Below are 72,089 nucleotides of genomic sequence, written 5' to 3'. Positions count from 1 at the left end.
TTTATAGAGGAAGAGAGGCTTTGCTTACTTTTAGTTTTAGAGGAAGAGAGGCTTTGAGAGGAAGAAAGACTTTGTTTAGAGGAAGAGAGACTTTGCTCGGAGGAAGAAAGACTTTGCTTAATTTTAGAAGTGCTACTCTTTCAGAGAGGCTACACTTATCAAAGGTCTACTGCTTCCTCTTAGAGGTGCATCCTTCATCCTGCATCCTAAGGGTGCATGCTAGAGGTGCATGCTCTCAGAGGTGCTTTCTATCAGAGGTGCTTCTTAGTGGTGTGTCCTGTGACCTGCGATCTGGAAGTGTCTGCCTAGTCCCGCGTTCTGCAAACTGCAATCTGCGATCTGGCGTTCTGCAATCTGCAACCTTCATGCTGCGATCCCCATGTTCTGTGATCTGTGATCTAGAGGTGTGTTCTTAGTCCTCCATCCTGTGAACTCCTCCCAGGTGAAGAGAATGTCTTCTTTACCCTAAGGCAGCCAATCAGCTTAGAATTGAGTAGCACTGTTGGAGCATGCACCATGGTACCAATTAAGAATAAGGAGCATCTGTGGACCACTAGTGCAAAGGAGACATTAACTAATCAGGCAAAAGTAGATCACGCCATGTTAACACTAATTATGCGCCACCTCTTGGCTCAATGCCAGCCGCAATCCTAGGGCTACCCAAACATGTCTCTGCAGGTACACAAGCACTATTTGGATGAAAAATTTTGTGAGTAGCTTACATTTTCTACAGCATGTGGTTTTGAATTCTGGGACTCCCAATCATAGGAAGCAGACCTTAACCCAGTAATATTCTCTGATCAAAATGGATAGTGACGCCAAAAAGAATAAAGTATAAAAAGTGCAATGTTATATATGAATAATAGAAATTTAAAATATCTATTTTTCAGGTATTTCTGCTGAAAGCATCTCAGATTTATCACATTCATCTATCAATAAATTTGTCTCTCAGTGAAATTTGATTTTTAAATACCTTGGTTGAGCTCATAATTCCAGTGACTTGGGAGGTTGAGGTATGAGGATAACAAATTCAAAGTCAGTCTCAGCAACTAAGGAGGCTCTAAGCAACTCAGGGAGATCCTGTCTCTGAATAAAATAAAAATAGGGCTAGGAATGTGACTCAGAGATTTAGCACCCTGGGTACATTACCTGGAACCAAAATATATAAATAACTTGGTTGAGAGAATAAAATATGGAGAGTGACTTGGGACATCTTGTGCTGCAAAGGTAAGAAGGAAGAGGAGAGAATAAGTGAGGGTGGTAGAAAAAAAGAGAGAAAAAAAATTCACAGGCTAATGGAACCATTTCCCATGGACTTACAGACAGTTTCAAGGGGACTTCTTCCTGATTGGTCCACTCTTTACTATCAAGGGATTTATTTCTTAACCTAGAAATTCTGGTTCCCCTGTAGGGAACATTTCTCAAGTTTATCTGACAGCAGTCACTGACACCGTAGGCTAAGTAAGCCAACGAGTCTGGACAGAGAAACTGAGGTAATGGTAAAGACTCACCATGGAATGAAGGTCTTTGCAGTTGCTGAGGCTGAGTTGGAGCTGAGAGGAGGCCTCATTCTATCAAATTTCCCAGCAAACTGTGATATGAGCTGGCCAGCACTGCCTTGCCTCATGCTGTGTGCAGGAGCTTACCAACAACCCAATCCTTTGTCTCAGACCTGTTGCTGGGCAGAATTGCTTAGGCATGCTTGGTTTGTTTACACTATCTCATATAGTTCACCTATAGGCTGACTCTGTTATACTTCAACAAGTGTGTTAACCTTTTTGGCTAGTGTGACTATATATGTCCTGTGCAACCCTAAATAAAATTAGATCCATGCCTTCAGAGCTCTATCTAGGATGCCTGAGTAAGGATGCTAGGTAAGGTAGGCAAGGTAGGTGTCCTTTGACCTCACTCTCAGCTAACCCCGTCTCTGAACATCTACAGTTCCCCACATGGTTCTCCATGTAAGTGGCCTCCACATCTCCCTCTTGTTGCTGAAAGCTCAATCCTTGTCCCTTATGCCAATCCAATAATGAAGACATGCTTATGAGAAAAAGGAAAAAAGAAAATTATTGCTTTGCTAGCAAAGGAGAAGCATAGGGAACTTGTATCCCAAAGCCTGTGATTCTGCCCATTAGCAGGAACACAGGACATTTAAACAGATGATTCAATGTCTACATTACATGTGTTTTCTGTCTACAGTTGTAATTCACTTGTTAATTTGTGAGACAGACATTTCTGAGATCTTCTGGTACCATCTCCACAGTCTGGAATTCTTTCTATAGTGTGTGTGTGCTAAAGGACAGATAGCTCTTCCTAGGATGGGAAAGAAAAGTACTCCTGTTTTCCCTGAGATTAGGGAGAAGGAGAGATTAAAGAGCATCAGTGAGAAGGGAAGAGAAAGATACATGTCCATTTAAAAAAACAAGTTATAATGACAGAGCAGCAAAGGTTATTTTCAAAGCATAAAGCATTAAACTCTCCTTAGTCAGGCTTGAATTCTGAGTGGATCTGTCTTCGTAATCCAAGACAGCAGTGCAAGGAAACTACATGTCCCAAACCAGAGCTTGGAGAATATTTCTCTGTTTTGTGTCCATTAAAGCTCATTCATAGGGCATGGTGGGTACACTTTGGATGAATTTGAACCAGGCCTCCCTCCTTCCCTCCTTACTTAAAACTACAGTGAAAGTCTTTCCTGCTAACCATGGTATGCCAAATACTTCTCTGATCAATAACTCTGTCGCCTCATAATATCAGTCTCATTTTATTTTTCCTTGAGTATGCACCACTGCACCTCTGTATATCAATGTTCTTGCTGAATTCTCATTCAGGATTTGTCAGGTAAGCAAGAGTACATTATCCCCATCTTAATATACTATGCTATATATGAAGTGAAATATTTAAGAAATCATCTCAGAGCATTTTCTCCTCAACCATGTGAGGAGTAAAATCCCATTGAATCAGGTTTTCCTTATGATATAATTAGTCACTAATTTTGGAACATAGAACTAATTGGTCACTCTTGTTTGATGGAACAAACAAGCTTTCTTGGGGATTTAAAATATTGGCCTCCTTCATAAGGTGTTTTGTTTGCTGTTACATATAGAGTAAAAAAAATCTATATCTATCTATATCTATATCTATCTCTCTCCTCTCTCTCTCTCTCTCTCTCTCCTCTCTCTCTCTCTCTCTCTCTCTCTCTCTCTCTCTCTCTCTCTCTCTATATATATATATATATATATATATATATATATATCAGAGATGGAATGCAGGTGTGCTTAATCACTGATGAATATCCCCAGCCATTATTTTTAGAGACCAGGTTTTTCAGCCTCTTGAGCCCCTGGGATTACAGAAATGAGCCACCATGCCCAGACAGTAAAAATCTTTAAAATGGATTTGGTTTAAGTATTGTTAGACAAGGACCACAGAAATGTTCAAAGGAAACACATTAAAGACAAGAGAGTTGTGAATCTCTTCTTCTCACCACAAAGTGATATCTCACTGGGTGAGTCCTGGTCATGACTTTGGTCATGGGTGAAGTTGAAAACCTCTGAGTATGGTCTGCTTGTTGTAATTAACATGATTTTTCAGGATACTTTTCATTTTACAGAAAAAATAGCATATATTCCAAGTTCTCATAGGTCTTCCTGCATAGAATTTCCCTTGTTATTTACATTTTCCATATCTGTGATAAATTTTTTGCCCTTGCCACACTGACATAAGGTTACCAATATTGATACAATTCTTAAAATGTTGCGCCATTGTGTCTGATATGACAAAAGCATAGTTCTCAATACCCACCATTACAGAATAATACAGAATAGATTCAGCACCCAAAGATCCTGATTCTTCCACCACAAATATTTTTAACATCTTTTGCTCTGCCTTTTCCAGAACATTATGAAGATGGAATTCCCAGATTGGCATTTCACACCAGGTACTTTCCTTTATAAGTCTACTTTATTTTTAGCCTTTTTAAAATTTGCTTAACAATATTCCATTATGTGAATATATCGGGGGTTTTTTATTAATAACAGCAAAAGTTTCATAAATGGTGATCTGATTGCTTTCTGTTCTTGTCTATCATGAAAGAGGCAACTAAGGACATTTGTATTAGGTTTGTGTGGACATAAACTTTGAAGTCCTTTGGATAACCACTAGCGATGTGATTTTTGTGACAGAGATAAACCTGTGTTCAATTTTGTAAGAAACCACCAAAATATTTTGTGAGTCTACTAGGAATGTGGGAGAGTTCCTGTTGCTCCTTATTCTTGTCATCACTTAGTTTTGGCAGGTTTGAATTTTGTGCATATTTATAAGTGGGCTTAATTTGCTGTTTCCTGTGATATAGTGTTGATAAACTTCTTTGCTTATGTATCCTGTGTATAAGTAAAAGAATAATACAAAATCATATTTTACATAGCATGAATTATCAAGGCCAGTAATTTTCCATGTGTACAATTGGAATTTGACATTTTGATTTCATGTGAAACACTATCAGCAAATGAAGAGAATGTTGCTACCTAAAGCAATATATATTCCCTTGAAAGGCTGAGAGACATGGGCTGCTGCTTAACAGAACAGCTAAATTTTTGTTATGGAACAAAATTTCCTCCTCCTACATTGAATAGATTGTGAGGGGGCACATACCTCTAATTCCAGCTACTTGGGAGATAAAGACAGAAGAAGCATAAGTTTGAAGCCAGCCTCAAAGAATCAGCAAGGGTCTAAGCAGCTTATTGAGACCCTGTCTCAAAATTAAAAAAAAAAAAAAAAAAGATGAAATCCAAAGGACTAGGGATGTGGCCTACTGGTTAATCATTGCCCAGTTCAATCCCTTGTGGAAAATTTTGGACCCAATTCACTAAAACACATTGAAACTGTTAGAAAACAATGTTTTGGCATCTTGGAATCATGATATATAAAATCTTTATATTTTAGAGGATGTTTTCCACAGCTGTTTAAAAAGTCACTAGAAACTCCTTTTAATGACATGTTTTAAAATCTACTTTTATGGGGCATATTATGGTAATTCAGTACATGTATATAAGTTGTACTAATCAGATCATAGTAATAAGCATTTCTGTCTCTTCAACTGTTAATTATTTTTATGTGTCACAAATTTCATTTTGAAACACATTTCAATCTGTTCTAACCAATAGTTACAATACTTTGCCAAAGAAATACCTGAAGGGATTCTTCCACTCTCTTCTTGGTGCCCCTCACTGAACTCTTTTGATCTATCTTCTCCCTGCTGTTCCTGTTCTCTGATGACCACTATCTGTTCTGTTCTGCTACATTTACTTATTACTTCCTAAAAATGCATGATAGCATGTGATGTTTATTCTTCTATATCAGGTGTATTTCACTTAACATAATGGAAGTATTTGGAAACTTTTTTTAGGGTAAGGTTTACTTAACAAAATTTACCATTTTAGTGCTTTTTAAGAGTACAGGTAAGAGGCAGTAAGCACATTCATACTATTTTGAAAACAATCACCATCCATCTCCAGCACTTTCTCTTCTTCTAAAACTATTCCTGTGGAGTTATCTCTGATCACCTTCCTCTGCCCTGACGGTTGCCAGTCTATTCTCCATCTCTTTAAGTTTCTACTTTCAGTTCCTTCTTCTACATTAGAGTCTAAGAGCATTGGTTCATTTAAAAAAATTATTGGAGAAGGACACAATACCTTTATTTTATTTATTTTTATATAAAGCTGAGGATGGAACTCAGTGCCTCACACATGCTAGGCAAGCACTCTACAACTGGACGACTATGTCAGTACCAGCATTGATTCTTCTGTGACTGAGAGTTCAGTTACAATAATGTCTTCAAGTCTTATAAAGTATTCCCTCAGGCATTTAAGTTTTTGTTCCAGATTAAATAATATTCCATGGGATGCCCACGCCATGTTTAGTTTATACATGTATATGCTTTTTGACATTGGGTTGTTTCCACCATGGCCCATCCTTAATAATACTAATATGAGTACTGGTGTATATATGATAACCTGTGTCCCTGATTTCAATTCTTTTCAGCAGATAAATAAAAGTACAGATGTTGGATGGGGTATATAGTTCATGACAATAAGTATTGGCATATTTATTTGGGCAAAATACAGTTGATTGAAGCAACTATTATAAAGTGCTGTACACCCTCAATGTGGCTATCCTAGACAATACAGGTGAAACCCACCTTATATAAATCACATGCTGAAATTGAGCAGATATTTTGGGCTCTTGTGTTATCACCAAAAACTACAGGATTGATATTTCTATGATATTCACATATCTCAAAGTAAACAAATTGAACAAAACATGCATACACCCGCATTCACTTAACCCAGAGAGCTTATATTCTATGCCATGTTTCATTGTTTAGAAACTAGTGTATCAACATGTTAGGAAAACTTATCCACCATCAGTAGTTAAATATGTGCTATTTTCCCAAAAAGGATTTCAAGAAGTTAATTTTTTTCCAGTAAATATTAGCAGAAAGAACAAGTTGTTCCATAGACATTGGTCACAATCACCTGAATATAACATCAGGGTACTTTCCACATACTTCTTGAGGAGGAGAAGTTGCAATGTAAACAGTACATAAGCATAAAGAAACTCATGAGCAGAAGGATGGTCCAGATGGCTCTTGGTACAGAGGATGCCTTTGGAATCAGACTGGTGCTCTGAAGGTTTCAAATGTGCATTTTATGCCCAAATAATACACCCACAACGTACGACATGAGAGGACCATGATTTCTATAAGAAAGACATCCCAGAGTAAATCTAATACAGAAAATAAATTATTAGAAAGTAACTTATTGGTAAAATCATGCAAGAGTCAGTATTAAAATAAGATCATGTAAGGTCACATTAAGGTGGCAGTAGAAGAGTATGAGAAGGGAACACTCAAGGACACGTAAAAGATCCCCACAAAGAAGATGAAACAGAGGCTCTGATGTGGGGAATTATGTTTGAACTTTGCCAAGCAGAAGCTTCTGGGGCTGTGGGTAATGGCCTTCAGGACATCAGTAGGTAGGTGGCACAAATGAAACAGCCCCTCAAAAATCTGTACAAGTATATAAATGATTTACATTTGATGTCTTTCCTAAAGTCCTGAGACACAGAAACGTTTATTCAGGTATACCACAAAATCAGCATCCCCTGATGGATGCCTAGTGACCAATGATCAGGTTGATGAGTTTGAGCCTGTGCTGGAGAATAAATATGAAGAGACAGAAGAAGGATGGTGTTGGCTGAGATACCAAGGCTGACTTCAGAGAAAAGTGCATTTCTTATGCAAGTAAAATTATGTAGTTGGTCTTTTGCATCTTTTGGGCAAGGAATCTCATATATCTTTGGAAAAAAATAAAGACGAACTCTTTATTTCAAATAGTATCAACTTCATGAATCACAGATTATACTATTACCATCAGGAAATATGGATTCACCCCAACACACCCTATTCCCACTTCAGTGCTTAAGTCTCTGAGACATTCTGTATATGTCATTTCCTATTATAACTAAATCATGTCTGGATTATGTAATAATTGTTGGGCTCCCACTGTTCACCAGCTTTCTTATCCATTTAGAATTACCATAAATTATTGAGAACAGTTCTTGATTATTATTTTATCTTGAAGTTTTCTGGGGTAGTATCTTACTTCTTTTTCATCTTTCTTCTCTCTTTTTTAATTTTTTGGGGTGTTTTTGTACATGGATGCAATACCTTTATTTTATTTATTTATGTGGTGCTGAGGATTGAATCCAGTGCCTCAAGCATGTGAAGCAAGGACTTGACTACTTGATGAAGTCTCAAAAATATTTTGGAATCTCAAAAATGTGATGAATTAAATTGGGAAGATTCCATAAGAGTGGGGAATTCTAACTCTAAGAAATAAATATCAATGGAGTAATTGTGTACATAATTATATTATTTCAGTGCTGCCTTTATTCTGGTTTATTTTCAGAACTAATAATTTTAATACATCAATTGAACCAACATTGAGAGGTACACACACCCTAAGACACATTGTTTGAATTTCCATCTGTGGTCTTCCATGGGGTTCAATTGTGACCTTGAGAAGTCTATAAGGCTAAATTCTGATCATCATCTATAAAATGCAGGCAGTTCCATTACCTGTATTCTAGAGGTATTATATGTAAAAGAGGATGAAATACTAAATATGGAAGCACTTATGACCTATGATAACCTCAGAAAATATGGGTCATTATATTTTAATTATGCATTGGATCAGACAGGCACCTTCAGAGGTTTTGCCTTAAAAAACTTCCATAATACTAGAACATTTTAGCAATATGTGTAGCAAGACCTTTGGTGGATTTTATGATAGTCTATGGATCCCACTATCTATCTTACATACCTGCTATTATCATCACCACAATAACTGTCCTAAATGAGCCAAAATCAATTATCAAATATTAGCAAGACATATTCTAATGTTTTTACTATGTTATTTGGAATTGGAGTGGTAATTAAAGTTATAGGTAAAATAGATTCAGAATTATGTATTATAAGGTTTTCAATAAAGCAAAATCATTTTACCCAAGTTCGAAAGATGGACCTTCAAAAGAAACCTTATTTTCATCTCATGAAGTAAACAATTTTTCTATTCAGAATCCCATGAACCTAATACAGAAATTTAATATATTATTTTATATACATGTCATGTTTGTGTTTTAATTCAAATGTCTAAAATAGTGGGTATGTACTTTAAACTTTTTGCAGCCACAAATTAAAAGTGTCAACAGAAAATCATATTTGATACTAATTCATTTCCATCTCTTTAGATCATGTAGATCTACATGGTATGATATGAAGAGAAATGAGAAAACTTACATATTCATGAACATGGGGTACCATTTAAAAATTCATGGTGATGTAAATACTTGGTTAAAACATTGGACTTTTTTTTTGTTTTCATTTTTAATCCAAAGCTACTATTTTTATTGAAATATGAGATCCCACATTAAAATTCAACACATGTAGTCAGTGTGTAGTGATCAAAGTAGATTAATTTTCTTCTTTTCAATTATTATCATTTTTTCCCATTTAATTAAATGCTTATTCAATGAAAGGATATATAAAAACTTATAAATCTGAGAACTCAACTATAAATACAATAGGATGATATTCAGTTTTTAACATGTGCATACAGTATAGCTATTGACTACTCTCCCCCTTACCATCCCCTTTGGTTTTTACTTCTGGCTCCTATTTTGGCCTATGGGAAGATTAATGGATAACTTATACTGCTTTCAGACCAGTGGAGAAAATTTCAATGTTAGGAGAAAAAAAAAATCTAAAATCCAAGAATATACATCAAAATCAAGTTTTTCTCCAAATGGCAAATTCAATTTTGTCCTGATTTCTCTTTGCTATTTTAGGTACTTCAGTGAATGTTGCCGGTGAAGTATTAGCACTGACTTTCAATAAAGTTACATCTCCTGCTTACACCTGCACTGTAAGATGCATATTCCAATAGCCTTTTCCCTGCATTATACACATTGATTTAAAAGCAGCTGGTTGGTACTGAACAAATTTTCCACTGGCAACTGCTAGAAAATGGCATGTCATGTTCTATTCAGAAAGACAATCCATAGTACTTTCAAATCTGACTTTCAACAAATCCGCCAGACACTAAAATACAGCATTTTGTTGTTCAACTTGGAAAGATGTCAGCACTCAGCTAAGGCATGTGCATTAGTTCACCTGTTATAGCAAGTGTCCACATTTTCTCTTACAAACACACAAAGTCACAGCTTGTTATGTTTTATCCAAAAATTAAGATTGCTATCACATTATTACTTTTTCTGTTTTGTTGAAGGAGATTTCTTAACTAGTGATTTCTCTTAACTGGACATAATCTCAAAGGGTGCATTCAGAAACAAGACACCTGGAGGATAAATACTAAAAACGTTTTCTTAGGTTTAAAGTTTCCCCACACCTTATAGGTTTTGCATACTACAGAGCCCAGCTTTCTCTCTAAGAAGCATGCAGTATTTTCTGACATTGTTTTTCTGAGAAGGAAGACTCATTACCCAGGAAAAGTCATAATTTTAGCTTACCAAATTATATTCTTACTGTTTTGTTTTGTTACAAACCCTTAATTAGTTCCATGTATGCTTTTAAACAATCTAAAACTTCTCAAAATCTATTTAAGTTTATAAGTACTACTGACCATTATCTTTCCAATATCCCCTGACTTAAAGTAAATATATTCCAGGTTTATAATGCACAAAGCCTTTCCAGAGGTGGGGCTGGGATGTGGAGATGAGGAAGAGGAAGAGGAACAGGGACCTGTGTGTGTCAAGAGTCTGAACTGTGGACAACCACAGTTCTGGGCTGGGGGAAAGGAAGGAAGAGAGTTTGTAAAAATGACAGTTTCTAAAAAGACAAGCAACATTCAGTCTTGTAACACGGTTTCCTGTTACTTTTTGATGGAAGCTAACACTGGGTGGTCAGGTTCCGCTGTTTCTGGGGATTGAGAACGTTTCGTCACACAAGTTGCACTTGTAGGGTTAGTTGGTTTACACCAACATGTTGTCCATCTGACTTCCTTCCTCAAATGTGCCGAGTTCCAGAGTCTGTTTGCTCACCATGGTGTAGGTGTCGATGGTGCAGCCTGGTTGGAAAGGCAAAAGCTCTTGTCACAAGTGCTACACGTGAAAGGCTTCCCGGTATGTATGTACATATGCTCCCTCCAGTGGCTTTTCTGGATGAGTTTCGGTCCACATGTGGTGCACTCGTACTTCCGCCTCTTCACCTCCCTCTCCTGGTCAGCCTGCTCCAGGTCGTAGATGTCTGCGATGTCTGAAAGGGGGGCGGGGTTTCCGACTGCTGCTGCCATCGATGATGGGGAATCTGAGATGTGCTGCAGCTCACTGTCACTAATCATCCCCGCTTCAGGCACTTCCATGGCATTTTTCCCGAGGTCAGCTGCATTGCTGCAGAGCGACAAGGGGACGCGGCTTTCCCCCTGCTGGCTGGACGTGAAGGGCACTCCTGTGTGAATCTGGAGTTGCTCTCGCAGGCTGCTCTGCAGGGTGAAGCGCCGCCCACACAGGTGGCAGGCATAGTACTTTAGGAAGCTTGCGTTCCTCTTCAGGATGCTCGGCTGGACGTGGCAATGCCGAGGGACGCAGGCTGCTCCTAGGAGGAAGCGGCTTCCATATGGGTCTCCTCCCCGGTAGGAGGGGGAGGGACAGGCGTGGAGACGAGTTCTGGAGACAGTGAGGTCTGCAGAGGGTCCGAGGGAGTCATGTTTGTCTGATTCACCTGGGCCAGATTGGATGACAGCTGAGACAGCTGTGAAGCCTCGGGCGCCTGTTCCTGGCTCATCCTGGAGGTCTGTGGTCTTGGTTATCGCCCAAGATTCTCAGGTGCCAAGGCAATCTTGGTGAATTGTCTCAGCTGGTGATCTGCGATCTGAATGCCATACAATGAAGAGGCCAGTGGAAAGACTTGATCAGGATGAGAAAATGTGCCTTGGCTGGCGAGGCTGGCTTCCTGGATCAGTGGGTACGCGTGCAGAAACATGATCCCCCGTTCTAAGGGAACAGGATCCATCAACTGAGGCGCCATCTATCCACTGTACATCAAATGCAAAAGATACCTGAAGATGGCAGGCTGTACGTCAGTTGGTTTCTAACGGACACACTGTCTGGTCTGATGGACAAACAACATCTTAAAGTAATTGGAGAATGAAGCAAGAACTGATCTGTGTGCCTTGAAGTGCACATCGCGGATTGCAACCTGCAGTCACACAGGAAACCAAACTCTGGCTGAGCGTTTAACTGTTGCAGTAGAATAAGTCCAGGGTTGGTCAAATCCATTTTTTAAAAAATATCTATCGCCGGTGCTGCTGCGGCAGGGGATGTGGAGGAGGCAGCGCCGGGCACCTTCGACCGTGCAGTCCTCCCCGCCGCTGCCACTTCTCCTTCTCGCTGCAGTTGCTGCTGCCGCTGCGGTCGGTGTCTCCGGTGGGGCGGTGGCGGCGGGGCTTTTCCTCTCAAATATTATCATTTTTATGTTGAAACCTGCAAAGTTATCTCTGGTTATTTTGAATTGAATAAGAAATAATTATAGACTTTAATCACCTTATTGTACTATAAAACCTGAGTTTTCCTCTTAACTTTTTTTTGGCACTCCTTATTCACTGTCTCATTCCCTTTTTTGTAGATCTCAGATTTTCTGTTTTGGCTTCTCTGTGATCAACGTTTTCATCTTAAGCACATGAATTCCAACATGCAGTGTTTGTGAAAAGTAAAAAAATAAATAAATAAATAAACTCTAACACTTCTGGGAAAAGACAATATTTTCCAAAAGTAATGACTGGGTAAATTAACACAATTTCACAATTTTCTTCCTTTACTCATACAAAGATATAAATCAAATTTTCATATCTTTTATGGGTCACATTTGATCACTGGGATACAGTTGTCTTGTTTTGTATTCTGTACAAATACATAGCATATGCCCATTCTTACAAATTTATTTCATGTATTTTAAAATTTTAATGTGTATTTTATAGTATAAGTGGATCAATATTAGTATATAAAAAATAACATTCAAAATTGTATTAGGCCAGGCAACGTGGCACATGCCTGTAATTGAACTTGCTGAGGATTCTCAGACATCAGTATTGTATGTTCAAAGCCAGCCTACATAACTTAGCAAGGCCATAAGCATAGAATCAAGAATTAATGGATTTGTTTGTTCAATGCCTTAAAACAATTTAAAAATTGTTTTCTGAAAGTGAATTTCTGTATGGGAAACAGAAAAAGTTTAGACTCTTTCTTCATATATCCATAAAAGAAAGGAACACATTTTGATGTAATCCTAAACACACCTAACCTTCCTTTATGTGGTGCAATGAGGAACCACAGAAAAATATTCTTCTATGCATATTGCTATCTCCAGGTTTAAGCATATCAACTATATATGATTTGATTATGTAAATATATCATAGTATTATGGTAAAGAAAGGTCTATATTTATTTCCATGCTGATGTATCATTGTTGTTAGAAAGCATCCTGGGTAATGTGAACCATTCACAAAGATGAGCTAAGAGAATCCTGTGGCCCATCCCTTCCCAGCTGTTCCCCATTGTGATTATGCCTGGCACAATAGAGTTTAGAAAATGAGGGGACAAAAGAAAAGCTCTCTGTAATCAGTGGAGTAATTTGAGAAACAATTCTCAGTAAATGGTACTAGGAATGATGCTGCCAGTTTGGTTCCTGAATACCATCTTGTGCAAGGCAATAATATTTCACTTAACTCACTGAAGAAATCAATCTGCCCCTAGACTAGATATTGTGTAAGGACATATAAATAACAATGAATCTAGTATAAATTTCTGAAATAGTTCACATTTGAAAAACCCATATATTGTAAGAGGAAGGATGGACCAAATAAGCATATGAGAAAAACAGATCAAAAGGGAAACAAAAAAGAAATGTAAAAAAAAAAGTTTGGTTTGTTAGAGGTGATAGTGAGAACTGGGGGAATCCTCAGAGTTATGACTTTCCTAATTATCTGAATCAAGGAAGCAGCTATGTCAGATATTGTGCCATCCTGCCATAGTCAGAATCATGGGCAGCTGAATGATACATGCATCATTATACATGTTACCAAAACTAGGGTTAACTGCTCAGGCAGTGGACATCATCTGGAGATCAGAAAAGAAGTTGAGAGAATTACAGGAGGAGGACATACCTCTGTTGACCCCACTTCAAGTTGGACTTTTAGAACCTGCTGGTGGGCAGATTGCAGGAAGAAGAAGCAAAGGGAGCACACATCTGTTTCTTCATGTGCAGTGTGAGCATCAGCTTGTGTCTCTCTTAGGGATGACATGACAGGGAAATCCTATTACTTACTCACCACTGAGGTATGGATGTGCAGTCTCACATACTTAGGTTTGTCATTATCACACAGCTCAGCTTCACAATTGATGCTAATTTTCTCATCCTTCTATTCACTAATGTAAAAGTGCACAGAGGGGATCTGGATGGTGACACTGTTCGTGCTTCAAGCAAATTTATTTGGGACTGAGGATCATAAAGGCAGCACCCTCTACCTTGTAGCACTACTTGTGGTGAAAATCTATGAAGAACAATTGGGAGCAATGGCTGGTGTCTCAGGAAAGGCAAAACCATCACCGGCAGAAGTCAGTCCTGCAGGCATATCTGCCATGAAATACAGGAACTCCAGCAACACGATTAGCAAAACCCTGGACAATATTTGTGCAAATGAATGGCAACTATGTGTGAGAAATAGAGGTGAGTATTATTGGTTAGGTTTGTAAATTTTTAGGGTTGTGCAATACATCTCAGGGTTCACATGTAGAGCTATAATACTTATATTAGGGCTTTTTAAAATTTTTCCTAATTGGGGTGAGACAGGTGTTGGTGAGGATGTGGGGAGAAAGGTACACTCATACATTGCTGGTGGGGCTGCAAATTAGTGCAGCCACTCTGGAAAGCAGTGTGGAGATTCCTTAGAAAACTTGGAATGGAACCACCATTTGACCCAGCTATCCCACTCCTTGGCCTATACCCAAAGGACTTAAAATCAGCATACTACAGAGATACAGCCACATCAATGTTCATAGCTGCTCAATTCACAATAGCCAGATTGTGGAACCAACCTAGATGTCCTTCAATTGATGAGTGGATAAAGAAACTGTGGTATATATATACAATGGAATATTACTTTGCCATAAAGAACGATAAAATTATGGCATTTACAGGCAAATGGATGAAATTGGAGACCATCATGCTAAGTGAAATAAGCCAATCTCAAAAAATTAAAGGACGAATGGTCTCACTGATAAGTGGATGATGATACATAGGGGGGAAGGTGGGGGGAGTTAGTGTTAGGGTTAGGGTTAGGGTTAGAGTTAGGGAGGGGGACAAGAATGGAGGAAGAAAGGACTGTTTAGAGGGAAAAGAAAGGTGGGAGGGGTGGGGGGAAGGGAAAAAATAATAGAATGAATCAAACAATATTACCATATGTAAATTTATGATTATACAAATGGTATGCCTTTAACCCATGTACAGACAAACAACATGTATCCCATTCGTTTACAATAAATAAAAAAAAAACTCCAAAAAAATTTTTTTTCCTGATAAAATCCACTAGAAAAGAAAGTGTTCTTTTAAAAAGTATTTTCATTTGTAGATGGTCACAATACCTTTAATTTATTTATTTTATTTTTATGTGGTCCTGAGGATGGAACCAAGTGCCTCACAAGTTCTAGGCAAGTCCTATTCCAGTGAGCCACAACCCCAGCCTGAGGAAGTGTTCTTTATAAAGTAAAAAACCAGGAAGCCCCAGAAGAGATTCTATGAGGACCCCAAGTTATCATTACTTGGAAACCCAAGCAGAACTGCAGGAGAGTCTGTCTAACTGATTGATTTAGTGTGTAAGATTCAACTCCTGTTCCTGTTCAACAGATTTGGCTTTCTTATTTAATCTGTTCTTAGTTCCAAGAAAAAGAGTTGTGTTAACATTTATCTGTTCATTTTCAAGACATGAAAAGTCCAGTTTTGGAAAAAAATCTGAAAATTAGGTACAGTGACAAGGGCAGAATTATATTCAAGTGACAGAAATGTTCCTCTAAACAAAATCAGATTCAGATACTTCATTGTGACAGAAATTGGAAAGGGTACCCTTTTTAGTGAGTAAAACATTGAAGACTATTGAACACAAATATTCTTCCCCCATACTATGAAGTATTATATCTCTGGGTGTTTTGAAGCCAGGAATGGGAAATTACCAGCTTGTTAATTTGATTTTTATAGTATTTAATGTATTTTCAAACCTCTTATTATGAATCTCTCATTTGACATTTCTCTATTGATCTGGTACCTGATAAGGGAAATTTTAATTGGTAAAGTTAATTTGGATACAAAGATTTCATGAGAAAATACAAATATGTCATTTACAGCAATGTGATATTCCCCTCTATACATTGAGCTCTCGTACACAGAATGTCATTTTCTTTTAAAGATTTCAAAATTTACAATGACTTAAACTACAGAAATTGCTTACATCTGTATTAGTTCTATTTGATTTATGAAGATGACAGAAGCAAAATTATAAATATTAAAAATGTTAAATTAAAACTTATGACTTACCTGATAATATGTATACTGTAAAGCTTAAAATCTCCAGATGACATAGCATATGTAATTTTTCTGACTGAAAGGTAATAAAAATGGAAAAATAAAATTGACATTTCCTTTAAAATTGACTATCTTAAGGAGAATCTAAATTAAAGAAGCAAGCATTCTTAGAAGAGATTATCTTCATTTTTGTCATGGAGAACACATCCTCTGGGCTGAGTAGGACTGTTGGAGCTGAAATATCCTCTACAGCTACTGCAAACCTCACTAGTAGGTTCAAATTTCCTGCTTTCATAAACTTTCTTGGACCCACAATTACAATTCCTCTATTTTGGGGTGAGGAATTCCTGGTACCTCCCCTGGTTACCCAGTGACTCTAAGAGTACTCTCCCTTTTGTGTGTGATGAGTTCCTCTTTCCCAGCTTGATCCCATGTGGAGAACTTGGTTTATGGGTACTGCTGGGACTGTATGTCATCATTTCCATACTGGCAGTTTTGTAATTCATACTCTGAATAAAATATTAAAATTAATCTGAAATAAAATAAAATGTAAAAAATTAGAGGTAGAGCTGAAGGTCACAGGTTGAGGAGATAAGAGGCAGCTTAAAGGCATTGAGAGCTGTGGTGGATCCTGAACTCGGATTCTGTGTTAAGGAACCTGCATTATCAGCCATCATCTTCACTAATGGAAATTAGGGAAGCCTGCATTTCTCTGAGAGATACCAGGTAAAATTAGTCTTAGTACTCTCTGTACTATATATGAAGTTATATAAAGCATTATAGAGTTACATTATATTAGGTAGAGGGTAGTTCCAGGAGGGGAAGTGGTATGGAGGTAAGAAGGATAGCAGAGTAAAACAGACATTATCTCATGCACATATATGACTGCATGATGGATGTGTTCCTACAATATGTACAATCAGAAAATGTGATATTACACTCCATTTATGTATTATTTATTAAAATATATATTACTCTCATGTTCAACTAATTAGAACCAATAAATTTTTTTAATGATGAAATGGAGCTCTTGGACCTGGAGTCATAAGAAAGTAAAATCACTTCAAGAGACCTTCAGATATTCCAGATGTTGGAATCAGAAGACAGCTCTTTGACACAATGATTATCAATATGTGAAGGGTTAATACAGGTATGGCAACAAATGGAAATCTAGTTATTTTTAGAGAGAATCATAAACTTTGACTAAATGGAAATATATAAAATGACAACTCTAATATCAACAGGCTAAAATTCCACATGGCTTGGACTGGAGTGATTTGAAAGAAAATTTCGACAAATGCCAAAGCATGAGACTTCTAAAGCCTTGTTAAAGGAAAACTTAAAATAGAATAATACCACAAGTAGTTGAACAGGCATTCAACATATGGGCAAGTAGGGAAGACTCATCTGGGGAGGAGCCACACCAGGTTTTCATGCACTATGGAAAAGTTTTGCACCATATGCAGCCCAGTTCTGGATGAGTTAAACCTCTGTCTTTGGTGACCATGGTTTTGCCCTACTCCCTTGAATAACATGATAAATTTATCACCAAGGTGTCACCTTAAAACCTGTCCCACATGTAAACTCATTCCATGGAAGGCTTCTGGAATGATTGTGACAAATGGGTTGGTTTGCCCCCAACTTTATGGAGATTGCTTTGTGTGGAGCAACAGAGAGCTCTTTTGAAGAGGCACAGAAGTGTAGACATACATCCTTGTTTTTATACTGTGAGCTTAGTGTGTGACTTAGAGAAGGTGAGTCCAATCTCTCTTTTTCTTAATTCCCCTGATTTTTAATATAGGCAAAAATGACTCCATCTATAATCGTGAGAATGAGGCACCAGAACACTAATACCTGGGCTATTGCTTCAACCAGCTAAACAAGAATCTCTGGAAATTAGTTTTCAGGCATTGAATTTATGAAAGCTCTGGGAGGTCCTCAGATGTAGTGATTAGTCTTGAATAAATGTTAATGGACCAAGGTCTGGAATGGATCAGCATGCATTTGAATTCTGGATTTTATATATTTTATATTATATTTTACAAGATCTTGAATAGATTTTAACCTCTCATAGCCTCTATTTATTCATCTATAAGATGGGACTGATCCATTTGCTTTTCAAGGCTATGATGAGAATTAAATGACTTCATAGAGAGTAAGTACTTGGTGCACAGTGAGTGCTCCCTAAGCCAGGGCAGGATAGACTTTGTATTCTAGCTTTATTGGTGCACACCCATAAGCAGCTCTGTTGACAAAGCCTTGAGCAATTTAACAGCACTCTGTCTCAAAATAAAATACAAAATATGTCTGGGGATGTGACTCAGTAGTGAAGTTGCCCAATTTCAATTCCTAATATAAAAAAACCATTTCTATTAGTGCATTATAATTATTTTAATAGTGTGTTCATTGTGACATATCCACAAATGTGCATAACGCCATTTGATCAGTCTCATTCACCAGTGCCTGGATTTTCCATCTCATCCTCCCTCCCAGCAGTCTCTACTCCACTCCTCTACCTCTTATTTTTGTGAGACACCCTTTCTTTTTTTATTTCATTTTTCTTTATACCTTTCATGTAGGAGAGAAAACACTAGAAACTTGACTTTCTGAGTCTGGGTTATTTCAATTAGCACGATGTTCTCCAGGTTCATTTATTTCTCATAAATGACAAAATTCCATTCTTCTTTATGGCTGAGTAGAATGAGTACACTGGTGAAGACTTACATAGATGCTATTTACTGGGAATGTCACCTGCCAGCACACAGGAGCCTGCTGTTGTGGGAACCAGGGTACTAAGACCCAGGGAGCAAGAGGTTGATGTGAAGCATGTGGGGACCTTCCATCTGTGGCCTTGATTGTTCGTACACCCACCAACTAGCCTGATCACCTCCAGAGCATCCTTCATTGTCTGTGTTGACCACTAACTTGTCTCTCTGACTGAGTTTTCATTATAGTTTTCTTCCTTATGCAAGGGGGGCAGCCTGAAGGTGAAATCTCAGCATCCTCCAGGTGTTAGCTGTAGGACTCAGTTCCTGCCCACAATTATTTCCCCTGTGTTTATGCATGAAACTGTGTTTAGCAGCATTAGAGTGGCCAGTTCATCACATAACTTTTCTGCTATTCTGGACCTAAGATCGGACTAGAGGCAGGAATCTTTAGTCAGAAATGACCTGGGTCCGCTTTCCTGGTGAACTTGGTTAAATTGTTTTACTTTTCTGGGATTCAGTTTTACTATGTTATAAAGTGTGATTGAACATTTGATTTCAGGTATAGGGCCCAGTGGATTTTTTCCAAATGTGATGTGTAGATAGGCAGAATGTGGGGATGGGACTTAGTGGGTCTCCCTGAGCAACTTGCTCTTGTTTCTGCATGTACATAGGTGCACACAGGGAGGGATGCCCAGAGAGCCCATAACCTGTTTGAAACTAATATAAGTGTTCATATAGGTGAAAAAAGTTGAGTGGACAAAGTTCTTATTTGAAATGTATTTTAGTCTGTTTGGTCTACTATAAATAAATACCAGAAACTAGGTAACTTATAAGGAGCAGAATATAGATTGTGTAATTCTCAAGGTAGAATGTCCAAGATAAAATCTCCAGCATGTTTATTATCTTGTGAGGAAATTCTTCCTCATAGGAAGCTCTAACCTGAAGGTTTGTGTTCCCTGAAATACCTAGGTTGAGCATCGCCCCACCACGGTGATAGCATGAGAAAGTGGGTCCTTGGACAGGTGATGAGTTCATGAGCCTGTAGCCTTCATCAGTGGAATTTGTGCCCTTATGATCAGGTGTCAAAGGTTAGCTGGCCCCTTCCAGCCTATGAGAACACAACAAGAAGTTTCCATCCATTAGAAATGTCCTCACCAGACAATGAATCTCTTAGTGCCTTGATCTTCCACAGTAAAAATGAGTGTCTCTGGCTTATAAGCCACCCATTCTATTATAATGTGTTATACCAACTTATTCAGATTAATGCACTGCACTGTCTGGCTATGTCAGAAATTGAGAGATCTCTGTGGCTATTTTTTTTTTATATAGAACAATAATTCCATTCCTGTTGTACAACTCCAAAGACTTAATAACCTCTGAGACTTCATCTCTTATCATCACCTTGGGGGTTTAGGATTTCAAGATAAAAATTTTGGGAAAACATAAGCATTCAGACTGTACTAAAAATAAAGACTTCCTTTGTTAAAAATATCTGAGTGCCTGAAACTGACATAGGTGTCAGTGCGTCTTCACCTTCATTTTGTGAATATTTGAGAACATGTGTGCCATTAATTGGTCCTCAGTAGAGAATGTTCTTCATATCTGATGGGACACCTGGTGACCAGCTTCCCAAGGGTTGATGACTGTGTGGAAGCTGAGTGGTTATCACCCCAAACCTGAAAGGACTTTAGGATGTTGACTTATGGGTTGTTAAGAACCAGCCCCAAAATGGGTGAGGAGAGTGTCACCAGAAGAGGTGAGTGGATCAACCTTGCCCCTCTTCTAAGGATACCTGCAATGCAAGGCTGACACAAGGACATGAAAACACATATTGGTCCCACATGGGAGATGGGGCAGAAGGTTGGTACTGGATGGACATGAGAGGATTTAGTTCGGCCCATGCTCACAATAAGCTACCATGAAACACAAATCTCTATTTACACAGGGTACAGGATTGGTCATTTTCTCCCAGGTGTGTACAGCCATGTTTCTGGAAGAAGGACCTGGAAGGAACTGTCAAGTTCTTTCTGTTTTCTTGGCATTAAACTGTCAAAGAATCCTTCAGTATATATTAATAACAGCATTTGTACACTCAGCAGGTTGGTTAATCTCTATCAGAAGTGGCTCCTTCTCTTGTGGCCTCCAGTCTAATAGAGGAACCATGAAACTCACATGGTCCCTTGCTGTACTAACAATACACATAGCTAATGGATTATGGCACCATTTATTGTCCAGTACTGACTGGCAACTGTTACCCCACAACCACAATTTCTACTTTAGATAAAAATTTTGAGCACATTGAACTAGAAGATCCTAGAAATTAGGTAAGATTAAAAAATCATTTAACCTAGAATAGGATGGTTTATGCTAGGGGGTCAGACCTGGAAAGTTTCATTTTTATCTCTTTGATCTAATTATAAGTTATTACCATATGGAATTCAAGAAGTTAAGAATATTTGATTTTATATTTAGCCATTGATCTTTTAGCATTTTAATTTTGCAATTTCTTCAGATACTCCCTGTACCAAATACATTTATAAAAATTGATGCCATTTATGTCAAATATTAGTTACTCATTTTTAATTATAAAAACAGGAAATGAGGCAAGTGTAGCTAACAGGATTAGCCATCTTCTTCCTGTTGACAAAAGTATCCTTGAAACAAGAGATATTAATTCTAGACATTTAATATAGACCAACAATTTATATTTTGACCACCTACAAAAACTCGTGAGTTACTAATTTCAAAGCAATCTTTTCCCTCAACTTTTTACCTAATTTAATTTAAACTTGTTTTTAAGTTCAAAGGAACGAAAATGCATTTGGATACATTTTCTATTTCAATTTTGATATCTGAGCTCTCATTCTTCTATATTCCAACTTTGATACCATGTACATGTTATATAGACACAAGAACATAAGTAGACAAAACAATACTATACATAGGGGTGCACACATATATAAAACAGACAGAAAACAAAGACCTTGTAGCCTTTTAGGTAGATCTCCACAGGTAGGAGGCAACATTGCAGATGTTTTTTAAAGTCTATATTAGATTTAACCTGTTAAAAATTAAGAGTCAATCAGATTTACTTTATGACCTAATTATAGGGGAGGCCTGTAGAGTTGAAAATTCTAGGTGTCATGGTGGACACTGAAATCAAATGTTCAGGTGACCACTACTCCTTGATGGCTATTGGAGGTTTTTCAACATCTCCGTGTCTATGTCCTTCTTAGGATTTTACTAAGGGATATTTTCCAATGCATTTGGGAGACAATTCTTGAATATTTGTCCTCAAAACACATATGGAGTATAAAAACCTGTATAGTTAGGTAAAATAAGACTGATCAGAAAAATATATATTATCTAGGTGTGCAGGATGAGATGTGAATTCACTACAAAAACATGAGATTAAAAATAATAATTTTTTTAAACAGGAATTCTAAAAGTCACACAATTCTAATTATTAAAGGAGCATATAGAACATCTCTATCAGATCAGAGTGTATTTTTGGGTCAGATTAGATCCAATCCAGATATTTAAATAATGTGAGGGTCTTGAAATCCTCAGGTAAATATTTTTAAGGTAAAGAAGACTTGTATATATGAGATCATTCCATTTTTCTCTATGTGCTGCAGTTTTTATGGAGGAACTTAAGAAAGCAGAGTGAAACAATATGAGTAAAGATAACATTGCCAGCTGTTTAGATTCCACAGTAGCTTGCATTTAAAAGTGAACTTTTTTTCTGTGTTCTCAAACTGGGTTTGAATAATTGCTTGTCCAGTTTGCATTTTAAATGCAAGCCTAGGATTTATAAACATCTGGCAGAAAATGAGAAATAAGGAAATCTGCCTTTTTGAGCTAGAGAGACAAAATCTCATGAATAGAGCATTTAATCCATTTTTTTCTATTGTAAAATCAGTCTCTTCAGCTGTGATACTATAGTTTACATTTTTTCTAAAGGCACCACTCATTGTTGTATTCCTCAAGCTTCAATATTTACTGTGAGCATTTGTACACAAAGGTTCCTCTCTTTGGAAACTGCATGTCCAATAGTTTACACCCAGTTCTATACTTGCACACATTACCCTACTTTATCTGACATGCATCCTCAAGAGTATACCCTCTTCTAATTCTTGAGGTTCCCCTGTGTCCATTCCCTGTTTGGGCACCAAATGCTACAACCCAGAAGGGTGTACCCTAAATACATCAAGGGGAAATGAGTGACTAACAAAGACACCAAAACCCTTACCAATAGAAAGCTGGGTCCATGTGAGACACCAACATCTATTGGAGAAAGAGTGATGAAGAGTTAGGACAATATGTTATATGGGTTTTATCTCTGAGATAGGTAGATAGGACTCAGGGGTGTATTGTGAGGACTTTCTGATGTGTTTAGAGATTGCTCAATGAAGTATGGAGAATTCATCTCTAAGGTGTGTCTAGATTAAACTTTTAGGTGTGTAAGAAGGGCTTTTGATGTGAGTAAGGAGGGCTTTCTTAGTTGTGTAGGGAGGTTACTTTGAAGCACGTAATAGGAACACTCTAAAAGGTGAAGAGAGGGCTTTTGGAGGCATGCAGGATGGCTAAATGAGGTATGTAAGAGGACTCCTTGACATGAGTCAGAGTGCTCCCATAGGGAAGTAAGAAGGGCTGTTTGATGTGTATAGAAAAGTCCTCTGTAATGAGTGAAAAGGGCTCTCAGATTTGTGCAGTGTGATCTCCTTGAAATTTGCAGGGATGGATCTCTGAGGTGTGCAGAGGCTGCCCGTGAGGGAAGTAGAGTAAGGTGGGCACTCTGAGGTTAGTAGCAATGGTCCTACAAACTGTGTAGCAAGGGTTCTATGAGATGTGTAGGAGAGTGCTATGAGGTGTGTTGTGTCAGAGGGCACCTTGAATTGTGGCCTTCTGAGTTGAGTAGGTAAGGCTCGCTAGGATGAATAGGCAGGGCACTCTGAGGTGAGCAGAAAGATCTCATTGAGTTGTGTACAGAGGGACTTCTGAGGTGTGCAGTGCGAGATTTTGAGTTGAGTAGTGAGGACACATACAGATGTGAATGGACTCTGAGAGGTGTGTAACACGACTCAGTGAAGTGGTAAGACAGGACTTTGAGGTATGTAGAACTTCTGAGCTTCATATGGAGGGCTGATGAGGTGTGTAGAGAGGAGTATCTGAGTTGAGTAGGAAGAACTGTCTGAGATTTGTAGTGGAGGTTCTCTGTGGTGTGTAGGAAGGAAAGATTGAGGTCCGTATGGACAGATGGATCACTGAGCTATGTTCAGAGATCTCTCTGAGATGTGCAGAAAAGACTCTTCATTTGCATAGGAGGACATTCTCTGGTGTTTAGGAATGGCTGTCTGAGGTTTGTGGGGAGGACTCTGTGGTGTGTAGTTAACTTGCTCTGATTTGTGTAGGGTGGAATACATGAGGTGTGAAGAAGGAATCTATTAGGGGTACAAGAGGGTTTTTACTGAATAGGAGTACTAACTCATTTGTGTAGGGAGGATTCACTGATACAACTAGCGAGAAGTCTCTGAGATTAGTAGGGAGAACATTCTGAGTGTGATGAGAGGGTTTTTTAGGAACATAGAAGGAATCTTAGGTTTTTATTAAGGGAGTATCTCAAGGGCACTCTGAGGTTTGTAGGAAGGGCATTATGATGTTCATATTGAAGTTCTCTCTGAGATATGGAGGGAGTACTCTCTGAGGAAGATTCTCTGTGGTTTATAGGGTTGAGAATGGGTTCATTGAGTTGTTTTTGGATGACCCTGTAATGTGAGTAGTGACAGATCTCTGAGATGAATAGCGCAAACGTACTGAAGTGTAAAATGAGGACTCTATGAGTTGTGTAACACAGCTTTCTCGAGTGTAAAGGAAGGGTTATCTTAGGTGTATTAAAGGCTGTGTGTAGTGTGTACCCAGGCTTCTCTGAGGAACACAGAAAAACTTTCTAAGGTGTGGAGAGATTTCTCAGTGAGGCGTATATTTTGTGTACGGATGGCCCTCTGAGGTGTGTAGGAACAACCCTTGATGTGAGTAGGGGTGCCTTTCTGAGGTGTGTACGGAGATGACATTGTAAGAGTGTGCTATGACATGCCTCAGAGGGCTTCTTGAAGTGTGTGGCTATGCCTTCTGAGTAGGTAAGCTCACTGATATACTTAGGAAGGTCCCTCTGAGGTAAATAGAAAGTACTCAGTCAATTGTCTGTGGTGGGGTTCTAAAGTGAGCAGTGTGAACTCTCTGAGATGTGTAGGGTGAACAACTGATGTAGAAGTGAGGGATACTGAGGTGTGTAGAGAATACTAACTGGGGTGTATAGGGTGGGCACATTTTGGTGTGTAGAAAAGGCTCACCAAAATGTGTAAGGATTACTCTCTAATGAGAGTAATGAGAGATATCTAAAATAAGTAGGGAGGACACACTGGGGCGTGAATGAAAGGTACTATAAGGTGTATGAGTGGGGTCTCTAAAGCATGAAGGAAAGGATTCTGAGGTGTGTAAAAAGGACTTTCTGAGCTGTATGAGAAGGTTCTAAGAGGTATGTAGGGAGGACACTGTTAGTTTATGTGTGTGTGTGTGTGTGTGTGTGTGTGTGTGTGTGTGTGTGTGTTTAAGTTTTCTGCGTTGTATAAGAAGGTCTTCATGAGTTGTGCAGGAGGAATCCAAGAGGGGAGTACGAGGGATTTTGATTTAGCAGGAGTAATATGTCAGTTGTGTAAGGACAGCCTTCTGAAATGAGTAGCACCATCTCTTTGAGATGAGTATGTGTAAAAGACAGAGTGTTATGGGAGGGTGTTTTGAGTGGAGAAGAGGGAGTCTCTGTGGTGTTTAATGAGAGCACACAAAGGTGTATCACAATAGCTCTCTGAGGTGTGTAGGGAGGTCCATTTTGGTAAGTACCAAGGACTATCTATGATGTGTAGGTAAGGTATTCTGAGGGGTGTAGGAAGGGCATTCTTTGTTTTGTATCCAAGGCACTCAAAGACATAGAGAGTCTTACTCTTCAAACGAATTTTATGATTTTCTCTATTTCTATAAGGTATGTCATTGTGAATTCAATTGGAATTGCATTCAATATGTATAGCACTTTTGATAATATGGCCATTTACTAAGGTTATAGAGGCTACTTAGGTCATGGAGACTTCACTTTCATAGGGACTACTGACATCATAGACTTTTCAGACCATAAAGATTTCTCAGGTCATAGAGTTGAAGTGGGTCACCCATGAAATTTAGATGACTCAGACCATTAAAATACACAAATAGTAGTTGCACAGGTAATAGAGGTACCTGAGTAATAGACTTACATGAAATTGAACATGCTTAGTTCAATGTTTACTGGTATTTTGGCTAATGTATCTGAAATTTAGTGGTGTATTCATAAACAAATTTTTTTTTCAGTGCCTAAATCTTTATTTTTCATAACCTACATTTTTTCCAAATTAGACAGTTTTACACTGAATGACACAAAAGGAAACTTAAATTACCAATAGTTTACATGTAAGCTTGATTCCAGTCTTAATGAAAAGAAGAACAAAAGAAAACCCTCAAGAAAGCTTCCACATTACACTTCCATTCTGTGACTTGGCAGCTGTTAGTGCTCCTTGAATCTTCGATTGTCTGCTACTTTCCATGTTAATAGGCTACAAAGCACACAAAACCCACAACTACAGCTCAATGAAGGGGACACAAAGACAGGTATGCACCATCAGTCACCTGTTGTGATACATCGAACCAGTTTTAAATGTAAACTGCAAAACTCCTGACTAATACAGCAACATAAGACATTTTCTGCCACCCACTTGTGGCAACCAGTGATGCAATGACAGGAGGGACTGATCAGAGACATCATGACACCAACTCTTAGAGAGCAACTACTCAAAATTCATGTCTGGTGACACGGGCCAGATTCTTACTCCTATATTTCCAAATGGTAAGTACCACACAATTTTACAAGTTAAAATGTCATTTGTGACTGCAATATCTGATTCTATAACTCAGGATACTGCTGAGAAAGGAATGAGTAAATAAAAAGTATGAAAACCACATGTCATTAGCTCTATGTGACATAGCAACTGTCTGCATGCACCCTCACAGCTTCCTATTGTGATGACTCCCAATTTCTTTTATCTGAATGGAAAATCTTGAAGTAGTATCAGAAAGGTTTATTGTTGTCTGTTTGTTTTGACATTATGTAGCTATCTGGAATATCACCTTTGCTTAATTAAACAGTGCTATAAAAATGACATCCGAGCAAGGTTTCAGCTCTGGATGCCACACTGTCCCTGGCTAAGCAGTGATTAACAGTGCATTGACCTCCTCCAGGCGTAGCAGAACCCATCAGAGCAGCACCCTCACTGTCATGACTATGCCACCCGTGCCCACCTGCTTTCCTGACTGCAGCTGCTGACCTTTTACACTTTCAGCTCATACACAAACTGCACAGCTGCCTAACCACACACGCAGCTGTGCCTCAGGAAAGGACTGCTCATTATTAAAAACCAGGACTTGCCCTGCGGGTGCTGTGACTGGGGGATGCCCGGCCCCTCCTCCGGCAAAGATGTGACATGAAGGACCCTAGGTCTCAGAGCTCGCCTTTCCAGCTTTTACAGTTTAGTGGGTTTAAGAAATCAATTATTTCTGACTTTTTTTCTTTTCCTTCTTGGTCAGTGATCTGACAACTACAAAGAAATTAATTCCCAAGTTCCTTTAGCGGGCATTTGAAACTTATCAGCACTGTGTATATTTCTATATATTTGAATAATGAAAAATGGTCTGAAAGAAATGGTCAAATACACCAGGCATGTTTCCCTCTGGCAGGATAAATCACACTTAGCAGTATATGATTTTAATTAGATTATTTTTTACTTTCACTTGAATATCCTGCTAGTTTCTGCTTTCTATATTATACTTCAAAATCCTTTCACATTAGATATGATTAGTATGTACTTACATACTGTTTAAGAATATGAAAACATCTGAAGGCTTTTAATAAGACTTTCCACTTCCCTTTTGCAGCAAAGAGGCAGAATCAGTTCAACACACCAATATAAAGGGGGGGAAAAAAACCTCAACAAATTAATGTTCAAACCACAACATTTAGTTTATCTACATCCAGCTCAACAGCAACATTTATAATATATCAATAATTTTTATCAGATTTTTCTCTGTAGGGTACCTTTTTAATATGTTCTGATTATTTACAACTGTACAAGCAAAGCACACTCCCAAGTGCACATATTTAATACAGTATCGACTATTTGCATTTACAGGATTTTTTCAACAATCTGAAAAAAGATCAATTGTTGAAGATCTTTAAGGTATATTACAAAAACTACTGCTAGTTCTTGTACTACAGTATGCTTACTCAGCAAAGCTAACAACAAGAGATCCACACCGGTAACTGAGTAACTCTGATCCACTCCTGCCAACCCAGGGGCCGGTCTCCATGAGCTCTAAGCTGTCTTATACAAAAGTTAAGGCAAAGTCATTTTCAAGTTTAAATAAAATTCAAGTCTTTAAATATTGGATGGAAATAATTTTTTTTAAAAAAACCCTCAGTCTTGTTAAATAACATTTTGTGGAATAAACTGTATGGTTACATTTAGCAGGAAATATTTTAATGTCTGCGGCTTAGAATACTTAAAGAAAAATTTTAGGCATTTTAAAACAAAATAATTTATATTTAACTTTATTATAAACTTGCTAACTTTAGTGCATCCTTGTTCATCAGAAGTGCAGCACTTCTAGAAGTGAATCAATGAGACCCTCATCTTGGAGGTAAAAAGAGCAGGAATTTCTGTCCTCCACCAGCCAAAGAGGGGGAAAAACCACAAACACCATTCTTTCACGGTTACATACTTTAAAATCCATGTGCCGATGCAGAGGTATGGGAAGATGTCCACAGGGAGCTGACTAAGGATGTGGACTCTTCAATGAGAGTGCTTTGGGGGGACATGGACAGAAATGTGCACGGAGCAGGCCCGAGGCCAGGAGCCAGGCAGCCAGCTCACAGGGATCAAAACAACATCATGGTACAACTTCAAAGTGGTAATGTGTCAGTGGGCAACAGAGTTTATATTTTCATTTAGGTTCTATTCACAATGTGCTTTGAATTTATTTTACATAATAGCCACTTGAAACTGGAGTGAGAAGCTGGTTACTTGCTTGCAGTACTTCGAATTCTATGGTATCAAATCTTTCTAGGGTGCTCTCTGCAGGTTCATTCTGCCCACTAGATCAAAAAAAGAACTTTTTTTTTTTTTTTTTTAAATCAAAAAGCTAGAATCACCTGTTAATGGTTTAGATGAAAACACAGCTTCCATGCCAGTGTGCTGGCGCCCTTCCCTGTGAGATTGGGGCTGCCTCCATCAGCGCTGTGGGCCCTCATTTGTTGGTTGGGACACCTAAAGACATGCACTTGCAGACTGGTTATTTAAAAAAAAAAAAAAAAGTAGCATAGTTCCCTTAATTTAGAAAAACTCACTATATATAGCTTGCATTCAGAGTCACATGGAGGCTTAATAAAAAATATCAATTTGTTAGGACAAATGCATTTTTCTACCCTGAAAAAAATCAGACTTATGCATCACCTCCAGTTAAGCACCAACCTAAAATAAGGTTTATATTAATTAAATCCTGAAAAATAGATTTTTTTTCCAAGAGTGGGAGCATCCGACTCACAGAAGACAAATAACTTGCAGGCATCCCACGGGCCTCAGACACTGCAAGCTCCTAACCAGCGACTCAATCTTGTACTGAGTGGGAAGAGTTTTGTTTGTGGTTAATACAGCTCTCTGCGACCCCTCCCAGGCATACAGTTTTCACTGAGGAGACTTGGGGGGAGTGTTCTGTTCTCTGCTGAGACGCTTCCAGACAGCTGGGGGGGGAGGGCCGGCACCCTGGCTGCCTCCTCTGGTCTTTGGGGGCTCCAGGAGTGGACTTGGGTGCAGAGGGCTCCCTGTATCTCTCCATGGGCTCAGCGAGCTTCTTTTCCTCCTTCGCACAAGTGACAGTGTTTGGCTTTTGTTCTTTTGGAGGTTGCAACGGGGAGGAAGGAGGCTCTTTACTCGTTCTCTGACAAATCTCTGCGTAACTGGGTTTCCGCAATTCAGTGGCAGCTCCATTCACTTGCACTGATTTACATGCGGTCGTAGCAAGGGTAGAAGGGAGTCTGTCCGTGCTGTGGGTTTCTCGCTGTTTATCTACTACCTTGGGATCCTCAGGTAAATGGGCTGGGGAAGGGGTTCGTTCATATGTTGCTGATACAGCACAGGAAGCCGGCACTGAGGGCTCTCTAGGGACCACTACGGGTATAGTGTTCGTACTTGCATCTGCATTGAGGCTTCTTTCTTTTGATGGTCCTATGATCAAGCTAGTTAGCCTGTTTTCAAACAAGTCCTCTGTCTTCAAATTGCCAGCAGCTCCAGGTAATGGAGGAAAGTTGGACAGTCCCAGTTCAAAGCTTGGCGACGGAGGCTTTGGTGGTGTTGGAGACTGAGTCTGGCTGCTTGTAAACTTCTCCTCTCTTTTCTTCCATAGCCAAAGGAATTTTTCCTTCCTCTCCCTAAACCAGGAGAGGACTCAAGACTACTTGGCTCCACACGCCCAGTTCCAATCTCTCTCTTGGCATAAGCTGAAGGGTTTTGTATCCGCGTTCTAGTTTGCCCTGTTTGCCTTGTTTGTGGGCTCCGGACACCATTAATTAACCGATCCGCAGTGAAGTTAAATATTGATGGACTTTCCAGTAGTCCAGGCCCTCTCTCTGCACTAGGAATTGCATGGCGCAGATGAGATTTACTAGGATTCCTGCTTCTAGGAGGATACTGTCTAAGTGAAGTCAGAGGAGATGCTGCAGGTTTGAAGGTTGGAGACGTAAACCCATTTATAAATCCAGTATTTGGAAATGGAGTTACCAAGGGTGGATCAAGATAGCTATGTGTTGTTGACCACGTCTGGGGGGTAATCAGGCTGTACAGAGGAAACTGCTGCTGGGGGCTGTATACTGGAGGTAAATAAAATGATGTTGTATAACGCTGCTGTGTATAAAGGTTCATGTCCAGAGGTCTAAATCCATTCTTTGGCAAAAATGTATTTATAGCTATTGCCTTTGCTTTTATCCGTGCCTTAATTGGCTTTCCTTGGAAAGTTTTGACTTCTTCTCGCAGGTATTTGTAAGCCTGCTGTGCATCGGCTTCTGTTTCAAATGTAATAAACCAATTATCATTATAGGCAAATTCACAGTTTATAAATTTTGGTAAATTATCTCCTTTAAATAGTGCTTCTACTTCTTCCACAGGGGTAGATTCAGAGATTTCACGCAGTATTACTATGCAACGATTTTGATTTGGCCTTACTTTTTCTCCCTTCTCATCCACTTGAACTAAAGGTAAAGATCTTAGCACTTCAACAATTAAGTCCACATCAGTACTGAGTTTTTTGATATGGTCAAGGTTAGCTACTGTTGTAATTGGCACATATTGATCACTATCCATCTGTGATATAAGATACATGTCACTAGCAAGATTCTCCCTAGATAAGCAGAATTCCAATGTTTTCTTAAGTACTTCCCGGGGGTCTTCCTGGCTTTCTGGTTGAGACACATTTCCTCCTGTTTCACTATTTTCAGGCAGTGATTCATATTCTGAATGATCCAGAGCCAAAGTGTTCATGTCTGTCTGGTCTGACTCCTGCAAGTCTGGTAATGCTGCATTCTCATGACTTTTGTCACCATCACCACTGGCATCCAATCCCTGCTGGTTGCAGTCACAATGGCCAGGCGCCTCCTCCCATGTGGCACTCACACCAACAGCAGCACTACTTGCCTCCAAATGTAACATATGAGTCCCCCATACTTTCCCATTAGGGTTTAGCTCTGAAACCTTAGTTGTTGGTACCTGACTCAAAGCTGGGATGGAACTTGTTTGAGAAGTGGTTTGAGATATAGGACCATTCATCAGATGAGAGCTGTCCTTGCCCTCCTGGACTGCTGCGCCTGCGGTTCAGCCACAACTTTAGTGTTCTGATCAGAAGTCATGGGCTCCACTGGGATAAGTTTAATGCCAACCTCAGGATGCTGTCAGCGCCGCCCGCCCCGCCCGACCGGCCGCCCGCGGGCTCCTCGCCGCAGCCCCGGTGCCCAGCAACCGCGCAACACGCGGGGACGGCCGAGGAGGGAGACGGCAGGAAGAGGCAGCGCGGCCGGGCCGGGCCAAAGGCAAGAAAGAAGGGCGGGCGCGGGCTGGCTGCGGCGGGGATGGATTCTTCCCCTTTCAGGCCCGAAAATCCATAAACAAATTTTTATATATGTAAATATGTCATTTACCTGTTCAACTGCCTCAAGGGTAAAAGAAATATTTGTATGAATAGTATTACAAAATCCACAAAGAAAATGTACCCTCATATATGTTTTTCTCTATGTTTTCAGGATTACATTCTTATGAGTTTCCTCTTTCCTTATAGGCCTATTCATTACTTAACCCTAACCAACATTGGATGCTAACCCTAACTGTGCCCTACACATAAGGTCATTTTACATTCATACTAAGGTGAATGTATATGCATTCTTTAGCTTAGTTATGTGAAATTTAAAGGTGTTTAAATATATGCATATATGCAATTTACCTGTGCATTCCTCATATCTAAAACAAGGTAGTCATACAACTAATATTTAACTTATCACCACTTCCAAAAATATACATTCATATATGTTTTGCTATGCATTTTTATGCATCCATTCTTATGAGTATTCATTTCTCTTGATATAACTTTTTATATCTTCACCTTAAACCTAACCTCAGGCTATAGTCAGTATTAGTCTTTTTCCTACACACTAAGCTCACTTGTCATAAAATCTTAAATACTTAGTTGAAAACATACTTAGTTGAATGTTTACCATGTTTAACTTTGTGAAATTTAATATAGTAATCATTGACATATTCATATAATTTCAAAAATGTCAATTACCTGTACATCCCCCATTTCTAAATATACTCCTATGGCTAATATTAAAAACACCACCACAGACATAAAATGGATATTCATATATGTTTTCCTAAAAGTTTTTATGCATCAATTTTTATGAATATTATTATTTTTTGATGTGCCCATTAGTTACCTAATGCTAACCCTCGTCCATCCAAAATTTTGTAATAACTCTAAATATTTCCTACTCCTGAAACTCATTTTTCAAGAAGCCATATTTATAAGTAAATGTTTATGGACATTCTTCCTTATGTATCTGTAAATTAATGGTGTAATCATTAACACTATATGTTCATACATGTCATTTACCTGAAAATCACTCATATGTAAAAAATAATACTTGTAGGAGTATTATTGAACCAATATGTAATTTATGTTTTGTACATATTTCTTGCATCCATTCTTATGCTCATACAATGTCCAAATTTACTTTTCATTTCCTAAACATAACCCTAGACCCACACAGAATTTGGGATTAACCCTTACATTTCCTTGCACCAGATGTACATTTCACATGAAAACATACATACATGCTTATGGGCATTTTGCTGATGTACCTGATATTGAATGGTGTAAGTGTAAATGACATAAAGTCTTTTACCTGTTCTTCCTTCATAAGCAAATACCAATTATATTACTAACATTAAACCAACTCCACGAAAAAATATACACTCATACGTTTTTCCTTTATGCTTTTCTCTTTCCATTCTTATGAATATTGAGGTTTCTTCATATACTTCTAAATTCCCTAACCCTAACTCTGTTCACACCCCAAATTTTGTGCCAACCATAACTGTCTTCTATAACTCAAGATCATTTTTCATGAAACCAAATATAGTTGAATATTAATGGGCTTTTGGGCTAATCGACTTGAAATTTAATGATGTAATCATTTACACATTCATACATATTTGTTATTTAACTGTGCATCCATGATGGTAAAAAATGTACTTCTCTGGCTAATATTAACTCAATCTCCACAGCAAAACATGTACATTAAATTTGTTTTCCAAAATGTATTCACACATGCATTCTTATGAATATTCATGTTTACTGAAATTAGAATATTTGAATATATCCATATCAGCAATTCACCTGTGACTCTCTCATACATAAATAAAAGGAGTAGCATAACTAACATTAAACTAATCTCCACAGCAAAAACTGCAAATCAGACAATTTCCTACTGGTATCCACGCATACATTCTCATTAATAGTCATGTTTCCTGATACACCTTTTCATTCCCTAACCCTAAACTTAGGCATACTCGAAAAAGGTTTCCTACCTGGAAACCCTATCCATGAAGTTTTTTTAATTCAAGCAATGTACACTTATGTGAAAGTTTATGGGTCTTTTGGAACATATCAAAAATTAACTGTGTAATCATTAACATATTTAGATATATAGATATATATCCTTTACTTGGACAACCCTCAGATGGAAAACCTGCATTCATTTGATGAATATTAAAACAATCTGCACAAGGAATGTACATTTAAATAAGAATTTCTATATGTTTTCATGTGTACACTTTTAGGAATACCCATGCTTCCTGAAAAATGTATTTATTAACTAACCCTAAGCCTCGTTCCTCCCAAAATGTGGTACAAACCCTAATCTTACACCTACACCTTATGCTAATTTTAATGGAAAACATACACTTAGATAAACATTGAAAGGCATTTAGCTTGCCCACCTAATGCTATTTAACTGTGTAATGATTAATATATACAAATATAAACATATATATTATTTAAGCATTCACCCCTCATATATAATAAAATGTATGTAATAAATGTATATGAAAATATATTTGTATGACAAATATTTAACAAATCTCTATGGCAAAAATATATACTCATATATGTTGTCCGATATATTTTCACACATACATTGTATTTACATTTCCTGATATACCTGTTTAATACCTAATACTAAACCTAGTCCAGCATAAAATTTGGGACTAAACCTATACAGAACCCTACAACTTAAGCCCAATTCACATGAAAACATACATACTTACATTATTGTTTTGGGGGATTTGGGTTACACACCTGAAATTTAATAGTGTAATCTTTAAAAATTTTATATATTTATAGATTTCATTAAACTGTGCTTCCCTCATAGATGAAAAATATATTCATACAACTGAAAAGAACCCAATCTTCATTGCAAAATATGTACAAAACATGTGTAATTTCCTACATGATTTCACTTGTGAATTCTTATTTATGATCTTCTTTACTGATATACCTAATTCTCTCACCCTAACACTAGCATCACCCAAAATTGGTTATTAACTCTCACTACACCCTAACAACTGAAGTTCATTTTACATGAAATCATTCATAATTAGGTGACTATGTGTTTTTTATAGCTTTTGTACCTGAATTTCAATGCAATAATTATTAAAATACTTGTATAAATGTATAAATGTCAGTTATCAATGCATCCCTCATACTTGAAAAAAACTCAACATACTTGTTAGACTAATATTTAAACAAATCCATGGTAAAAAGGTACACTGATATAGATTTTCCTTCATGTTCTCATGCTTACATCCTTACAAATTTGCATGTTTCCTGATATGCCTCTTTATTTCCTAACCCTATCCGTAGCTCACCAAAATAGAGTACATACTCCAAAATTATCCTTACACATGAAGCTCATTTTACATGAAGTGATACAAATTTAAGTATATGTTTATCATTGGTTTGACTCATCTACCTGAAATTCAATGGTGTAATATTAACACATTAGTATATTTTCATACATGACATTTACTTGTGAGTCCCTCCTTTGTGAAAAATCAATCATAAGATTGACACTTAACCAATCTCTAATGTAAAAAAAGTACTTATGTATATTTTCTTTATGTTTTCAAATGTACATTATTATTAATATGCATTCAATAAAAACCCTAGGTTCACATTAAATTTGGTACCAACCCTCACTGTACAACTACAGCTGAAGCTCAATTTACATGAAAACAAACATACTTTCGTGAATGTTTAATGGCATTTTGGCTAGTGTAACTGAAATTTATGAGTGTAATCATTAACATATTCTTATAGATGTCCAACTGCCTCAGAGGAGAAAAAATTACTAGCATGACTTATATTAAACAAACATGGCAGAAAAGTACATTCATATATGTTTTCCACCATCTTTTCAGGCTTACATTCTTATGAATTTCATGTTTCCTGATATACCTATTTATTTCTTAACCACAAGTTTAACCCCAAACAATAGTTGATGCTAACCCTGTCACCTACACCTAAGGTTGTTTTAAATATAACCATGAATACTAATATGAATGTTATAACTGAGCTCTGGTTTACATACCTGAAATTTAATATTGTAATAATTAACCTATTTATATACATGCATATATGGGATTTACCTGTGCACTCCTCATATCTAAAACAAGGTGATTTTATGACAGATATTAAACAAATCCCCATGGCATAAGAGTGCTTCCATGTGTTTTCTACATGTTTTTCTGCATTCTTATGAATATTTTTGTGTCTTGATAAAGCTTTTTGTATAACCTGAAACATAGACCCACCCAATAATTGGTATTACCCTATATGTTCCCTACATCCTAAGCTCTCTTTTCATAAAATATACTTACTTCATTGTTTAATGTTGTACTGTCTTAATACCTGATATTTAATGGAGTAATCATTGATATATTTATATAAGTGCAAAACTGTCATTTACCTGTGCATAGCCCATATCTAAAAATTTTACTCTTAATGGCTAACATTAAAAAAATTATCCAGGCTGCGGGGCTGGCGGGCTCGCAGACCGACAAGCGGCAGGCGGCGGCCGCCAGGGACGCGCCACGGGCCTGCGCTCAGGTGGAGCGGGCGCTGCTCCGCAGCAGCTCCGGCGCCTCGCCCGGGGAACCCGCCCCGGTAGGGGCGCAGCCGAGGAGGCGCTGGCGCCGCGCCAGGCCCCACTTTCCCGCCCGCTGACCGAGGGCCTGGCAGCCCCAGCCCCATCCCCGTGTCCCATCCTCCAGCCCGGCCCTGGCCTCCAGGATCCGTCCCGCTCCGGTCTTTCCTTCCAGCTTTCCCGCGGGAGAAACATGACCTGGAGCACTGAGGAGGCGCCAGAGTGCGGGCGAGGCATCGTGATTACAGACAACTGGCCAGGGTATGACTTAAATTTGTTCACGTACCCACAGCACTATTACGCAGATTTGGAATATGTGCTCGTACCTCAAGGCATCATTGTGGACAGAATTGAGTGACTGGCAAAGGATATAATGAAAGACATAGGATACTGCGACATTGTGGTCCTGTGTGTACTTAAAGGTGGTTACAAATGCTGTGCTGTTGTTTTAGAACACCTTAAGAACATCAGCTGAAATGCAGATCGATTTGTCTCTATGAAGGCTGATTTCATCAGGCTAAAGAGTTACAAGCCCTCTTCAGAGGTGGCCCTATGCAGAACATCACACTGCTGACATGAGGAAGCACAGAATGGACAGAATATCAAACCAGGAAAATGAGGTCCTACTGTTGCTTCTGGTGAAACCAACCCTGGAAGGCTTCATGCTCTTCCAGAACTTCTTTTTCAATAAATATTATAGAATGATTGCATTAAAATTGAAGTTCCTTGAAAAAAATTATCAATCAAAAAATTATATACATATATATTTTTCTACAAGTTTTCACACATCCATTCTCATGAATATTCTTGTTCAAGAATATTGCCATATATCCCTAATTCTAATCCTGACCCCACCAAAATTAGGTACTAACTCTAACCATTCCCCACACCTGAAATTCATCTTACAAGAAAACATACAAACCTAGGTAATGATTACAGGGATTTTTGCTAATGTACCTCTAATTTAACAGTGTTATCATTAATACTCACCTATGTTCACACCTGTCATTTTGTTTAAATCTCTTATATGTTAAAAACATAGTCAAGTGACTAACAGAGAACAAATCACCAAAGAAATTAATGTAATTCATATGTGTTTTGTACATGTTTTCTTGCATTTATTTTTTCCAATTCCTCTCATAAAAGTTTAGCAACTGTAAAAGTTAAGAAATTTGACTTTAACAAGCTTAAATTTAATTTTAACAAGCTTTTTGTATTAATAAAGGACAGCTCAGTCAAGACATATGTACTGTAAAAATCTTTCAAAGGCTACAAAGAATATGGAAAAATACAGAATGTATTTCTTAAGCCCAGATAAGAATATGGAAAGACATCATTGATGTCAACAATTTTACATATACAAATTTGACTTGGTTTATTTTTAAAATTCTATATATAAAAAAATCATGCTAGCATGACTTTCAGGATTCATAAGGGTTTCCTTAATAATGATACTCAATTTATATGGAGAGAAAATGCCTTTTATAAGGACATTTCAAGAAACTCAGAAAAACAGGTGTTAAGCAGAACTTTGAACTTGTGTTTTGGGTGTATTCCTTCATATGAAACTAAAGAAAAATTATCTTGTAGTGAACTTTTATAATTAGTATATCAAATGAGAAGGTGCTGATATCTTTACTTCATTCAAACTTGCTAAAATTATTTTCTATATCCTTGAAAGGGTCTGACAGTTGTGCAGTAAAAGAACTTGAAAAAGGCAGAATTGTAAAATCTTATTTCCTCAAAAGTTACGATTCAATCAAAATTTTCAAATTTTAAGCAATTGCTGTAGGAAATAAAAAATTTTTAAGGTAACCCATCAACCCATCAACGCTGAAAATTTTAGACACATCAGAATTTTCTCCAAATGAAGTAAAATAGGTCTAAAATTTAGTCATCTGTGTTTTCAAGTTCTTCAAAATTTCCATGTAATATTGCTTCTTGGAAAAATTCAGAAGAACCAGGACTTTCTTTTCCATTGCTATTTACCCTTTGCCTTTTGGCAGGTCTCTCAATTTTTTCATCCAAATCATTTTCATTTCTTGCAGTCATATGGGCAAGTTTTGGGTCAGTGGTTAGGTTATCTGTTTCATAACCATTGGTATCCATGTCTGCGTGAAGTGGTTTCTTATTTCCACCTGTTGGTTCATTGATGTGTAATCCTTCAAGTTTTGCTTCTTCTTTGTTTATATTTCACCTGGTCCATTAGATGACACCCCATTTTGGTTACTATTGCTTATTGTGCCATCTTCCTTCTCAGACTGGCTATTGCTACTGTTTGAGGCAGTTGGAGGAGGGGATGGTGCTCGATTTGATGCAGCACTTCCACTTTCATCCAAAAGCCCATCCATGTAGTCCGTTACACCAGGATGAAGATTATATTTCTTTTTTCCAAATCGTGTTTGCTGAGCAAAGAAATCATAACGTTTTGATTTTTCCACATATAATAGAATGCTACACATTCACCAACTGATCTTGTTCGTACTTTATTAGCCTGAATCAAATGAAAATCTTTCCCATAGGCCTTCAGCCCTTGTTCAAAATTTCTACATTCTTCCTCTGTCCAAACAGATAATTCCTCTCTAGCTGCTTTTACATTAAATCTTCATCTTCTCAATGTTTCTTTTGTATCAAAATTACTTTTAACCAATTCATATAATGCCTGTTCATTGTCTTTTATGTGAGATCCTTCAGGAATTGCTTCTACACCTTTCTCATCACCTGTTCTTCTAGATGCATCCTTAAAAATTACAATCACTTTATCTTCTGGTAAGTACTCAGGGTCCTACAGGAGCTGATCATCATTTTCATATACGTTGTCATTTTCTTTGTATCTACAAATGCCAACTGGAATTTCTGCTTGAAACATGGAGCCCACCATAATCTCCTTTATCCAAGCTTCTGATGGAATATAGTCCTCATCTTCTTCAGATTCTTCTTCTATTTCACTATTTGTATCAAAATATTTACATCAACATGGGTGGATTATTTCCTGGGTATCTTGAGAAACAACAGACTGTGATGGATCATCATTGGAAGACTGAGTTTCATCTTCCTGACCTGATGAATCCTTTATATTCTCTTCTTTATTTTCCCCACGACAGCTACTGTTGTCATCATTATCAGCATCTTCAGCATCTTCACCCTCCTCTTCTGCCTCTTCTTCCTCCTCATCTTTCATAACCATAAAGACTGAGAAGTTCATGAATTGGCATGTCCCCTTCCTTTGCAAGATCCTCTATTTCAGAACTGAAGTTTGTTTCTCCTTCCATCATTTCTTCCTCTTCTAATGTTCGTTCATCATCAAAATCATGAACCAGCATGTCAGCTGATGGATCAAATTCAGGTTCATCTGATGTTGCTGAACCTCCAGACTTGAAGACTCAACAGATGGCTAGTAATTTGACATAAAGAGTCCACAGACAGTCTGTAAACCAATGAAACATAAACATCTGATGCACATTTTCAGCATCACATCAGTCTTGTGTGCATTGAACCTCAAACAGTTGGTTCTTAACCACGTCAGAAATTCAGCCAGGCACTGGGAGAATCGAGCCACCACACCATTCTGCAGCGGATTCCCAGCAAGCCGTGGATGCCAGGGAGACCTGCGCTGTCACCACCGCGAAGCAGAAAGATGTGGCATTCATTCTTATTATTATACATTTATCCAAATATACCTCTACATTTTCTAAACATAACACCAAATCCACCCCAAATTTGGGACTAAATCTTACAATTCCCAAATCCTTAAGTAAATTTGACATGAAACTATACATTTGTAGGTGAATGTTTGTGATGTACCTTGATCAGGGTAATCATTAATATATTCATATATGTGAAAAGTGTCATTTACCTGTGTATCCCTCATAGGTAAAAACAATTAATTTTCAACTAACATTAAGCCAAATTCCCATGAGAAAATGTGAGTTCATATATTCTCCTGCATGTTTTTATTTGTCCATTCTTATGAATATTCATTCTTCCTCATACACCTATTAATTCCCTAAACCCAACTCAAGCCCACCCCAGATTTTGTACTAATCCTAACCATACTCTACACTTCAAGTTCATTTTACATGAAACTATATATTGTTAGTTTTATAATTTTGGGCTCTTTGTTTTATAAATCTGAAATTTAATGAGGTGTTTATTAACACATTCAGATATATGCATACATGTCATTTACCTGAGCAACACTTTTGGGTTCAAAACATTTTATAATGACTAACATTAAACCAATCTATAGAGCAAAACAATATTCATTCATATGTTTTCCTAAAAGTTCATGCATGCATTCTTATGAATATTCACATTACCTGGTATACCATTTCATTCCCTAACCCTAAACCTAGCCCCACAAAAAATTTGTTAAGAACCCTAACCATACTTCTACAACGGAAGTTAATTAACATTAACCATGAAACCAACATACTTAGGTGAATGTTTACAGGAATTTTGGCATAGCCTCTATTTAATGGAGTAATCATTAATATTCAAATACCTGCTTATATACCATTTACCTGAACATCTCTCATATGTAGTAAAATATTAGTACAACTAACACTGAATCAGTCACCAAGGCAAAAAAATATACAATGTTACATATTTTCCTACATGTATTCATGTTTACATTCTCCTAAATATTTGTGTTTCCAGATATACCTATTTATTTCCTAATCCTAACTCTAGTCCCCCAAAATTTGTACAAACACTCAATGCACTCTGACCCTTAGGTTCATTTTACATGAAGCGATTCATACACAGGTGTATGCTTACTATTCTTTTGGCTCACATCACTGAAGTATAATGGTGTAATCATTATTACATTTGTATATATGCATCCAGGCCATTCACTTGTGAATCCCTCATAAGTAAAACATTATTTGTATGGCTCACATTGAAACCATTCCATGTGCAGAATATGTACATTCATATGAGTTTTCGTTCATATTTTCACATGTACATTCCTATGAATATGTGATTTCTGATGTTCCTCTTCATTCCCTAACATATCCCTACCTATGTAAAATTTGATACCCTATATGTACACATAAAACTCAAGCTCATATTACATGAAACCAAGTATGCTGAGCTGAATGTTTACAGGCATTTTTGCTAATGTACATGAAATTTAATGGTATAATTATTAACATATTTTTATATGCGAATATATGTGATTTACCTGTGCATCTCCTCATGGGTAAAATCATACTTGTATGACTAATATTAAAACATCTACATGGTAAAATCTGTAAACTCATGCATATTTTCCTACACGCATTTGCACATACATTCTTTGATTATTTTTCCTGATATCTGTATTCATTTTCAAACCCTAACCCTATCCTTATCCAAAATTTAATAGAAGACCTAACTGTAACCCTACAACTAAAGTTAACATAACATGAAACAATAAGTACTATGGTGAATGTTAATGGGCATTTTGATGTACCTACCTAAAATTTAGTGGAGTGATCATAAATATATTCAAATATTTGCATATATGAAAATTTACCAGTTCAACCATATGTACAAAAATATTAGTACAACAAACTTTAAACCAGTCTCCACAGCAAAAATAAAAATCATACACATTTTTTTTCATTCATGCATACAGTCTTATAAAAAATCGTGTTGCCTGATATATTCTCAAATCCTAACCTTAATCACACCCAAAATATGGAGGGAACACTAACTGTATCCCTTAATATGAAGTTATTTTAACATCAAACCATACATAATTAGGTGAATGTTTATGGGTCTTTTGACTTTGGTACCTGAAATTTAACTGTGTAATCATTAATATATTTTAAATGTGAGCATATATGTCATTTACATGTGCATGCCTCATATGTAAAAAACTGTACTCATGCGATGAATAATGAACTAATCCCCAAAACAAGAGTGCATTTATAGTTTTTCATGTGTGAATTCGTATGGCTATTCCTGATTCTTGAAAAATCAATTCATTTCTTAACCTTAAGCCTAGTCCCACCCAAAATGTGGTACCAACACACAAGATACAACTACACCTTAAAATTATTTTAAAGGAAACCATACACTTAGATTAACATTGACAGGCGTAAGACTCATATACCTAACATTTAACTATGCAATGATTAACTTATACAAATATCATACATATGTATCATTTAAGTATTCATCACTGCTATGCAAATTAACCAAAAAAGTATGCATCACTCATAAGTAATAACACATTTTTGTATGACTAACATTACTCAAATCCCCATGACTACTATAAATGGATGCTAATGTTTTGCTACATGTTTTCATGCCTAAATTTTATTCCTGTTTCCTGATATACTTAGTTATTTCTTTACTCTTACCCTAGCCATAGACTAGGACTAACCCTAAATGGACTGATAAAACTGAAGCTCATTTTACATGAAAACAGGCATATGTACTTAATTGTTTTCAATGATTTTGGCTTGCATACATAAAATTTAATGTTGTAAATTTTAACGTATTTGTATATAGGCATGTATGTCATTTAAATGTGCTTCCTCATAGGTGAAAACCATATTCATAAAACTAACAATAATCCAATCCCTATAAAAAAAAGTACACTCATATAAGACTTCCTAGATGTTTTCACTTTTTGTGAATTTTTACCAATAGTCCTATTTACTGATATACATAATTGTTCTTATCCTAACCCTACCTACAAAGAACATTTTTTACTCCCCACAACACCTGAAGCTCATTTTACATGAAATCATACATAATTGTGTGAATGCTTTTGGGTATTTTGTTGTATGACCTGAATTTTTATGCAGTAATCATTAAAACATTTTATATATGCATATATGACAGTTTTCCATGCATCACTCATATTTGAAAAAAAAATCAATGTACTTGTAAGACTAACATTAAATCAATCCCCATCATAAAATTTTACATTCATATATGTTTCCCTTCTGTTGACATGTATACATGCTTATGAATATTCATGTTTCTTGATATACATTCCCTAATTCTAACCCTAGCCTTCCAAAATTTAGTTAAGTATTTAAAGTACCCTTACTACTTAAGCTGGTTTCACATGAAGTGAAACATACTTAGGTGTATGTTTATTGTTGGTTTAGCACATACACTTGAAATTTAATGGTGTAATCATTAACACATTCATATGTATGCTTATATGCCTCATGTGAAAAAGATTTTTCATATGGCTAACATTAAAACAGCCTTAACACAAAAAAATCTACATATACATGTATACTCTTATGAACATGCATGTTTGCTGATGTACCTAATTCATTCACTAACATAACCCTATCTCCACGTAAAATTTAGTACTAAACCCTAAACATAAACCTAAAACTCAAGTTCATTTTACATGAAAGCAAACATGCTTAGGTTAATGTGTACTTGCACTTTTGGTAATTTATCTTAGTGAAATCATTAACATATTCTTATATATGCATATAAGTGATTTACCTTTGCAACTGCCTAATGGGTAAAGTGTAATTGTATGACAAATGTTAAACAATCCACACAGCAAAAAAACGTATATTCATATGTATTTTCCTACAAGATATCACTCACATTATTATGAATATTCTTGTTTTCTGTTATACCTATTAATTACCTAAATAAAATCCTTGCCTCACTCAAAATTTGGTACAAACTTTAACTGTGTCCCTACCACTTAAGTTAATTTAACATGAAAACACACACACTTGGGTGAATATTTACCAGCATTTTGTTACACTTACCTGAAGTTTAATGCGGTAATAATTAATATATTAAAATATAGCATATCTGCCACTTACCTTTGCATCCCTACAATCTCTACAGCAAAACATGTATAGTCATACATATTTTCATACATATATTCATGCACATAGTCTCATGAATATTTATGCTTCCTGAAATAACTCTTTATTCCCTAACCCTAACCCTAGCTACTACACACAACTTGGTATCAACCTTATCTGGATCCTTAAGCGTGAAGTTATTGTAACATCAAACTATATGTAATTAGTGAAGCTTTATGGAACTTTCAGCACGTGTCTGAAATTTGACTGTGTAATTCTAAACATATTTAGGTGTATGCATATATATTATTTGCCTATGGAACCCTCTTATGTAAAACTCTCTATTCATAAGATGAATATTAAACCAATTCCCACAAGAAATACATTTATATATTTTCCTATATGTTTTTCTGCTTATAGTCTTTTTTTAAAGAAAAAGCATCACTTAGTCAAGATTTATTTCAAGACCTGAAAACGTTCACAATAATCAAAATTCAACTACTGTAATTTTGTATAATACATAAACACTTAATATAAAACCTAAAAAAAGTAGACATAATTAACTAACCCCTAAACACACTATATGATTTTCAAAAGCAATGGCACAGAGCACTTGTCTAGCATGCACAAGGCCCTGGGTTCAATCTCCATCATATATATATATATATATATATATATATATATATATATATATATATGCGTGCACAAACACACACACATATATATATATATATATATGCGTGCACACACACACACACACAATTTTTAAGAAGAAATAAAAAAGACACAAATAGCATTGTTTGTCATAAATTGAAACATAATCTGACTGAATTTATCCATGTATCCTTTTTCTCCAATAGCGTTAGATGTTTTTCTTAGGGACTTTATGTTTATTACCATCAGTAAGTATGACTTATTCATGTAGATTAGGAAGAATAATGTACAATGAGTTTCCTTTAAAATCACCTTGTACTTGCTTCAAACTATCCTCCCACACCACACCATCCCCAATTTTTTGTTAAAGTGAACAATGATGCAGGGTACTATCTGAGGAGGACACAAAGTAATCTGTAATTTTAACTTTCATTTGTTTGTTGGTTTTTGGTGGTACTGGAGATGAAACCAGGGCCCCACACATGCTGTGCAAGCACTCTACCACTGAGCTACACCCCTAGGCCAGCAATGTGTAATTAATTTCCTAAATACCAAACATTTCAATTTTCTGCCAATATAAACAAAAGAACTCAAGTGGCCAAAAGTTATAGTTGGTAGGAGAAAAAAAGGCAAAGGATGAATATTTTTAAATAAAATTTTATTTACACCATTCCCTCAATTTACAAGTGCTTTTCAGGCTAGCATTAAATCATATTGTGCGTACACAGCTAAGACAGTTTAGATTTGCTCTGGAACATATAATCACATTTAAAATAAACAATCTTCTAAATATTTCATAGTTTAATTTGTTCTTAGTTTCCCTGGAGGGAAAATAAATTTTTTTTTATTAAGAAACTGGTAAACACAAATGAACAGTTACATATTCATTTATATCCTGAGGATGCCTAAAGATTTTTTCTGTTATTTTTCTAAAGATGCAATACAGATGTGCACCTGATCACCCTGATTAGTGATGGAATGGAATGGTATAGACCAATGCAATCCTATGGGCACAGTTTAAGAATACTCTGAATGGAAAAAAAAAAAAAAAACTGATGCTGGTAATTGTTTAAAGAAAGAACCAGTGTCGACAAAGATATTGAAAATCAAAATTATATACTCTTGAAAGAACACAAAAACCAGATTATACAGAACCAATGACATTCATTTTACTCTCCAGAAAAACTCAAAGGCAGAGGGATCCAAGTCAATTTAAATTGAGGCAGTGCTACATAAGAAATGGAAACAGAATAAATTGACCTCAGAAGAGAATTGAGGAAAACAAATTTCCCAAAAGTGTTCATGTCTGTATTATACAGGGATGCACAAAATATCAGTTACAGTCTGTATTTTCTTTCTGTTCATAGTAAATTATCAAACTTCTGTTTAATGTATTACTTTTATCAGCCTTCTATTTAGCAACATATGCTATATACATACTTGTATTTTACCATGAGAATTACAGTGATCTCAAATCAGATTTATATAATTTTTATTTCTATTATAAGACACTTATTATCTTTCTAGTGATTCATTTTAACAACCTTGATTTTTAAATGATTCTTTTTAGTATGACAGCATGATGGTTTGAACAATTGAAGCATAATAGGATAACTACACAGTAATGTTTAAACTAATTTACAGCTATAGGAAAATGTTCGATTTTTAAAATATAAGCAAGACTGCACAATTACAAACAGTGAAATGAATAAAGTATTTTTTTTTTTTTTAATCAGTGGCCATTCATTATTTTGCTTTTAGGAACCTGGAAGAAATTGTCATCTTTGAGTTTCAAATATTCTGGTAAATCTAGTCGCTTCTTAGCTTCTTCAATATCACCTTGAATTGCTGAAATAAATAACTCTAAAGAATCAATCAAAGTTCTTTTCCGGTCTGAGCTAGCCAAAAATGGCAACACTGAGGATCTCCCCATAAGAGTCCTCTTCAAAGGTATGGATGATGTGAGTTTCCATGGACTTTTTCATATTCTTGTAGTATGGGTTCCATCCTATGCTCACCACCATCTTACGAACATCTCCACTTCCAACATTGGCCCAACCATAATAAATGCCAGGGGATAGTCAGCTGGAAGATTAGCTACTACTTGTTCAGGAAAATTAGCTGTGGGGATGCCCAGCTGCTTGGAGCCGTGGCCGAAGCCCCGCACTACTCGCCCTGGCAGAAGTACAGCAGGCTTCTCACGACGCGGTCCTCCGGGGACGCGGGCTGCAGGCCAGTCCGCGCGTCTGGCGGGGCCGCCGTGGGGACGGTGCTCCGAGCCCCGGACCAGCCCAGCCAGAGCAAGAGCTATGCCCGCTGGGTGTGCATGCCGAGTACAGGATGGCGCCAACGACACGCCGCGGCGGGTCTCTCACACCGTTGACTCAACAGAAGTTGCTGGACAACTCAGGAAGCGCGTCTCCGCCACTAGAGCTGCTACAACAGCAGAAGCGCGGCTGTGGCAGGGAGCGCGGCGGGGCTGCCAGACAGTGGAGGAGGTCTCTGCCAGTCTTCACTCGACCGGCGTAAGGACACTTCCGCCTTCTGCATATATTCTTATAAATATTCTTGTTTCTTTATAAAATTTTACAATCCCTAATCATAACCCTACTCCCACCCAAAATTTGTTATCAACCCTAAACTTATGTCTCCACCTGAAGCTAATTTTAAATGAAACCATAAAGTTAGCTGATCGTTGACAGGTGTTTGGCTTACAACATAATATTTACCTGTTTAATTACCATATACAGATATATGTATATGAATCATTTAATCACACATGCATCATATGTAATACCATGTATTTGTCTGACTATCATTAGTACAATCCCCATGGCAATAAATGGAAATTCATGTTTTCCTTGATGTTTTATGCATATATTCTATTCGTGTACCCTGATATACTTATTTGTTCTCTAACCCATACCCTAGCCCGACATAAAATTTGGGAGTAAACTTAAATGGATCCCTACAAGTGAAGCTCATCTTACATGAAAACATACATATGCTATTGTTTTGGTTTACATACCTGAAATTTATTGATGTAATTGTACAGATAATTGAGGTTAATCAGGGTTTAGATGATACGCAGATCATAGAAGCTAAAAAAGGACATAAAGGTTTTGCACAAAATAGTAGTAATTCAGGTTGTAGAATCAATTCATGGCATTGGACCCATGTAGGACATCAGAGATACTAAGTTTATTTAGACTTTTGAGACCAAATATGTTGCAGAGATCATAGACACAATGCAGGGAATAAAAAGTATACTGATAATGGAGCTTTCAATTTTCATAGAGGCTACTAAGAACATTTGGGTTATTTGGGCATAAAAACTACACAGGCCATAGACCTACTGAGGTCATAGTGTCTTTTCAGGTCATCTAGGCACCTTGGGACATAAGACATACGCACAAGATAATGTCTATGATGTTTATGGAGGATAAATTGGCACAAAGTCATAGAGATTACTCAGGTATTACAGTCTAGACTGGACCTAGAATTTACTCAGAACATAGATTCTACACAGGTCATAGAGGCTACATGTTCATTGAAATTAGTAAGGTCATTTAGTCTAATAAATCCACACAGGCTAGGCAGAAAATATAGGCTATTTTGGGTATAAAGGCTACATTGATCTTCCAGGCTACCTAGATGATAGAGGGTGTATGGTTATAGGGGCTACTCAACACAGAGAAGCACTAAATTCATAGTGACTACTAAAATTATAGGGAATATTTAGGTAATTTAGGCTATACACTCAATAAATTCTACCCAGATGAGAGCAGATACTCAGTTTACACAGACTTCACAGGATATAGAACTAATAATTGTAGAATCCACAGGTTCAACAGATAACTCAGATCATTAAGCCTACTTGGGTCATAGGGACTTCACAAGAATTACAAACTATCTAGGTTATTTATGATTCTCAAGTCATTGAGGCTACACAGGTCACAGAAACTAACACCTTTTAGGATACACAAAACTTAGTGTCTATTCTGACCACAAATTTTACTTAATTTGGCTACTGAGATCAAAGTATGCAGAGTTAATTTAGACTACCCAGACCATATATGCGATAGAGGTGACAGTGGCTTCCTGACTATACAGGTTAATCTGGTCATAGTCTCTAAAAATCATGGAGGTTCTGCAGGCAAGAGCAGGTTTATAGGCTTCAAATTCTTACAGGTTATACTAGTCATAGAAGCAATTCAGTCCATACAGTATACTCAAGACACAAAGGATAAACAAAGATAATACAGTTTTTTTAGGTCACAAGTGCTATGTGAGTCATAGGGATTGTTGATCTTAGAAGCTACATGGATCCTGGAGGATATTTAGATCAAAATGGCTTCTCAGGCCACAATCACCATGCCAGTTACAGAAAAGGCAAAGTTCATAGAACTTGTTCAGGTGTTAGAGCCTATGCAGGTCATTCAGTAGAGTGTGACATAGAAACTACTTGGGTAACAGTGTGAATGCAAGCAACAGATGCTATTCAGGTCATAGTCATTGAGTTAATAAAGTGATGGAGAATATGTAGGACATAAAGGTTAGGCAGGACATAGGGGCTATGATAAGGTTACTAAAGCCATACAGGTTTGGCAAATAATTTAGTGTATGTACTCGGACAATAAAGGCTACAAAGTTATAACAGTTACTTGGGTGATAAACAGCATGAATGTTTAGAGATTAAAAAATATACTAAGGCTACTGCAGGTCACAAAGGATTCTAATTTATTTAGACTATTCATGATATAAAAATAGACTCAGGCTACAGTGGCTACATAGGTTTAGAGGCTATTTGGGTCATAGGGTTAAACAGGTCATAGAAGTTACATAGATGATAGAGGTCCTACAGGTCATGTATCTACTCAGGTTTAAAGACTATAGAGTCATTGGGTTCAAAGGTCATATAGGCTACTCAGTTCAACTATTCCAATCATGTCCTAGGATGTGTGTGGGCAGTAGAAGTTACTTAATCATTAATTTCTATGTAATAGAAATGATGTAATAGCAACTACTCACATCATAAAGACTAAGAAACTCATTTATTATACTCAGGTCAAAATGGGTAATCAGACATAAAACCTATGCCAGTGATATTGGCTGCACTGGACTTGGAGACCTCTCAGGCCAAAGAGGTTACTCAGGTCATGCAGGCAGGTGGGTTGGGTGCCTGCCTGTTACCTCCATGATGCAAGCGACCTGACTCACCCACCAGCTTGCTCCGTGACTGTGACCAACCAGTGATGGCACCGACCTAGGTGCAGTAAGTTGTCATTCTTGATAGTAGTTACTTAGATAATATATGCTTCTCAGTGTAATAGAGTATATGCCTCTAATAAATAGTATTCACATGGAAAGTTTAGGGTGATCTGCAAATGCCTATCAATGCAGGTTTTGCTTGAGTAGCTACAAAGACTTCTGGAAGTAAGCCATGAAGTATGTTTGAAAAAAACATACATATCAGACAGAACTAATAAATATAATGCAGGAGGTGAAACAAAACTGCAGTCAAACAATCAAAGACGTAAGAAAGAAACTTGAGAAAACAGGGATAGTAAGATCTCCTGTTGTCATGAAGAAACAAAATTAATGTTGTCAAAATAGCCATTGTACAAAAATCAATATACAGTTTCAATCCATTACTAATCAAAATAACAATTATTTTTTTCAATTAAAAAAGTATTTATTTTTTTTCATCTTTTTTTGTAAAAAATGGGATACATGTTGTTACTCTTTGTACATGTATAACAGCATACCATTTGCGTAAGCATACATTTACATAGGGTAATGATGTTTGATTCATTCTGTTATTTTTTAATTCACCCTCACCCCTCCCACCCCTCATTTCCCTCTATGCAGCCCCTCCTTCCTCCATTCTTGCCCCCTTCCCACCCCCATTATGTGTCATCATCTACTTATCAGTGAGATCAATCTTCTTTGTTTTTTTGAGATTGGATTATCTCACTTGGCATGATAATCTCCATTTCATCCATTTGCTGCAAATGCCATAATTTTATTATTCTTTATACCTGAGTAATATTACATTGTATATATATATATACACCACAGTCACTTTATGCATTCATCAATTGAAGGGCATCTAGGTTGGTTCCACAATCTGGCTATTGTGAATTGAGAAGCCATGAACATTGATGTTGTATCTCTGTAGTATGCTGATTTTAAGTCCTTTGGGTATAGGCCAAGGAGTGGGATAGCTCGGTCAAATGGTGGTTCCATTCCAAGTTTTCTAAGGAATCTCCACACTGCTTTCCAGAGTAACTGCACTAATTTGCAGCCCCACCAGCAATGTATGAGTGTACCTTTTTCCTCACATCCTCTCCAAAACCTATCATTGATTGTATTCTTGATAATCGCCATTCTAATTGGGGTGAGATGGAATCTTAGGGTAGTTTTGATTTGCATTTCTCTTATTACTAAAGATGGTGAACATTTTTTCATATGTTTGTTGATTGCTTGTAGATCTTCTTCTGTGAAGCATCTGTTCATATCCTTAGCCCATTTGTTGTTTGGATTATTTGTATTCTTGGTGTAGAATTTTTTGAGTTCTTTATATATTCTGGAAATTAGTGCTCTATCTGAAGTATGAGTGGCAAAGATTTTCTTCAACTCTGTAGGCTCTCCTTTCACATTGCTGATCATTTGCTTTGCTGAGAGAAAGCTCTTTAGTTTGAATCTATCCCAATTTTTGATTCTTGCTTTTATTTCTTGTGCTATAAGAGTCTTGTTAAGGAAGTCTGATCCTAAGCCAACAAGTTGAAGATTTGGACCTACATTTTCTCCTATAAGATGCAGGGTCTCTGGTCTGATTCTGAGGTCCTTGATCCACTGTAAGTTGATTTTTGTGCAGGGTGAGAGATAGGGGTTTAGTTTCATTCTGCTGCATATGGATTTCCAGTTTTCCCAGCACCCATGTTGAAGAGGCTATCTTTTCTCCATTGCATATTTTTGGCACCTTTGTCTAGTATGAGAAAATTGAATTTATTTGGGTTTGTGTCCCTGTCCTCTATTCTGTATCATTGATCTACCTGTCTATTTTGGTGCCAATACCATGCCGTTTTTATGACTATTACTTTGTAGTATAGTTGAAGGTCTGGTATTGCGATATCCCCTGTTTCATTCTTCCTGCTAAGGATTGCTTTAGCTATTCTGTGTTTCTTATTCTTCCAGATGAATTTCATCATTGCTTGCTCTATTTCTGTAAGGTACATCATTTTTTTTTTTTTGGATTTTAATTGGAATTGCATTGAATCTGTATAGCACTTTTGGTAGTATGGTCATTAATTCTGCCTATCCAAGAAAATGGGAGATTTTCCATCTTCTAAGGTCTTCCTCAATTTCTATCTTCAATGTTTTGTAGTTTTCATTGTAGAGATCTTTTACCTCTTTGGTTAGATTGATTCCCAAGTATTTTATTTCTTTCGAGGCTATTGCAAATGGAGTTGTTTACCTCATTTACCTTTCAGCTGTTTCCTCGCTTGCGTATAAAAATGCTTTAGATTTATGTATGTTGATTTTATAGCCTGCTATTTTGCTGAATTCATTGACGAGGTCTACAAGTTTTCTGGAGGAGTTTTTTGGATCCTCTAAATATAGAATCATGTCATCAGCAAATAGTGACAGCTTAGTTCCTCTTTTCCTATTCGTACCCTTTAATTTCTTTAGTCTGCCTAATTACTCTGGCTAGAGTTTTGAGGACAATGTTGAATAGAAGTGGTGAAAGAGGACATCCCAGTCTTGTTCCCATTTTTAAAGGGAATGGTTTCAGGTTTTCTCCATTAGGAATGATGTTGGCCATGGGCTTAACCTGAATAGCCTTTACAATGTTCAGGTATGTTCCTACTATCCCTATTTTCTCTAGTGTTTTGAGCATGAAGGGGTGTTGTATTTTGTCAAACACTTTTTCTGTGTCAATCAAAATGACCACATGATTCTTATCCTTAAGTCTATTGACATGATTGATTACGTTTATTGATTTATGGATGTTAAACTATCCTTGTATTCCAGGGATGAACCCCACTTGATCATGGTGCACAATTTTCTTAATATGTTTTTGGATACAGTTTGCCAATATTTTGTTAAGGATCTTTGCATCTATATTCATCATGGATATTGGTGTAAAATTTTCCTTCCTTGATGTGTCTTTGCCTAGTTTGGGTATGAGGGTGATATTTGCTTCATAGAATGAGTTTGGTAGGGTACCCTCCTTTTCTATTTCCTTGGATACTTTGAGAAGTATTGGAATGAGTACTTCTTTGAAGGTCCTGTAGAACTCAGCTGAGAATCCATCTGGTCCTGGGCTTTTCTTGGATGGTAGGTTTTTAATGGCTTCTTGTATTTCATTGCTTAATATTGATCTGTTTAAATTGTGTATGTCCTCCTGGTTCAGTTTGGGAGGAGCATTTGTCTCTAGCAATTTGTCAATGTCTTCAGTACTTTCTATTTTGTGGGAATACAGATTTTCAAAGTAGCTTCTCATTATGTTATGTATCTCAGTGGTGTCTGTTGTGATATTTCCTTTTTCATCATGAATTTTAGTAATTTGAGTTTTCTCTCTCCTTCTCTTTGTTAATGTGACTAAGGGATTGTCTATTTTGTTTACTTTCTCAAAGAACCAACTTTTTGTTTTGTCAATTTTTTGAATTGTTTCTTTTATTTCAATTTCATTGATTTCAATTCTGATTTTAATTATTTCCTGTCTTCTACTACTTTTGTTGTTATTCTGTTCTTCTTTCTCTAGAGCTTTGAGCTGTAATGTTAGGTCATTTAGTTGTTGACTTTTCATTCTTTTCTGGAATGCGCTCCATGCAATGAATTTTCCTCCTAGTACCACTTTCATAGTGTCCCAGAGATTTTGATATGTTGTATCATCATTCTCATTGACCTCTAAGAATTATATTATCTCCTCCCTGATGTTTTCTGTTATCCATGTTTCATTCAATAACATAATATTTAGTCTCCAGGTATTGGAGTAATTTCTGTTTTTTATTTTGTCATTGATTTCTACTCTCAGTCCATTATGATCTGATAGAACACAAGGTGGTATCTCAGTTTTTTGCATTTTCTAAGGGCTGCTTTGTGGCATAACATATGGTCTATTTTTGAGAAGGTTCCATGTGCTGCTGAGAAGAAAGTGAATCTACTCGTTGATGGATGGAATATTCTATATATATCTATTAAGTCTAGGTTATTGATTGTGTTATTGAGTTCTATGGTTTCTTTGTTTGGTTTTTGTTTGGAAGATCTATCTAGTAGTGACAGCAGTGCATTAAAGTCACCCAGAATTATTATGTTGTGGTCTATGCAATTCCTGAAATTGAGAAGGATTTGTTTGATATACGGGGATGCACCATTATTTGGGGCATAAATATTTACTATTCTTATGTCTTCCTGATTTATGGTTTCTTAAGCAGTATGAAATGTCCTTCTTTATCCCTTATGACTAACTTGGCTTGAAGTCCACTTTATCTGACATAAGGATTGAAACCCCCACTTTTTTACTGAGTCCATGTGCATGGTAGGTTTTTTCCCATCCTTTGACCTATAGTCTGTGGATGTCTATTTCTATGAGATGAGTCTCTTGCAGGCAGGATATTGTTGAGTCTTTCTTTTTAATCCATTCTGCCAGTCTATGTCTTTTGATTGATGAGTTTAGGCCATTAACTTTCAGGGTTATTATTGAGATATTATTTCTATTCCCAGTCATTTGGCTGATTTTTGGTTTTAATTTGGCTTGGTTTCTCCTTTGAGTGGTTTTTCTCTAAGGTATTTCCTCCCTTTGCTGACCTACATTGTTGTTTTTCATTTCCTCATGGAATATTTTGTTGAGAACATTCTTTAGCACAGGCTTTCTATGTGCAACTTCTTTTAACTTATGTTTATCATGGAAGGATTTTATTTCCTCTTCAAATCAGAAGGTTAGTTTTGCTGGGCATAGGATTCTTGGTTGGCAACCATATTCTTTCAGAGCTTGAAATATGTTGTTCCAGGCCCTTCTAGCTTTTAGAGTCTGGGTTGAGAAGTCTGCTTCTATCCATATTGTCTCCCCCTATATGTAATCTGATGCTTTTTTCTCATGACCTTCAAAATCCTATCTTTATTTTGAATGTTATGCATTTTCATTATAATTTGCCTTGGTGTGGACCTGTTGTGATTTTGTGCCTTTGGTTTTCTATAAGGCTGTTGTATTTGATTTTCCATTTCATTCTTCACTTGCGAAATTTTCTGATATTATATCCTTGAATAGGTTGTTCATTCCTTTGGTTTGTATCTCTGTGCCTTCCTCAATCCCAATAACTTTTATTTTATTTTATTTTGTTTTATTGTAAACAAATGGGATACATGTTGTTTCTCTGTTTGTACATGGTGTAAAGGCATACCATTTGTGTAATCATAAATTTACATAGGGTAATGTTGTTTGATTCATTCTGTTATTTTTTCCCTTCCCCCCAACCCTCCCACCCCTCTTTACCCTCTATACAGTACTTCCTTCCTCCATTCTTGCCCCCCTCCCTAACCCTAACTCTAACCTTAACACTAACCCCTCCCTCCCCCCTTTATGTGTCCTCCTCCTCTTATTAGTGATATCATTCATCCTTTGGTTTTTTGAGATTGGCCTATCTCACTTAGCATGATGTTCTCCAATTTCATCCATTTGCCTGCAAATGCCATAATTTTATCATTCTTTATGGCTGAGTTATATGCCATGGTATATATATACCACAGTTTCTTTATCCATTCATCAATTGAAGGACATCTAGGTTGGTTCCACAATGTGGCTATTGTGAATTGAGCAGCTATGAACATTGATGTGGCTGTATCTCTGTAGTATGCTGATTTTAAGTCCTTTGGGTATAGGCCAAGGAGTGGGATAGCTGGGTCAAATGGTGGTTCCATACCAAGTTTTCTAAGGAATCTCCACACTGCTTTCCAGAGTGGCTGCACTAATTTGCAGCCCCAATGTATGAGTGTACCTTTCTCCCCACATCCTCGCCAACACCTGTTGTTCTTTGTATTCTTGATAATCGCATTCTAATTGGGGTGAGATGGAATCTTAGGGTGGTTTTGATTTGCATTTCTCTTATTACTAGAGATGTTGAACATTTTTCCATATGATTGTTGATTGCTTGTAGAAGTGATGAATCTTTGGAAAGAATAATCAGGAAAACTACCCCATTCACAATAGCCTCAAAAAAAATAAAATACTTGGGAATCAATCTCACAAAAGAGGTGAAAGATCTCTACAATGAGAACTACAGTACACTAAATAATGAAATTAGAGAGAACCTTAGAAGATGGAAAGATCTCCCATGTTCTTGGATAGGAAGAATTAATATTGTCAAAATGGCCATACTACCTAAAGTACTATACAGATTCAATGCAATTCCAATTAAAATCCCAATGACGTACCATACAGAAATAGAGCAAGCAATTATGAAATTCATCTGGAAGAATATGAAACCCAGAATAGAGAAAGCAATCCTTAGCAGGAAGAGTGAAACAGGGGGTATCACAATACCAGATCTTCAACTCTACTACAAAGCGACAGTAACAAAAACGGCATGGTATTGGTACCAAAATAGAAAGGTAGATCAATGGTACAGAATAGAGGACATGGACACAAACCCAAATAAATACAATTTTCTCATACTAGACAAAGGGGCCAAAAATATGCAGTGGAGAAAAGATAGCCTCTTCAACAAATGGTGCTGGGAGAATTGGAAATCCATATGCAACAGAATGAAACTAAACCCATATCTCTCACCATGCATGAAACTAAACTCAAAATGGATTAAGGACCTCGGAATCAGACCAGAAACCCTGCAAATTATAGAAGAAAAAGTAGGTCCAGATCTTCAACATGTTGGCTTAGAATCAGACTTCCTTAACAGGACTCCCATAGCACAAGAAAGAAAAGCAAGAATCAATAACAGGGATAGATTCAAACTAAAAAGCTTTCTTTCAGCAAAGGAAACTATCAGCAATGCAAAGAAAGAGCCTACAGAGTGGGAGAAAATCTTTGCCAATCGTACTTCAGATAGAGCACTAATCTCCAGAATCTATAAAGAACTCAAAAAGCTCTACACCAAGAATGCAAATAATCCAGTCGACAAATGGGCTAAGGAAATGAATAGACACTTCACAGAAGAAGATCTATAAGCAATCAACAACCAATAATTTTTAAATTTGGACTTTTCATGATGTCCCATAGTTCCTGGAGATTCTGTTCATGATTTCTTACCATCTTCTCTGTTTGGGCACCTATATTTTCAAGATTAAATATTTTGTCTTCATTGTCTGAGGTTCTGTCTTCCAGGTGGTCTAGTATTTTGGTGATGCTTTCCATTGATTTTTTTACTTGGTTTATTGTTTCTTTCATTTCAAGTATTTCCATTTGGTTTTTTTTTTTTTTTTTTTTTTTTTTTTTTTTTTTTTTTGAGAATCAGTATCTCTTTCTTGAAATGATATCTTGCTACCTGCAGTTGCTCTTCCAGCCTATTGATATTGTCATTCATTGCCTGCATTTGCTCTCTTATCTCATTCTTTGCCTCGTTAATCATCTTAATCATGTATGATCTGAAGTCCTTTCCTGACATTCCTTCTAACCTACTGTCATTGGATTCTATTAATATAGAATCTAATTTGTTTGGATCATTTTCTTCCCTTGTTTTTTCATGTTGTTCATGTATCTTCCCCTCTAGCAGTGCAGATCTGGGGTATTGCAGATTTCCCCCTATAGGCTTATAGTGGCCCTATAGGTTTCCAAAACCCTTTCTTTAAGGGGAGATCAATATTAGCAGTGCCCAATTCAGACACTATGCAATCATAGACCAAGTAGCCACTATGAAGACAATAACAATGTTGTCATAATAAACAGAAGGCATTCAAATATTATCTTCAGTAAAACAGATTTGCAATAAGGTCTGTAGTTTCAAATGAAGGACAAAGAGGATGCAGAGGGATGTAGACTGTGGCTGTTAATGGGACAAGAAAAGAATATACAGAAGTTCTAGATAATAGAAAGGGTGAGAGTGTAATCAAAAGAAATTGGATGTTAGCATGCAAAAAAGGGAGAAAGCGACTCTGTGGGAACAGGTAAACAAAAGGAAAAAAGAGCAAGAAAAGTAAAGAAATAAACACAAATTTTTTCAATAAGGAGAAAAAGAAAATCTACAGTATAGCAGTCATATAGTAATGAAACCTCCCAGTCTTCAGTAGCCTGATGCATGAGAGGTTCCTGACAATGAGCTTCAGGCCTCCAGCAGACATCTCAGGGTGGGATTTGCCCCACCTAAAGATTGGAGCTACAGCTTCCAGGATTATCCAAGATGGCCATTCTGGCTTCCAAATGTGTTGGCAAGTGGGGAGCTGCAGCTCAGGGTGTGGCCGTGGTCAGCAGGAGGTCCTGGAGGCAGGGTGCCATTGATCAGGCAGAGCTCCTAGAGGTCCAGTGTGTTTGGTGTGGTTGTGGGATCCTGGAGGCCGGGTGCAATCAGTCGGTCTGGGGTCCCGGTGATAGGGTGCAGTCAGTTGGACTGGGGGTCCTGGCGGCAGGGAGCAGTTAGTCAATGTAAGGGCCCCAGAGGCAGGGAGTGATCGGTCAGGCTGAGGGATCCTGAAGACGGGGCTAAAGTCAGTCTTGCCAGGGGTCCTATTGGGCCTGACTGTTGTCTCAAAATGGCGGCAGCCACGTGTAATCAAACCTGCAGGTACTGTAACAGTGAACTCCCAGGCAACAGCAGGCAGCTGGTGCTCCACTGGTGGTCAGCAATCAGTTTACTGACTGTTGTCAGAGGATTGGGAGGTGAACCTCCTGCATTGGGTGATAAGCAGGTGTAAGGCAGGCGATGGACATGCGAGAGACAGGCAAATGGTGGATGATAGATGCCTGACAGTGAGCAGTTTGCACAAAAAACGTGTAGATATGCTCTAGTTATGGAGTGACAAGGAACGCAGCCTCCCTCTATTCCACCATCTTGAATCTCCACAAGAAAAAGTATTTATATTGATATTTATAAACATATATTTTTGTTAATGAACTAAATATGTATTTATATTTAAAATATATTTACTGAATTATGTAGGTATATAAAAATATAAAATATTATATACACACAACATATATAATAATATATCACATATTTATACATATATATGGAGAAATAGAGCCCCATCTCTCTCTATCCCATACCTTTGTAATGTATTTTTTCTACTGAAGAGGCAGAGAAGTTGTGTTCAAATTCTGTGACCTCTGCTGTCTGTATATGGTTTTGGGTCACTCTACAATGTGCACTGTGGAGAGAAACTGAATCTGAGATTTTTGAAAATAATAGAATCAAATGTGCCTTATTTTTGAACTTCAGCAATCATCCAAACTCACCACATAAACAAAACACAAAACACTATGGCACATGAGGAATATATTCTAAATTTTCTTCAAAATTCCAAACCTAGGGGGTCCAAACATATTTGTTAGAATTTTATATCATGCCACATAAGTTGCATTAATGTTCTTTTGTGTCTAAAAAGTTCACACATATTGGTGAAGTTGTGTAAGCAATGTGCCTTGGTTTGTCAACTGTACATTGCTGTATAAATGTCTCAACGCTTTACAGAGTATAGTTAGAGAAAACAATTGACATTTTTGCCCACTGCTTTGTTTCCCCAAGGTCTACTTTCATGGCTCCTGTTGACAGAACTCTGTAGAACTAGAGCACTCTTACAGTTAGAGGGTTCTAAGCTCAATTGGGAGACTCCATTGAGATTTTTTTCTCTGGCTCCACAAGGCACCTCCAACACACATCAGAACTCCCATTTGGGAATCATACTTAGTCCTACTGACATAGGTTTCACTTCTTCCAGTCAGTGGTTAGTGCATTCTCAGACATGCACAGTGATTCTCAGAGGGTTCTTAACTTCTGACCTCAACTCATAAAATAAAGATAATTTTATGGAAAATTTCCAACTTAAAAGAAAATTCCGAATCCTTTGTATTTCCTTGATAATTTTTGTCACTATGAATCAATTCCACATGTATCAGAAATTTGAAATGTATCAAAACATCTCTAGTTTTTCCAATTTGTTATTTATCTATATCTTCAAAAATTTGGGCCATATATTTCAATTCAAAATTCATGATGTATTAATTAAAAGATTCCTTTTATCTCTGAATTTCTATTTGTTGTTCGTTTTGGGAAAAGAGTCCAACCTAACTTTTTAGAATATTATTCACTTCTTAAATTTTTGATTCATAAGTTTTTTTATGATAGTTTGCTTAATTTTTACATCCTATGTAGATTGAAACATGCTAATAGGCTATCATATAAAATTGTGCAGATTTGAATTTCTTTTGGTATAAAACTGCATGTGTTAACTAGGTCACATAATAGAGTCATTCCAAGTTTTCTAAGGAATATCCATACTGCTTGCCACAGTGGTTGCACCAATTTGCAGTCCCACCACCAATGTATGAGTATATCTTTTTTCCCACATCCTCTGTCTTGATATCCTTGTTAATTTTAATTGTTACATGTTTTCTTTATAACTGGACAATGGGGTCATGGTTTTGGAAGTCCTAGTCTCCAGAATACTAACTAAAATATATTTGTATTCTGTAAAAATCACCTGATCTGTGATTACAGGTATAGTAGTGTAAATGTACTGGACAGACTCTGATCAGCCAAAGCAGACTTGAAACACAGAAAAGATAAAATCATCACACTTCATAATTACAAAATATATTGCAAAGCTACAGGAATTAAAACATTTTGCTCTGAAATAGAAGAGAGCATGCAGACCAATGCACATTAAAGAGAACATGGATAAACCCAGATATATTCTGTCAGTTCCTCGTTAACAAGGGGTCCACTAATATCCAATAGAGAAAGGATAGCTTGTTAATGAAATAGTGATGAGGACACTGCATATCCATGTGGGGAAGAAATAAATGTGAACCTTATCTTACACCATACAAAAGCATCAACACAAAAATAATTAAAATTGTAAATATGAGATTGGAATGTATAAAATTCCTAGAAGAAAATATTGGAGCCCCACTTACAAACTCTCCTCATCCTCCTAAGATGACAAATATGATGGCACTCTGATTCGATCACCACACAGTGTTGCATGTACCAAAATATCATGCTGTAACCCATAATCAGGTGAAGTGGTTATGTTTCTATCTAATAATAAACTTTTGAGAAAAATACAAAGTGCAAAACAGAAAGCCTTCACAACATTTCTTTAGGAATGTTTTCTTGGCTATGACATGAAAAGGACTGGGGACAAAATCATAAATAATTGAAATTTTATTAAAACAAAAGTTTCTGCGCAGCGAAGTAAAGCATGAACAGAGAAGAAGTTCAACTGACATAAGGGCAGAAATTTCTTGAACATCAACTGAGAAGAGCAAAATATACAAAATACATACATAACCCTAGAAGTCTATAATAATTAATCCCTAATTAAAAATCAGTGAAGATACTAGGCACAGTAGCTCTTGATTGCTATCCCAGTGCTACAGGAGGCTGTGCCATGAGGATCACAGGCCCAAAGCCATCCTTATAAGATTAGTGAGAATGTAACCAAAGTGTTGAGACCATTTCTCAAAATAAAAAAATAAAAAGGACTGGGAATGTGGCTTAGTGTTTAAGCACCCTGAGTCTAAGACTTGGTTCCAAAATTAAACAAACAAAACCACCAAATGATCCCAAAAGACATGTCTCCAATGAAGACATAACTATTGTGCACAGACAGTGACAGATACTCTTTATCAACTAACCATCAAGGAAATTGACATTTTAAATACAAAGAATATATATATATGTATGTATTGATCAAATTGATTTAGTAAGTCACTTTGTATTGGAAAATTAAATGCCTCCAAATTAAATTAAATTAAATGCCTGAAAATGAGAAGGATCCACCTACTTGTCTTACAGAGCCTCTGAAGATAATGCCAACCCTCATATTTCTCTACATTTGCTCCTCTGTTAAATCTAGTGAATAGAACACAGTTGGAAAAGTATCAGTTTTAATTGGAAGCTCATTTCAAAGAGGATTTTCAGCATTGGAGTCAGCAGTGCTTCCGCAGTAAAATGGATTTCCTGAAAGTATGTATTCCTGTAGATGAGACAACTCTCAGGAACTGATAGGGTGTATCATTCTCATGAACATTCTGACATGGGTATTTAATCAACAAGTTCTTAAAGAAGAAAATGATCATCAGGTTTTAATGGCATAAAATTCGAAATGTCAACTGCAGTATTCTTTTCAAAGTAGTACCCTTTTGAAGCACACACCCAGATTCCCTGCAAATAATTTCTACAGCTGGATTTCTACAGCTGGGAATTTTTCAAGTTAACCTCAATGTCACCTGGAAAACTGAGAGGAGAATAAAAAAGAGAGCATCCCTTGGCCCTTCATTATCTCAGTCTGTTGTGCTTTGAATTGTGATAGATATTATTTTAATAAAATAATATGAATTACAGCTGAATACATATATTAGCTTCTCCTGATATAAGTTGGGAGACACAGGTGGTATTTAAAACCTGGTTGTCCTGTATCATTGGAGGTTCAGTATTAATACTACTGAAACATTTTATACACTTTTGTTAATTTTGATGGATGTTATGAAGAGATGCTCTGTAGAATTGTTTGAAGAACATGGTGTGATCATCATTATCGTCCTTCTGAAAATTATTTAACTGTGCTTTGTAGGATAAGGAATGACACAAGAACCCCTATTTGAAAGACCTCACATTGAAATAAAGATATCAGACACATTAGTTATGTGGTATGTTTGTGGTGGATATAAGCAATTACAAGAAAAAAAAATCTTGAGTTTTGGAAATGTTTAAGTATCTGCTTTTCCTTCTCTATAAGTCCTATCACACCTTTAGTTTTTCTTTAAAATTTTCTGTTTTTAAAATTCAGGTTTCTCCCATATCGGATATTCAATTTTGTAATTTAGCAGAGAAGCTTCTGTTCAAATTTCTGATGTTGTGGAGCACTTTGTATTTTGACAGCCTTGGTTCAGTGCTGCATTTTCAAATGTGTACTTTGTTAGATTTCAGTGCTTCTGTGTAGGTGCTGTGGTGTAAGAAAAGACTTTCCTCATAAGTCATGTGCCAGAAAAGCAAAATCAGCATATGTCTAATAATGTGTAGCTTGCAGACAACAGGAGAGAGCCAGGAATTTGCAAGGGCAAGTTCAATATTGTCAGGAATTATTTTAGCTTACAGAATAACCTGGCAAGTATATCTTGTTCCATTTCTATAGTATTTTGATGTTGAAGAAATGTCCTGGAACTTTTCTGGAGATCATTAACCTCGACAATTTTATTTAGTGGTTCTTCACTGAAGTTGGTGTTCATCTCCAGCACCCTACTTCATTGAGTGCCCCCAAAATGTCCCTTAATCTTTCCTTTTTGGACATCCAGCTTTGAACATGGTTACCATTCCTCCCTTTCAACTTGATGCAGGTTTCAAAATTGTATTATAACATTTTAAACTATGCTACTCACAGCATCAGTAATTTTTTTCAGTCTCCAATTTCACTGTTTTGAAGTATTGTTGTGCTAGTGTCTGTAACACTGACATGTAGTCTGAATCCTTCAGGGGCTTGTCAAAGGACCTTTGTCATTGTCACAGAGGGTCTTGTGACAGACAGTAGTCAGGTCAAGAGGATAAACTGTTATGTGAAAACAGATTGGTCAGATATTTCTGCATCTGAATACAAGTTGAAGAGTCCTATGGAAACTCATACCAAGAAAATGAGTAAGTGATGTCTAGTTTTAAGGCGCTAGCAAAGGAGGTGGGGCCCTGGGTGTGGAGTGAGCTCAGAACACCTCTACTAGCTTGCTGATTGACTTCCTCCTTTCATTATGGATCATTGCAGTCATCCACCTCCACTTAGAGTCAAACTTCCCAATTTTCAACTCTCTGCTGTTTGGGCATTCCAGGAAAGGAGTGGAATTCCACCAGAGTTGTAGTGTTGTTTTCCAATTCAATTATTACCTAAATCATAAATCATCCAGATATGCTGCATTATCCCCTGCACTGAGCAATAAATAGGCATCATTCTGTGTGGCTTGTAGGGTCCTTGGTTAGTTTCCTGACTTGGAAAAATACTGGTTGAGGCCAGAGCAGAAGGATCAGGTTCAGATGACAATGCCTTTGGGAATGGTATTCAGCTGGGTGAGCCATATACTATCCCACACCCATCTGTCTTTCTCTGACCCACTAGAACTGGAAGTGGGTAATTGCCTGCAGCTGGATCACAGGGATCAAAGGAGAACAGTCATAGCCTGCAGACATGGAATATACTGTGGACTGTCTGTCTTCAGTGGGGTCCCTTGTCCTGGATGGAGTTGGTTGGATCAAAGGCCCACAGGGTCTAGTCCCCAGCACACCCTGGCTCCTCTGCTCCTGGGTGACGATGTTAGGATTGCACCTCGTAAAAAAATTCAGGCAACTGGGACTTGCTTCCTTTGTCTTCTCTCTTACCATCACATCTGAGCTGGCGATCTTCTTGTATCTTGGTCAGAAGCTGGCAGGATCAAGAAGCATCTTTGATTGTCATGGGAACCACAATTTCATTGTGATGTCATTTCACCATTCTGGATATCAGGTGGTATCTGCAGCAAAGACTGGATGTCAGGGAATCCACTCTTTGATATCCATGTTTCCCAAGGCTGAGAAACACCTATTAAGAGAAAAATTGTGCATTCTCCTACCAAAGCCTGGAACCTCTGTGCCTTTCAAACTCAACATGCTGGATGCCTTCCCCTTCCACTTTAAATATTGTAGTTCTTAAATCTTCTGCTGTATAGTCACAGGAACACTGGTAAACAAATTAGATATTTTTTGGGGAAGGATCAATGCAAGGGTAGAAAAAATTTTAATGAAAGTGAATAAATTAGAATTCAATGTATATGACTTTCTGCAACTAATCACACTATAGTAAATCTTGAGATAATTTGCTGCCACATAACACCTAGAACTTTAAAAATTGCATGAGGTTGGTTTTTGTTGTTTTTTTTTTTTTTTTTTTTTTTTTTTTGGTAAGTTTTTTCTAACAGCAAATATCGTGCTTCTGAACACAGGATATGTTAACCATTACCTCGTTAATTTGATATTTACATTTATAGACATGGTCTGGGCTAAGTTTCTTAATCATTACCTAAATTAGGGAAACTGGCTTTGCCATCAATACCCACCTTCCTCAGATTCCCTCATACCTAAGATAGCAGCAAGATCCAGTACCTCCACTTGGCTGTGTGCATTTTGTCAAGATACATTCTAGTGTAATTATTTGCAGAAGTCATATCCTTTGAAATCTAATTTATTCACTTCCATTCAAAATTGGCAGGTGGAGTAAGCACAAAACACCTCTCCTAGCTTGCTAGCTCTTTCCTGGACTCCATCCCAAATGCTGAATGATTGACTCCCTCCTCTGCTCTTTAGGGATCACAACAGTCACCCACCTCCACTTAGAATTCAAACATTTCAGGTTCCAGCTCTCTCCTGTTTAGGCATTCCACAAAAGGAGTGTCATCACACTAGAGTTTGTGTAATGTTTCCAAATTCAATCAATACCTAAACCACAGACAATTACTCCCTGCCTTGAGCTGTCAACAGCCATTGTTCCATATGACTGGTACAGCCCTAGGTCAGTACCCTGACTTGGCAATATCCCAGGTGAGAACAAACCTGGAGGAGCAAGTTCAGAGAGCAATACCACAGGGGGTGGTGATAAGTCAACTGAGCCCTGTACAAGTCCATACCCCTCTGTCTCTCCCAAGTCCAGTAGATCTTGTGGGAGGGAATTATCTTCAGCTGGATCAGGGTGACCAAGCAGGTCATCATGCCTGCTCAGGCCAACCGAGGATGTACCTGGTGGTACTGGAGTATATTGCAGTCTGTCAGTTGTTTGTGCTTTGCATTGGAACAGGTATTATTTTATTAAAGAATTGTATGCTGAATACATATTTTAACTTCTGCTGATATCATTCAAGAGATGTATTTTAAACTGGGTTTCCATTTATAATTTGAGGTGCATTCTCAATATTAATGAAGCGTTTTATAGGAATTGTAAACTTTGATGGGTGTGATGAAGAAGTGCTCTGTAGAATAGGGTGAAGGATCTGGTGTGCTCATGTTTATCTGGATCCTTGAAATTGTCTTTTCTTTGTAGGATAAGGAATGACAAAAGAACCCCTATTTGAAAAAACTGACATTGGAAGGATGAAATCAGAGACATTAGGTATGTGGCATGTTTTTGGTGGATATAAGAAATTACTAGAAAAGAAGTATATGGAATTTTGGTAAAACAGTAATATCTGCTTTTCATCTTCAGTATGTCTATCACTCTTTTATTTACTATTTAAAATTCATGTTCAAAATTGTATTATGTCATTTTAATATGGGCTCATCACGCCATTATTAGGCACTTTTGTTTTCCCCATTTCAGTTTTTTGTAATATCATTTTTCCAGTGTCTGTGACACTGGACTGTAGTCTACATCCTCCAGGGACTGTCAAAAGAATGCCTAGCATTATCACAAAGTGCCTTTTGCTAGACAGGCCATAGATAGGTTATGCTTATGATCCATTATGTGAAGACAGTTTGACTAGACATTTCTACATCTAAAAGAGAATTAAAGGGGCCCTTGAATACCCCTACCTAGAACATTTCTGAGTGCAGCCTATTTGTAAGACAGCAGCAAAGGAGGTGGGTCTGGCAATGATTTGAGTGGAGAACACCTCTGTTGGCTTGCTTATACTCTCTGGAACCCATACCACATGCTGAGTGATTGACTCCTTCCTCTCCACATTACAGATCACAGCAGCCACCCATGTCCAATTAGATGTCAAAGATTCCAGGTTCCAGCACTATTTTGTTTGACCATTTCAGAAATGGGGCATCCCACTACAATTGGTGTAATTTTTGTTTTCAAATTCAGTCATCACCTAACACAATGAGAAGTACTGAATGCTCCCAAGCATGGAACTGTCAACAGCCAGCATTCCCTGAGGCTGGTAGGACTCTAGGCCAATGTCCTGACTCAGACACATCTCAGGTGAGAACAGAGCTTGAGGAGCAGGTTTGGAGGACAATGCCACTGGGGATGGTGATAAGCTGGCTGACCCACTCACCTTTCTGTATCCCTCTGTTTCTCCCCCACCCTCTAGACATGGTGGGAGCTAATTGCCTGCAGCTCGATCAGGGTGCCCATGTGGTCATGATTCCTGGTGAGGCCAAACAAGGACAGCACCACCCTGATGTTCTGCAGTATACTGCAGGATGTTAGTCTTCAGCAGATTCCCTTGTCCTGGATAGAGCTGGAAAGGAAAATCCCCAAGGGGTGGCACCCCAGCACACTCTGGCTCCTCTTTTCTGGAAAACAATACTAGAAGAGCAATTCATGAAAACTGTAGGTCACTGTGACTAGCTCCCTTAAGCTTCCCTATCAAAATCACTGTGCTGGTTCTTGTCTTTTTTTTTTTTTTATTGTAAACAAATGGGATACATGTTGTTTCTCTGTTTGTACATGGCGTAAAGGCATACCATTTGTGTAATCATAAATTTACATAGGGTAATGTTGTTTGATTCATTCTGTTATTTTTTCCCTTCCCCCCACCCCTCCCACCCCTCTTTACCCTCTATACAGTACTTTCTTCCTCCATACTTGCCCCCCTCCCTAACCCTAACTCTAACCCTAACACTAACCCTTCCCTCCCCCCCATTATGTGTCATCCTCCACTTATTAGCGATATCATTCGTCCTTTGGCTTTTTGAGATTGGCTTCTCTCACTTAGCATGATATTCTCCAATTTCATCCATTTGCCTGCAAAAGCCATAATTTTATCATTCTTTATGGCTGAGTAATATTCCATTGTATATATATATCACAGTTTCTTTATCCACTCATCAATTGAAGGGCATCTAGGTTGGTTCCACAGTCTGGCTATTGTGAATTGAGCAGCTATGAACATTGATGTGGCTGTGTCTCTGTAGTATGCTGATTTTAAGTCCCTTGGGTATAGGCCAAGGAGTGGGATAGCTGGGTCAAATGGAGGGTCCATTCCAAGTTTTCTAAGGAATCTCCACACTGCTTTCCAGAGTGGCTGCACTAATTTGCAGCCCCACCAGCAATGTATGAGTGTACCTTTCTCCCCACATCCTCACCAACACCTGTTGTTGCTCGTATTCTTGATAATCACCATTCTAATTGGGGTGAGATGGAATCTTAGGGTGGTTTTGATTTGTATTTCTCTTATTACTAGAGATGTTGAACATTTTTCCATATGTTTGTTGATTGCTTGTAGATCTTCTTCTGTGAAGTGTCTATTCATTTCCTTAGCCCATTTGTCGACTGGATTATTTGAATTCTTGGAGTAAAGTTTTTTGAGTTCTTTATAGATTCTGGAGATTAGTGCTCTATCTGAAGTATGATTGGCAAAGATATTCTCCCATTCTGTAGGCTCTTTCTTCGCATTGCTGATAGTTTCCTTTGCTGAGAGAAAGATTTTTAGTTTGAATCTATCATAGTGGTTGATTCTAGCTTTTATTTCTTGTGCTATGGGAGTCCTGTTAAGGAAGTCTGATCCTAGACCAACAAGGTGAAGATTTGGACCTACTTTTTCTTCTATAATCTGCAGGGTCTCTGGTCTGATTCCGATGTCCTTAATCCATTTTGAGTTTAGTTTCATGCACGGTGAGAGATATGGGTTTAGTTTCATTCTGTTGCATATGGATTTCCAATTCTCCCAGCACCATTTGTTGAAGAGGCTATCTTTTCTCCATTGCATATTTTTGGCCCCTTTGTCTAGTATGAGAAAATTGTATTTACTTGGGTTTGTGTCCGTGTCCTCTAATCTATACCATTGATCTACCTTTCTATTTTGGTACCAATACCATGCCATTTTTGTTACTATTGCTTTGTAGTAGAGTTGAAGATCTGGTATTGCAATACCCCCTGTTTCACTCTTCCTGCTAAGGATTGCTTTAGCTATTCTGGGTTTCTTATTCTTCCAGATGAATTTCATAATTGCTTGCTCTATTTCTGTAAGGTACGTCATTGGGATTTTAATTGGAATTGCATTGAATTTGTATAGCACTTTAGGTAGTATGGCCATTTTGACAATATTAATTCTTCCTATCCAAGAACATGGAAGATCTTTCCATCTTCTAAGGTGTTCTTTAATTTCTTTCTTTAGTGTTGTATAGTTCTCATTGTAGAGGTCTTTCACCTCTTTTGTGAGATTGATTCGCAAGTATTTTATTTTTTTCGAGGCTATTGTGAATGGGGTAGTTTTCCTAATTTCTCTTTCTGAAGATTCATCACTTATGTATAAAAATGCATTGGATTTATGGGCATTGATCTTGTAACCTGCTACTTTACTGAATTCACTTATGAGTTCTAAGAGTTTTCTGCCAGAAATTCCAGGTTCCTCTGAATATATAATCATGTCATCAGCGAACAGGGATAGTTTGAGTTCTTCTTTCCCAGTTCGTATCCCTTTAATCTCTTTGGTTTGTCTAATTGCTCTGGCCAGAGTCTCAAGAACGATGTTGAATAGAAGTGGTGAAAGAGGGCATCCCTGCCTTGTTCCAGTTTATAGGGGGAATGCTTTCAGTTTTTCACCATTTAGAATGATATTAGCCATGGGCTTAGCATAAATGGCCTTTACAATGTTAAGGAATGTTCCCACTATCCCTATTTTTTCTAGTGTTTTGAGCATGAAGGGGTGCTGTATTTTATCAAATGCTTTTTCTGCATCTATTGAATAATCATGTGATTCTTGACTTTAAGTCTATTAATATGGTGAATTACGTTTATTGATTTCCTGATGTTGAACCAACCTTGCATCCCTGGGATGAAACCCACTTGGTCATGGTGCACTATCTTTTTAATATGTTTTTGTATGCGATTTGCTAAAATTTTGTTGAGAGTTTTTGCATCGATGTTCATTAAGGATATTGGTCTGAAATTTTCTTTCCTTGATGAGTCTCTGTCTGGTTTAGGTAACAGGGTGATATTGGCTTCATAGAATGAGTTTGGGAGGGTTCCCTCCTCTTCTATTTTATGGAATACTTTGAGAAGTATTGGAATGAGCTCTTCTTTAAAGGTTTTGTAGAACTCGGCTGAGAACCCATCTGGTCCCGGACTTTTCTTTGTTGGTAGGCTTTTGATGACTTCTTCTATTTCAGTACTTGAAATTGGTCTATTTAAATTGTGTATGTCCTCCTCGTTCAGTTTAGGCAATTCATATGTCTCTAGAAACCTGTTGATGTCTTCAAAATTTTCTATTTTGTTGGAGTATAGATTTTCAAAATAGCTTCTAATTGGTTCTTGTCTTGAATCTTGTTCTGAAACAGACAGGATCTGAAGCATGTTTGGTTGCCATGGGAACTTTGACATTATCGTGTGGTCATTCAAATATCTCAAATTACCTCAACTGGTATCTGCTGTGCAGCCAGGATGTCAGAGAAACCACTCATGAAAACCCCATAGCCCAGTGCACAGAAAATATCCCTAGAAAGAGAAAAAAGGGCATTATTTTACAGGAGCCTGGAACCTCTGAGCCCATCAAACCCAACATGCCAGATGCCAGCTCCTTCCACTATGAATATTGTAGCTCCCCCATCTATTGTCTTTTGCTCTATTGTCACAGAAAGACTTTTCACCAAGTTAAGTATTTCTTTGAGAAAGATCAAAACTGGGACATAAGGATTTTTTTTTAACTAATCATATTAAATTTAATTTTTGATGTGAAATTTTTTTTACTAGAAATCATAAATTTATATAGGGCAATGTTGTTTGATTCATTCTGTTATTTTTTCCCTTTCCCCCACTCCTCACACCCTTTTTTCCCTCTATACAGTCCTTCCTTCCTCCATTCTTAACACCCTCCTTATCCCTAACCCTAAACTTAACTCTAACCCTAACACTAACCCCTCCTACCCCCCATTATATGTCCTCATCTCCTTTTCAGCGAGATCATTTGTCCTTTAGTTTTTGAGATTGGCTTATCAGACTTAGCATGATATCCTCCACTTTCATCCATTTGCCTGCAAATGCCATAATTTTATCATTCTTCATGGCAGAGTAATATTCCATTGTATATATATATGCCACAGTTTCTTTATCCATTCATCTACTGAAGGGCATCTAGATTGGTTCCACAATCTGGCTATTGTGAATTGAGCAGCTATGAACATTGATGTGGGTGTAGCTCTGTAGTATGCTGATTTTAAGCCCTTTGGGTATAGGCCAAGGATTGGGATAGCTCAGTGAAATGGTGGTTCCATTCCAAGCTTTCTGAGGAATCTCCATACTGCTTTCCAGAGTGGCTGCACTAATTTGCAACCCCACCAGCAATGTATGAGTGTACCTATTTCCCCATATCCTCACCAACACCTATTGTTGCTTGTGTTCTTGATAATCGCCATTCTAATTGGGGTGAGATGGAATCTTAGGGTAGTTTTGATTTGCATTTCTCTTATTACTAGAGATGTTGAACATTTTTTCATATATCTGTTGATTGCTTGTACATCTTCATCTGTGAAGTGTCTCTTCATTTCCTTAGCCCATTTGTTCATTGGATTATTTGTATTCTTGGTGTAGAGTTTTTTGAGTTCTTAATCGATTCTGGAAATTAGCACTCTATCTGAAGTATGAGTGGCAAAGATATTCTCCCACTCTGTAGGCTCTCTCTTCACATTACTGATAGTTTCCTTTGCTGAGACAAAGCTTTGTAGTTTGAATCTATCCCAGTTGTTGATCCTTGCTTTTATTTCTTGTGCAATGGGAGTCCTGTTAAGGAAGTCTGATGATCCTAAGCCAACAAGTTGAAGGTTTGGACCTACTTTTTC

The 72,089-nt window shown here is 37.3% G+C and overlaps 1 protein-coding gene and 3 pseudogenes across 4 annotated transcripts; all 4 read right to left on the bottom strand.

The window, feature by feature from the left end:
- Positions 1-10,479: 10,479 nt before the first annotated feature.
- LOC306647680 (zinc finger and BTB domain-containing protein 2-like) lies at positions 10,480-11,853 on the bottom strand (annotated as a pseudogene). Its single transcript has one exon. The product of its transcript is annotated as a zinc finger and BTB domain-containing protein 2-like (transcript).
- Positions 11,854-29,052: 17,199 nt separating this feature from the next.
- Positions 29,053-32,134, bottom strand: LOC306649078 (la-related protein 4B-like). The gene is given in 4 exon segments (XM_079119727.1): positions 29,053-29,741; positions 29,743-30,392; positions 30,395-31,843; positions 31,846-32,134. Coding segments are annotated over 4 exon segments (2,208 nt in total). The 5' UTR covers positions 31,892-32,134; the 3' UTR covers positions 29,053-29,678.
- Positions 32,135-37,953: 5,819 nt separating this feature from the next.
- Positions 37,954-40,129, bottom strand: LOC306649176 (mesoderm induction early response protein 1-like; annotated as a pseudogene). The gene has a single exon. The product of its transcript is annotated as a mesoderm induction early response protein 1-like (transcript).
- A 6,091-nt stretch (positions 40,130-46,220) lies between these two features.
- On the bottom strand, positions 46,221-47,466 carry LOC306647679 (riboflavin kinase-like; annotated as a pseudogene). Its single transcript has one exon. The product of its transcript is annotated as a riboflavin kinase-like (transcript).
- Between the last annotated feature and the right edge of the window lie 24,623 nt (positions 47,467-72,089).

Source organism: Sciurus vulgaris (assembly GCF_902686455.1).
Source record: "Sciurus vulgaris genome assembly, chromosome: 17".
Lineage (NCBI taxonomy): Eukaryota > Metazoa > Chordata > Mammalia > Rodentia > Sciuridae > Sciurus > Sciurus vulgaris.
The sequence above is the reverse complement of the archived record's forward strand: the minus strand, read 5'-3'. Positions and strand labels throughout refer to the sequence as shown.